This window comes from Vipera berus, assembly GCF_964194415.1.
Source record: "Vipera berus genome assembly, chromosome: 3".
NCBI lineage: Eukaryota > Metazoa > Chordata > Lepidosauria > Squamata > Viperidae > Vipera > Vipera berus.
The window spans coordinates 146236965-146309053 of record NC_138204.1 but is presented as its reverse complement, the minus strand read 5'-3'; the positions used below and the strand labels follow the sequence as shown (position 1 = coordinate 146309053).

At 39.9% G+C, this 72089-nt stretch overlaps 1 protein-coding gene across 3 annotated transcripts; it reads right to left on the bottom strand.

The window, feature by feature from the left end:
* Positions 1–19220: 19220 nt before the first annotated feature.
* On the bottom strand, positions 19221–69290 carry DSP (desmoplakin). 3 transcript variants are annotated; one of them, XM_081325942.1, is made up of 24 exons: positions 68572–69290; positions 59007–59109; positions 56097–56245; positions 54579–54750; positions 49927–50055; positions 49208–49258; positions 47428–47589; positions 46565–46669; positions 45837–45932; positions 45024–45149; positions 43414–43566; positions 42112–42266; positions 39123–39249; positions 38183–38402; positions 37266–37432; positions 35838–36004; positions 33947–34085; positions 32223–32416; positions 31182–31344; positions 30775–30858; positions 29539–29646; positions 29231–29329; positions 25117–27411; positions 19221–23011 (listed from the first exon to the last, which is right to left on the bottom strand). In XM_081325942.1, the coding sequence occupies exons 1-24, from the start codon at positions 68781–68783 to the stop codon at positions 19820–19822; spliced, it is 8568 nt and encodes a 2855-aa protein (XP_081182068.1). In that variant the 5' UTR covers positions 68784–69290; the 3' UTR covers positions 19221–19819. The 3 variants fall into 3 exon arrangements, with proteins under 3 accessions (XP_081182068.1, XP_081182069.1, XP_081182070.1); XM_081325943.1 differs by having other exon boundaries at positions 26446–27411; XM_081325944.1 differs by having other exon boundaries at positions 26914–27411; positions 68572–69289.
* Between the last annotated feature and the right edge of the window lie 2799 nt (positions 69291–72089).

The following is a 72089-nucleotide window of genomic DNA, read 5'->3' as shown; positions in this document are numbered from 1 at the left end:
CCCCTAGAGTTGGAAACGACTAGCACGCATGTGCGGGGGAACCTTTACCTTTACCTTACCATTTGTGGGTCAAAGCTATATATTGAATTGAGCTTTATTTATATTGAACATTCTGGAGTTTCAGTGCTCTCGGAAACTGTTTTCATTTAGGTTCAGCTTAATTTAATTTAATTAATAATTTGGATGTTCTTCACATTGGTCAGGAATTGATTAAAAAGGGGACTCCGTGCCCCTATTATAGCTTTTCATACAAAATTAAAGTTTTTGTTCATTTTAAATGTTGATTTTAAAATATTTAATATAAAATATTTAAAATATTTAATATAAAATATTTAAAATATTTAATATAAAATATTTTAAATATTTTAAAATCTATTCTCAAAAAAGGACCTGAAATACTTCCTTAGTGACTGAAAGACAAAGGCGTTTTGTGAGGTGTTTAAGGATATACACAATCACACTATTAAAAGTATGTTTCATCTCCTAATATTTGCTCTCTCGCGCTCTCTCTCAAACTTTCCTTTCACTCTTCCACCTTTAAATATGTTATGAATGCTGAGTTGCTTTAGAAAAATCATATTTTCCTACTCAGGGATGACATCTGGTGGTGAATCAGAATCAGCTTTTAAAAATGATCCTGTAAAAGAAAAATGGTAGTTGGCTTCTTGAATCAGTTTCTTTAAATTCTTGCCTCAAGCCAAGATATATAGTCTGTCGCAAGGTGCTTATGGTATGTTAGCTTTTTATGGTGAAATGATATACTTAATTAATGCATTAAACTATGAATGCATCTTCTGTTATCATCAGAAAAGCCCAAAATATAAACAAATTTGTAAAAAAGCAAAGTATGCTTCATCTTTTTGGCACTACATTTGTACCTAGCGTTTTTTCCCCACATTAATATTCAGGTTATTTGAGTTGGAACACATCATAACCCTATGATGTAAGTCAGACTGCAGTGTCGTCTTCTTCTCTTTCTAAGATGTATCTATTGTTCAACCGCTTTCATCTGAACTTTTTAACACTGAGATCAAAATCAGCTAAAAATGTTGTTCCCTCTTACTTCTTTAATACAAAAATATTCCAATCTTAAAAAACATATCCACTCAAATCAGTATATAAGTATGTAAGAATCTAAGTCAAACAGAATTCTGGAGGTTTCATATACTGAACCTAAATGCAAAATAGTTGTAATAGGAAGCCGACAGGCCATTTGACCCAGGTCCTTTCCCTATTTCAGTCTTACTTATATTTCACAAACATCCCTTATTGTTATAGGTCCACTCACAAGTATGTACTCCATTCACAAACTGTGTTACCATTTAAGAGAGAACGTTCATATAATGATGTACGATTGGTATTGGACTCCAGAGAAATTATCAGTTATGTATAAGGTACTTCTAATCAATGCTGAAAATGAGAGAAACATGAAGGGACATCCTATCATGTATGATGGACATGTGAAAAAAAGAAAAAAAATGGAAAGAAATACATACAATGATACAAAGAATTCTAGATCAATATTCAGATGAAACCAAAACTTTTCTAATTGGGACTTAGGGAAAGCCAATTAGACAAGATTTATGGAAGACTGATTTTATACATAGTAACTACAGGTAGTCCTTGACTTATGACCACAATTAAGCCCCATTTTTTTTGTTGCTAAATGAGACATTTATTAAATGAATTTTGCCCCATTTTACGACCTTTCCTGCCACAGTTGTTAAGCAAATCACCGCACTTATTAAGTTAGTAACACAGTTGTTCAGTGAGTCTGGCTCCCTCATTGACTTTGCTTGTAAGAAGGTCACAAAAGGTTTTCACATAACCCCAGGACACTGCAGCCATCATAAATATGAGTCAGTTGCCAAGTATCCAAATTCTGATCACATGACCATGGGTCATGTGCAACGGTCATAAGTGTAAAAACGTCTTAAGCCACTTACAATGAACTCAACTGTAGTCGTAAGTCGAGGACTACCCGTATATAAGTACTAACTAGGACAGGGGTCGGCAACCTTGGCCCTTTTATGATTTGTGGACTTCAACTCCCAGAATTCCTCAGCCAGCGTGCCAGGCTCAGGAATTCTGGGAGTTGAAGTCCATGCTTCCTGGAAGTACTAAGAGGCACCAACAAGGAGAATGCTAATCTAAATCATCAGATATCTATAATTGCACCAGCTTTTCTCCTAGTGGACATTTCTTTCCCCTTTTCAGCCTCTCAAAAGACAATCCCCATTTACTTAGTTTCCTCTAGTTTTACTTTATAAAGAAATATTTATCAAGCAGAATATAATAACGCACATAGCTACATTATACTGTTTTACAACACTATGTCACATATATATATACATATATATGAATATGTACAGGTGTGAATATGTATGTGTATGCATACATGTACATATACATGATATAAAAACTGTAGTGAACTTCATCAGCAAAAGTATGTATATTTCCATTCTAAAACAATAAACAAGAATACTCAGTTGTTGAACAATGTTTACTTGCTTTTATCTAATCCTACCCTTTATTAATACAATGAAGAATTGAGGAAATAGGTGCATATTGAAATATGAATTTTCATAATTTTGTGATCTAGTCTGAAACTCAATACAAAAAAAAAATCCACAGAAATGAAAATATGCCCAAAATGCATCTGATCAAGAAATGGGAACCCCAGTGACATGTGTATTTATTCATTCATTTTGAGCCATATATACAGGAACAAAGCAAGAACTTACACTTTAGAATTTTAGATTAGAATAGAGCTGGAAGGGACCTTGAAGGTCTTCTAGTCCAGCCCCCTGCTCAGGCAGGAGAACCTATACCATTTCAGACAAGTGACTGTCTAGTGACTAGTCTCTTCTTAAAAGTCTCCAGTGATGGAGCGCCCATGGTTTCTGAAGGCAAGCTGTTCCAATTGTCCTCACTGTTAGGAAGTTTCTCCTTGATTCCAGGTTGCTTCTCTCTCTGGTCAATTTCCAACCATTGTTTCTTGTCCTGCCCTCTGGTGCTTTGGAGAATAGTTTGACGCCCTCTTCTTTGTGGCAGCCCCTCAAAGGCTGGAATACTGCTATCGCGTCACCCCTGTTTCTTCTTTTCTTTAGACTAGACAAACACAAGTCAAACACAAGCTGAAAAATGAGAAATTCATCAAAGAGGATGTATAGCATTGTCCATCCTGAACCGCAAATCATCTCTTCCGCCAACCCCCAAACCTAAGAAATTATATACACAATTTCAATGTTTACCGGATGTGGGCATAAACCATTTACTTTGGTGAATAATGCCATTTGGTTTTAGTTACTGCCAGACGACAGGAGATCTCTTCTCCTTCCCTCCATCTTCCTGACAAATGTCTAAAATGTGCCGCCCATTTTCACAATGCAGCAATGCAGCCAAGGAAGTGGACTTCAGCTTCAGCTTGGGTTTTCTCTTCAAATTCTTTCCAGGAACATCCATGGGGGCACGGGTCTTTGATGACATATTGTTCCACTTTGATTGAGGTTGGGTTGTGGGCAACTCCTTCAAATCATAAACAGGGCAGAAACTGCTTTCTACAAAAATACCACAAAGGACTGAAGGGAAAATGTTAGATTACAGAAAGAGGATTTGGTGTCAGTTCTGCTACTCTTTTTAAGACTGTAAAATCTGAGCTATTACAGATGTCTTCAAAAGAAGAGCCCTTTTAAAAAAAAATACTGAAATGTGTTTTTCCCCCCTACAACTCTAAAGAACCAGTTTAGAGCTATTGATTGGGCACAATATATTCCATAAATACACAGAGGAAATGTACCTATGTTGGTGACAAAGAAAGATAATTATTACCATCAAACGTAATTTAGGAATTTTAGCACAAAGAGGCTAGCAACTATTCGAAGCACAAGTTTGTGCTTAAGGAACTGTACTTCCATGCCAAGTCAACCTTTATACTGGTAGTCCTCATTTAGTGACTACAACTGAGATTGGCAAACTCTCATTAAGCGAAATGGTCACTAAGTGTAATGGCAACTGTGCTTACAATCTGCCTTCAGCTTTCCTTTGCTTTATAGACCTGGAAAGGTTGGAAATACAAGGATTGATCAAAAAGTTATTTTTTCATTACGGGCATAACTGTAAACAATTGCTAAAAGAGGCAGTTGCTAAAGGAGGACTTACCTATATTCTTTTCTTACTGCTCAACTTTCTATACAGATCCAGTATACACATTCAGTGTAATAATATCACTTTATGATATTGGTAAGAATCCTTCCAGTGTAACACAAGCAACTAAGCCCATGCACGCCTGAACCGTGTGCCTGGAGAGGTGCAGCAAACATGCATGATCTACAACAGAACAATTTCTTTACATAAAGACAAACAGAAGACATAGATGTTGTGATTCAGGGTCAGCCTGTGGGTTCGGCAGTTGGGTCGGACGACTCAGAGGAGGAGGGGGGTGTTGAAGACCTTGCTGAGGGGGTTGAAGATCTTGCTGATGATAGCCCTCAGGCAGGCCCCTCCCACTTGGTCACCATGGAGACCCAGCTGTGTGAGCCTGACAGTGTGGATGAAGATGACCCACAGCTGGCCCTGTTCAAGGACGCCCGACGCAGGAGGCAGTCAAGTAGGAGTAAACAGAGGAAGGCAATGGGGCTTCTCGGAAGGAGGCAGAGAGAAGCCACGCCCTGAACTCTTTATAAGGGGAATGTGTGGGGAGGGCTGGTTTGCTGAAAGCAACCGCTCGGATAGTGTTTCAAAGCTCCTGTATCTTGGTTCGTGTCTTGTTTGTTTTTGTAGTAATAAATTTGGCAGACGTAATTCCAGCCTCTTGCCGTTTGTAAAGGGGTTGCCTTTTCTGCAGGGCCGGTAGCAGGCTGGTACAGAACAATAGAGAGAGAGAATGTTGAGAAAGCATTCCAGAGTAAGCTATTTAGAAGCTAGCCATTCCTGTTGATAATCATTTAGCATAGCCTTCCTCAACCTGGTGCCCTCCAGATGTATTATGACTACAGTTGTCAAAAAACCCCAGACTTCAGCTATTAAGTCACCTTTGCAGCCAAGAATTTCTTCAAAATGTGTTACAAAGTGAAGCTCTCAATTGCACCATCTATCTGACTTCTGAACATTTGTTGTCTGTTGTACTTTCCCCTGACAGTACTGTTCCACTCTTTTGGACCAAGATTGTGGCATGTTTTGCTCTATTTTTCCCCCCGGTTCTACCATTATTGAGCTCCATAAGAGCTTCCAAGCAGATCATCCGTAATACCACCAATAGAAAGCATTATGTATCTCCTTAAAGACCTCCAAGTTAAGAAAATGTGATGGGACAGAGCAAAGAGAAAATACAAGAGAATTACAAGTGGGAAACAATAGGATCCGGAAACCCACTTCTAATACCTTTCTCTGAATGGGGAAAGCATCTGCATGCAGTTGTTTATTATTATGGCCCATCATTTTTTCAGCCCAATGCTTTCCAGCCCACTGCCTTTTTTGCTCAGAGATCCCATACATTTAAAATGGCAGTTTTTAGTTTGCTTCATGATGGCAGGGTGTGTGTGTGTGTGTGTGTGTGTCCATGTCCGTGTGGAACTATGGCGCTTTTATGATCCATGGACTTCAACTTCCAGAATTTTGGGAGTTGAAGTCCACAAGTCATAAAGGGGCCATAGTTCCCCTCCTCTGGTTTATGATGTCTGCCAGGTGCTTTTCACTTTCCTAAAACCCAATGCAAAATGGACAGGGCTACGCAAAGCATTTGAAAGAGAGGCTTCACAAAGCATGTCCAGCACTAGCAGAGCACCTCTTTTCAAAGCCACAATATTGGCAAAGAATGAAGGTTTGTGTGCATGTGTGTAGTGCATCCTGCTTCATTGGAGTTCCAGTGTTTTGTGTACCATTCTATACAGTACACACTGTGCATACATAACTAGATGTGGCAGATCCAAAGGATTAGTATGCTTTAAAGCAGGGGTGTCAAACTCAATTTCATTGAGGGCCGCATCAGCATTGCAGTTGCCCTCAGGGGGCCGGGTGGGTATGGCCTGGGTGGGCGTGGCCTACTGGGCGGGCGTGGCTAGAGTGCGTATGGCCTACTGGGTGGGCATGGCCAGCTCTACATTGTTCGCATCAAGGGTGCCTATGGGGGCCTGGGCAGGAGTGGGACAGCTCTGAGGGTCTCTGGCAGAAGGAGGGTCTCTGGGCCAGGGTCAAGGCAGTGGGGGCCATTCCCTCACTGTTTCCAGGATGGCTTCGCGGGCCGCATGAAACCACTTTGCGGGCCGGATCTGGCCCCCGGGCCTTGTGTTTGACATGTCTGCTTTAAAGGCTTTTTGGAAGGAATGCTTTGCTTGTGCTAAAATAATTTTGAAGTACCATTGTCAAAGGGCTTTTTCACAGCTCTTAAATTTAACAAATATGTAGGGGGAATTTTGCTATTAATGCACCACTCCATCTATGGTGAATAAAAAACGTGCCAGGTAATGCATTTATTCGAATCCAAGCACAAACCTATTCCACGACGTTAGCAGATATTATTTTCGTTTCTCAGCTGTACAACCCAACATTTCCGCATAAAGTTTAAGTCTACAACACTCCCTTGTTTATTTTTCCCCCATTCTTCAAGGTGGTTCAGATGTGTGTGAGTGACTGGCTCAAAGACATCCAGTAAGGGTAATCCTGAAATAGAGTTTTAAGGTCCTATTCCAATACATTAACCACTGCTCTGCACTAGCTGTTTCCATTTTATCATGTAAAATATAAAAACAAAACTGAAATTGGTATGTAGAAAGATGCAGTCCATCTGACCTTTTTAGAATACCATTTCGATTATCTCTGATACAAATTCCCAATAAAACCAAATCATTCCTTTAAAGTGTTTTAACCACATCCAATAATTTATTTCCCAACAGTGCGTGCATGAACCAACATATTGTCCACATTATTCTTATCACCACAGCCTTGTCTCCTTCCTCCTCCACTGCAGATGTAGCTAATTCCAGCCTTTTCTATTGTGGCCGAGGAATCATAAATTTTGTATGAACTGGAAGCAGAAAAAAGAACTGCTTGGGCTGCACCACCATGATGAAAACCAAAGCCCTGATGCCCACATTATTTACTTTAATAGCCCACTCTGCAATTCTGTATTGAGTTCATTCACTGATTCCAATGCATCCAAGGCCACAAAGCAGGCATCACCCAGATACAGTTTTAAGAGACAGGATCTCCATTCCAGATTTCAAACTCAATGCTGTAATTTTCAATCAAATCAGCCTTCTATAAATAAGTACATACATCCTTAAGGAGGGGAAACACGGTAATGAATAAATATACATACATCTTTTGTGTGTGCTAAGTTTCCAATTGTAATCGCAATCCTTTTGTATGCAGCTGCTTTTGATTCCAAATGAATACTGTTTTCAGTCTCCATGTAAATATAGCAATTATAAAGCAGACCATCAATTGATGAGAGGAGGGGGGGGGGAAACCAGCTTTGTTTGTTTGCTTTCCCAAAAACTCCGTTATGCTCTCATTGTTAATAACTATAATTGCAATGATCATATTACTCAAAACACAGAACTTAATCATGACCCAAATATCATTGAATTGTGATATTTCTATCATACTCAGATTATACCAGGTTATTTTTCTGGACCTATTTTTTCCATCAGTCCATTTTTCCCCCTCTGCCTCTTTTTAATGACAAGACAGGTTGATCATGGCTTACAGATAAAGCCTGTCACCTTGGTCCAGGAAGACACACTCATTTGAAATAAGATAAAGTCCCCATTGATTTTAGTGCCAGCTCCTCCATTGACCCTACTTGTCGGGAGCAAGTGTTAAGCGTGTAAATGGTCATCACATGACCCACATGATGCAAAGGCCTACATGCCCACTATTTGCGAAGTGCCTAGATTCTGATCACGTAAACATGGGGATATGATAGTTGTAAGTGCAATGGCCTTGTCAGTACTGCTATAACTTCAAATGATTACTAAACAGGAAGTCATTAGGCAAGGTTTATCTGTACTTTCCTCAGCATCGCTGCTGATAAGATTTGTCCCTGCCTTATTCCAGGATTTTGTTTGTTGATATCACAATCTAGGGGCTGTGCTTTCTTAATGGTCTCCCATCCCAATTTTAACCAAGTCGAATCCTGTTTGATTTTCTAGTTCAAACAAGATCAACCAGATGCTGATGTCAACGCTGCTAGAATGTTCTTGCTTGACAAGAGATGAAGAAGCAGCTATATCATATGTTAAACTTGTATTGCTTTAAGAGATAGGGTTAAGGCTGGGAGGAGGAAGACTGTACCTCAAGGCCATATGAAATTAAAGAAGATAAGAACTTGGCAGGTTGTCTAACTGAAGGGAAACTGATTCTTTAAATTAATTGGAGAATATGATTAATGACCAAACTAGAAAAGTGGAGAATTGTGTTTACCGGTAATATATTGTGCAAGGGGGCAGAGATTTCAGATTCCAGCTTCCATTGAGCAAGTATTTGCCAGTGTATTAGGCTAAATAAAGGACTTTTAAGGTAAAAAATGCCTCAGAGTCACTTGAAAAGCCCATACGTCGGAAACTTGACATCAAGCTGCTAACAGCAGAAAGCCTGGAAGTAATATTTTATATGTAGCTAAATTACATTATATTTAGTTAGGAGGCAAACCAAGCCTTTTTCAAATAAAGTTAACATTTCCCAAACGAATCATATGAGGAAGGACCATAGCTGAAATACCTTGTATGCAAACTTTGCAAGTTCATCTGTAATAGACTGGGATAAACCCTGCCAGTTAGCATCAGCTATAGGTTCTGAAAACATGCTAAGCCAAAAACACATTTCATTTATATCTGATCACAGATATGAACTGAAAAAGCAACTTATTTAATATGCACCTATTGTACATCCCCTTCCCTTATAGCAGTGGTCCCCACCTTTTCTGGCTCTGCGGACTGGCAGCGGCTATGGGAGGGAGGAGATGGTTTTCTGTACGTGTGCCCGCTGCTTATACAAATGGAGTTTTGCACACTCACCCACTGCTTGCACAGCCTGGTTCACAATGGGCCACAGATTGGTACCAGCCAACAGATCAGGGATTGAGGACGCCCGCTTCAGAGCATTCAAGGAATTTAGTATACATCTCATAACGAATGAGCTGTGCTAGAAAAATTAGCCAGACATATCCTTTAACCCATATACAGAACGGCAGAAACTGTCAACCACGGACCTACATTCTAAGTCTTCCCCCTAACAGGTCAACTTTGGAGAACATGCTTCCATTTTTAAAGCTTGCCCTCACCTCCATATGCACAAATACACAGGCACAGCTTACCAGTTGGAATACTGTTCCTTGCATTACCAACTGTAGCATGGAAATGCAGCCTATCCTGTGTAATTCACCTACATTATCATTTTAAAGACATCATGTGACTTTCTGTCTGTCTTGCCTGAAAAATACAAGGAGGGAGGACAAATAAAAAGCAATAGGAACACCAGGGCTTTTTTTCTCATAGAACGCTCAGAACGGAGTTCCGGCACCTTTTTTGGATGGAACCTTGTAGGGTAGGCAAGGCGGGTTGTATGACATGTGTGAGTTCCGGCACCTTTTTCTTTTGCAAAAAAAGCACTGAGGAAAAACACACACACAGAGAGGGGGGGTTGATATAAAAATGTTTTGAGGCAGGGAAAATATACCATTCATTGTAAGCAACCAAACTCTCCATCTTCATAGTGGTTATTCTTCTAGAGCTTTGGGAAATTGCTTCTTCTATATACCACATTGGGAATGTTGTACCTGTTGTATGCATTTTGCACAAGACAAATATACTTTTTTGTTGTGTTGTATTACAATCAACCAAAAAGTCAGCACCAGCCTTCCATTCTGGGAAAGGGAAAGCAAGAAAGCTGCCGTTGAAGGTTCTGTATCTCAGTGGTTCCTCCACATTTGTTCAGGAGCTCTTTGAGAACTCCAGAATTCTGAATAAGTCCATTCTTTCTCTAAACTATTCCTGAGTTAATTCAATAGTTCACATCTGATGTCCAACCGGAAAAATATCTATTGGTAACAGCTTGCCAATGGCACAATAATGCTATAATGGTGTACAAATACAATGCTCTAGCATTGTTTTGCTTCATCTGCCCAAGGGTTTTCAGGCGTGTTCTCTTTCAGCATGAGGATACAATTATGTTCCTTTCATGAGTGAATTTCACCAAACTTTTCATATACATTTTCACTTTATGAAATGTTCATCACTCTTGGATATATGGGAGTTTTTTCTATGTTTGTCAACTATTTTTTTTTCTTTCTAGTGTTTTTCCCCCCCAGAGGTGCAGGTCCACTTTTCTGAGATAACCCAGGTGTTGATCCATTGTTTACAATAGGAATTGACCAACCAACCTGTCACCAAAGCCTGACTTCATGGCTGAGAAAGAGCAACTGGCCTAAAGTCACCCAGCTGGCTTTCATGCCTAAGGCAGGACTAGAACTCACTCTCCTGTTTCCTAGCCTGATGCCTTAACCACTAGACACAACTGTCTCTCAAATCAACTTCCAACAAATGGGGAAGAAACAATTGACAGCCTTGTACCTATGCATGTAAGTAAACAGAATATACCCTAAATTACAGACTTTTAAAAGTTGGATTTCATTAAGCATTGGAAAATAAAAGATAAATTAATAAGGTCTGGGTGTAATTAACATTAGTCAAATTAACAACATATAATACAATAAAGATGTGGGACGCGGTGGCTCAGTGGGTTAGGACGCTGAGCTTGTCGATCAGAAGGTCGGCAGTTTGGCGGGTCGAATCCCGAGTGCCGCGTAACAGAGTGAGTGCCTGTTACTCGTCCCAGCTTCTGCCAACCTAGCAGTTCGAAAGCACGTAAAAAATGCAAGTAGAAAAATAGGGACCACTCCGGTGGGAAGGTAACAGCGTTCTGTGCGCCTTTGGCGTCTAGTCATGCCGGCCACATGACCACGGAGACGTCCTCGGACAAGCGCTGGCTCTTCGGCTTTGAAACGGAGATGAGCACCGGCCCCTAGAGTCGGAAACGACTAGCACGCATGTGCGGGGGAACCTTTACCTTTACCTAATACAATAAAGAAGTATTGAAATGTAATTCACACCCAAACATATGGTCACATGCAAACTGAAAAGCTTCCATTCTCAAGTTCCAAGGAGATTTTAGAGATTCATCTGAATGATACCCCTTATTGTCTCAATGTGTATGTAGGAAGGGACATACTGAAAAAAGTATTATGTTAGTAATGCATTTGAATCAAGGAATCATATTTGTCACTGTCCATTTTTGAACCTGCTGTAGTTTATCTGAATCCTCTCTAAAATTTGGTGGCCAAAACTGGAACTCATACTCAAGATGAGGCCTGACCAGTAACAACAGTAAATAAAACTGAAACATTATCTCTGGGTATTTAGACACTATGCTTCAAAAAAAGTAGCCTAAAATTGTATCTGACTTTTCTGAAGGCACATAATATTACTGACTCATACTGTAATCAACTAGTAGTCCAAGGTATTTTCCACAGGGATTATTGGCAGGCTAGATAGCCTCCATTCTATAACTGCATATTTGATTTGTTGCTTCAGTATATAATTCAGGGCTTGCTCTGGGCTTAAATATGATGGGCTGGTTTGCAGCTCAGAATATTACATTCTCTGAGAGACACACAACATCCTTTAATTTTTCTAGTACATTATTACTTTCAGTGGGATATACATACATCTTTTTTTTTCCAAACAAATATGCTGATCACTTTTTCTTTTTCCTTGGTGTCAACTCTAAAATATTTTCAGCCATTGTGTCAGAAAACAGATTTGTTATCTATTTATTTTTTATGCCACACACAATGGTTCAAAGACACAAGAACCACTACAGGAAAAAAATGGGCAAATGTACTGCAAAGCACACTGCAGAACCAACATGTCAACGCCGCTTTTTAATGTTTTAACTGTTTGTCGCAGAAGGTAAAGCTTTCAACTTTTTCTAGCAGTAAAAAAGTACCTTTGTGTTTTATAGAAGCACAAAGTGAATGGCTGGAGCTTCTTCTAGCTTCTTTAGCAACTTACTTAGGCAATTAGACAACTCCCCACAGAGTGGTGTGACTCTGAAAATACCCGAGGCCGGTCGGATTTCTGCAAATCCCTCTCCTTCCTTTTTGCAAGCATGGACGTTTGGCTTGACGATGTCACTGTGAAGCTGCAAAAAAACATACGTCCATATTCAATCTGTCCAAAACCAGCAATTGCACTGACACGTTTTATTCCCTGAAATGTTGCAGTAAAACCAAAAAAATGCCACGTGGCTCAGTTTGCACGCCCACTCGGCAATACAAGACCATCTCTACCCAGACCAGCGGAGTGTCCGGAGCAAACAGAAATGCAAGGAGCCCTTTTCAAAGTAGAAAAAAAACGCCAGCAGAGTAAGGCTCCTCTCACCTGATGCTGGCGCTGATTTACAAAAGATACTCGGGAGCTCTTAGCTCCGAGGAGGCAATGCCCTCAGCAGCGCCTACCTGAAATTTTCTGTTACCCCAGTTTTGGAAATTCATCAACAGGACTCCAGAAGAGAATTCAATTCGCCGCGCCTACTATTGCTACTGCGCCTGCGCCAAGCTGAATGTGCTCTTATTGACGGAAGCAGCCGGCGAGCTCTCCCGCGGAGTGCGGACTCCCCCTTTAGTATGCCAAGAGAATTGCACCTTTCTGTAGCTATTGCGATAAACTTTACTTCTAATTTCGGTGTTTGCTTTCTATGTCTTTCTATAACTTGGTATGACTAATAATTAATTTGCATAAATGCGGGTGTAAGTAGTTGGCTCCTCAAAGTATAGATTTGTTTCTTGAAACCTTTTCGATTTGTAGGTCAAAAGAGTTATTTTAAACCAGCCACCTGCATCTAACCCTTGGCTTGGCTTTGTTTTTCTTATCCATACAAAATAAGCTGAGGACTATTTAAATGCATCCTGCATAGTCCAGCAGCAGCTGCAGTCTCATCAAGTACTTTTAAAGCATTTCTGAAGTAAAACAAACGAACAACAAGACTATCCAATGATCGTACATCAGAAAAAAAGAAGGAATATGTGGTGAGATGCTAGAAGAAATATTTATTATAATCAATGGCAATGCTTAAATGTTCACAAAATATATTTACAGTAACAGTTCTTAAAATAATCAATTTTGCATAATCAGCAGCATTTTTTTTAAAAAAGTGGAGGAAGTGGAGAGAAAGTAAATATAGAAACATCTTTATGTGAAATGTTTTAAAAATTCAACACAATAACTAACAACACACAATGAGCCACATATCAAGGAGTAAGGTAAAGGTAAAGGTTCCCCTGCACATGCGTGCTAGTCATTTCCGACTCTAGGGGCCGGTGCTCATCTCCGTTTCAAAGCCGAAGAGCCAGCGCTTGTCCGAGGACGTCTCTGTGGTCATGTGGCCGGCATGACTAGATGCCAAAGGCACACAGAACGCTGTTACCTTCCCACTGTAGTGGTCCCTATTTTTCTACTTGCATTTTTATGTACTTTCGAACTGCTAGGTTGGCAGAAGCTGGGACGAGTAACAGGTGCTCACTCTGCTACGCGGCACTCAGGATTCGACCCGCCAAACTGCCGACCTTCTGATCGACAAGCTCAGCGTCCTAACCCACTGAGCCACCGCATCCCTTTATCAAGGAGTAGGCTATTCCAAAAGAAAAGACCCTTATCTATGTGGCTCCAGCAGAGACTGCAGCATTGGGAAGCTATGCAAATGATACATACCATTTACCTTGTTTTAAACCAGACATGTCAAACACAAGGCAACCCGCAAAGTGGTTTCATGTGGCCTGCGAAGCCATCCTGGAAACAGTGAGGGAACGGCCCACACTGCCTTGGCCCTGGCCTTGGCCCTGGCCCAGAGATCCTCCTTCTGCCAGGGACCCTCAGATCTATCCCACTCCTGCCCAGGCCCCCATAGGCACCCTTGATGCGAATGATGTAGAGCTGGCCATGTCCACCCTGTAGGCCATACGCACTCTAGCCACGCCCACCATGGCCATACCCACCCGGCCCCCTGAGGGCAACCGCAATGCTGATGTGGCCCTCAATGAAATTGAGTTTGACACCCCTGCTTTAAACGTTCATAGAGAGAAAGAGGGATGCAGGTATGACATTGTGCTATATATCCCCAGAGATAAGATTTTACCTGACTTCCCTAAAACTCCATTTTTACAATGTAAAGTACATCTTGTGTGCTGTTGGCAGTTGCATTGGCCTGCAGGAGGCAATATATGCCTGGTTCATGCATATTAGGAATTGTCAGACTTGGGGTAACAAAGTCTGCAAATTTCAGAAATCAAAGAAAGTCACTCCTTTCCTTAGCTCTGTATGAAATGTCTTAATCTCCTTTACATGTATAATTGCTAAGACCAAATTCAAGTCAACCTTCTTTCAATATATGCTTTATTATGTTTTAAACACATAATAAAGGTGCATTGGCTGATTGTGGAGTTTAGATTTTATTGCTGTATATTTGCAATTTCTGCACTGCCTTTTCCTTTTGTGCTATGTGTGTGTGTGTGTGTGTGTGTGTGTGTGTGTGTGTGTGTATTGGCTTTTGAATTTATACCATTATCAAATTTCATTTGAAGAATATAAAATAACTTAGTATTTCCTAAGAATCTGTCATACCAATATTAAAAAGCAAGAATACTAAACTTCAGGCAACTGACTTGAAGTACATTTTACTTCTACCAAGTGCAAAGTTTAATCTCTGACACACTTAAATAGCAATTATATGACACTATGTCTGTTATACACCATAACACAAGATTCCCATGATGCTTGTTTTTTTTAAATAAAAACAACTTCAGAGTACTTATATATTGTTTGTGAGAACACAGAAATTACCTATTTCAGCACATAGCTTTCATATGTTTGTTTTATCTGATTTGTAAGCTGAAGGGACAGAAATCTTACAATACAGCCTTGATGGATACAAGAATATTTGAGATAAATTTCTAAATTTTTAACTCTTATGTTAAATAGTTCTAGAATAATTATTCTTGTGCTTCAGAATAAAACTGGCAATTAAAGAGTATTATGAAAGCACAGACTTGGACAGGGGAGGAAAGAGTCATTTTTTTCTTTAATCCTTTTTTAAAAATTTGGTAAATTTATATGGCCATCCAACTCCATAATAATTCTTCAAAACATCTATATGTATATTATGATGCAGAAGAAGAATAACAGGCCTGGCTTAGTCTTTCTTGATGGATAAAGTATATATTTCTAACAGCAGATTATTCTGGTAATAAATAAGAATTGTGGGAAGATTAAGGCAGATTTAATTAAATTGACCTCAAACAAATGGGGTCACATTCCAAATTCCTCAAGCATCTGTATCTTGGATACACCTCTTCAGAGAAGGTTTCGCTGAGACAAAATGTCACTCAGACAGTTAAAGCTGAGTTGGTTTTGCTATTTTACATAATACATGAAGAAATATATATGTGAGCTTAGGACAGAACTGTAGTTATCTCAGAGAAACAGAGTCCCATCTTTTATCTTCCTCATTTCTAAAGCAGTGTGGGCAGGTGCCAAGTCCTGCAGGAAAATGAAGTCAGCATCCCCATAAAGCTCGTCTGTGGAAGGAAGCATGAAGTGCTCCAAAATCTCCTGGTAGACGGCTGCATTGACCCTGGACTTAATGAAGCACAGTGGACCAACACCAGCAGATGATATGGCTCCCCAAATCAACACAGACTGTGGAAACTTCACACTGGACTTCAAGCATCTTGCAGTGTGTGCCTCTCCATTCTTCCTCCAGACTCTGGGTCCTTGGTTTCCAAATGAGATGCAAAAGTTGCTCTCATCAGAAAAGAGGACTTTGGACCACTGAGCAACAGACCAGGTCTGTTTTTCTTTACCCCAGGTAAGACGCTTCTGACGTTTGTTGTCCAGGAGCGGCTTGACAAGAGGAATACGACATTTGAAGCCCATGTCCAGGATCCGTCTGTGTGTGGTGGCTCTTGATGCACTGACTCCAGCCTCAGTCCACTCCTTGTGAAAGTCCCCAACACTTTTGAATGGCCTTTTCCTGACAATCCTCTCCAGGCTGCGGTCATCCCTGCTGCTTGTGCACCTTTTTCTTCCACACTTTTCCCTTCCACATAACTTTCTATTAATGTGCTTTGATACAGCACTTGGGGAACATCCAACTTCTTTTGCAATTACCTTTTGAGGCTTTCCCTCCTTATGGAGGGTGTCAATGATGGTTTTCTGCACAACTGTCAGGTCAGCAGTCTTCCCCATGATTGTGATTCCTACTGAACCAGACTGAGAGACCATTTAAAGGCTCAGGAACCTTTTGCAGGTTTTATGGCTTAATTAGCTGATTAGAGTGGGACACTTTGAGCCTAGAATATTGCACCTTTTCACAATATTCTAATTTTCTGATATTGTGGATTTGGGGGTTTTCATGAGCTGTAAGCCATAATCATCACAATTATGACAAATCATGGCTTGAACTATCTTGCTTTGCATGTAATGAGTCTATCTCATATATTAGTTTCCCCTTTTAAGTTGCATTACTGAAATAAATGAACTTTTGCATGATATTCTAATTTTTCGAGTTTCACCTGTAAATGCAGTTACTCATAAAGCTGAGATCGGGAGAATTTAAAATAAATATCCATAACAATTTGAGAAATCTTGGGCATTGAATCAATGTTTCTGAAAAGTGCTTAAGAATTAAAATGTTCAGATATTCCTAAGTGGTTTAGTACATTCTTCAAAACTAGTTATCACCTCATGGTATCAATCCCTCTCTACCTCTTTATTTATACTGCAAAATTAATAAAGAAATGCGCTCCATGCTTAAAGCATGGTAAACATATACTTCTCTATCCCAGGCTGACCAAGTGATGCTGATGGGATTCTTTCTTAGAGCCTGAAGGCTATGGTGATCTGGTTGGAGAAACAAGACGGAGTGGCTTTGGGTTTTAGGGGCTGGCAGATCATGATTTTTCTTTCACTTTCGATTGGATAGTATTGTCCCAGACAGAATCAGTGCACAATGTAGGAATCTTCTGAACTCTTATCTCCTTTTGAAGAACAGGTGGCAGCCATGACCATGGCCTTTTCACTAATCCATCTTGCATGCCAATTGTTCTTTCCTGAACCAGGCATCTTGACTTATGCTTTGATTACCCTTCCAGTGGATTAATGCTATGTGCTCTACAGGAGTCTGCCCTTGAAGATTATCCAAATGATGCAATTGATCCAGAATGCAGCAGCACACAAGCAGTTATGTGTGCACTTCAATACACCCATGTCATACCACTGCTCCATAAGCTGTATTGTCTTCCAAAAAACTTCCAGGTGCACTTCAAGGTGCTAGCTACTATCTCTAAAGTAGTCCATGCTACTTCGTGGCAAGGGCAAATTATTATTTGTGAGATTGCCTCTCTCAGATTTTCTCTGCCCATTCCCATAAGGATGTGCGTGCTATTAAAGAGCACCATTTGGTAGAACCTAATAAACATCCTTGGTCTAACATGAAACATGTCCTCTGGAATACTATACCCCTATAATTCTCTTCACCCCACACTGAAAGTATTTGAAACCTCTATGTTCCTTCAGGCATTGAGCTCAGAGATGTTTTAGGCTATTGATGTAATCGTGTTTTCTTATGGTTTGAGTTGGGTTTGTTCTCAGGAACCATTTATATGTAGTTTAGGAGCATATAAACATCAAAATGGGGTTTAGAGAACACATTATAGTGTTACCTCACTTTTATTATACTGCATGGTTTTTTTTAGTATTTTATACATCTTCACTAGATGTATAATGAAGAACCGTGGTGATGCAGTGGTTAGGATACAGTACTACAATTCAATTCTCACTGGCTCAAGGCTGACTCAGCCTTCCATCCTTCTGAGGTTGGTAAAATGGGGATCCAGATTGTTGGGGGCAATATGTTGACTCTGTAAGAGAGCTGTAAAGCACCGTGAAGCGGTATATACCGGTAAGTCTAATTGCTAGTGCTATTATTGCACATTAAAAAATGTTGGAAATAGGAACTCATCCTCCCCTTCCCCCTAGTTGATGTACACATTTCACCAACAGTATAACTAATGTTGCTGGGATGCCAACACTCTTTTTGCATGCTATATAGCTGCAGGTCCCCTGCCTTTTGGTCCTTCAGCACCCCTCATCCATGGCCATTGCTGCTTGGACAGTAGAAGAAAACAGAAACCTGGCTTCTGCAGAAGACTCTGCCCACATAATGTCTGGTCTAAAGCTCGTTTTCTGGGCTCCTTATACAAACAGGGATGGTACACAGGTCAGTTTAAGCCAAGGAAGTCAGCCAGATTCTGGCAAGTTGATGTTGCCAAGCTGGTCATCATTCTGCTGGCAAGGGATTTCTCAAGAGTTATTTTGGTAGAGGTGAGCAAGTAGTACATTTCCACCAGCTATGCCACTATCTGGAATGGGTTGCTGCCAGGTCCTGTTAGTCACAAATGTTTGCTGACAGCACTGACATTTCCTTGTAGATTATGTGTGAGTAGGCGGCTATATCAATTTTCCAGAATAAATAAATAATCAGCTGTTCATTCTTGCTTTGACCCTCTGCATCTGTGACCTACCAGCCAGGTTACTTTGTGAGCTGTTGGGTAATTTGACAGATAGCTATTCCACCTACTCAGGCACTTCAAAGGACTTGCCTTTACCATAGCTTTGTCTCATGTGTTAAGAAGAGCAAATGCCATCACATTTGGAGGGAGGAGAAATCAAGCCACGTCATGCTGAAACTGGGCCCATCCCATTGCCGGCAATGGAAAAAAAGTCGTGCTACGTCACGTGATGTTGCGAGTTTGACACCCCTGCTTTAAGTTGTTCTTCATTACAACTATAAGGAGAGTACGTTTCTGTAAGACTCAGCTATCAGGGCAGCTTGCATATCTGTCTGCTGGCTCACTAATGGTGAACTGCGCATAGGACATCAAGGGTAGTTCCCAAGACTGACAGGTTTCTGTGCTCAGTAGAACAGAAGATGTATAACTGTTCCCCCAAACAAATGTATTTAGGTTTCTATTAACCTTAATCACAAGTTTTCAGTCCAGGACCAAAGAAATCTCCAATACAAAATATTTACTGTGCAGCACAGCCAAATACCAAATGACCCATACCAAAAGTAAACACGTCCATACAAATGAGTTAAAAATGGTTACACTTTTATTGCAAGAATAAGTAAGTTCATGTAGTCAGGCCTCTATGGTGTTACATGGAAAACAAGCCACAGAAACAGAGAAGCACTGTCAATTCCAAATAAGTCTCAAATGACTGAATAGGTAGCTCAGTCTAATAGTGTATAACATCAGTTGCAGGCTGTTACCTTTACACAGTGAAACATTTACTGCAAGAAAGGAAAAGTGGCTTTAAAAAAAACCTGACAAATGATACAAAAACATGAATGCTAGCCTAATATTTGGCAGAGGTGCATGAGTAATAGAGTAACAATAAAAAGACAAAGCAACATCTGTTTTCAGAGGCAGGTGCTGCTTTCTTACAGTTTATAAACCACACTGATGAGCCAAATTAGACATTTTTTTTAAAAAAAGGAAAAATGTAGAGTTCCCTCCCTCCCAGAAAGCATTTTTGCAGCTTGTATTTGGTTTTACATTTCTATGCTGTAGCTTAGCTATTTCACCCAAGCAACTACTGTACCAGGATTACCGCCAGCCCATGTATGTATGTTTCATCTTTTTGTTTTCTTTTGTTTAAACAAGCAGACATATAGAACAAAAATTAGATACACTGATTAATGTCTAGCGCCCAAGACTGCTGTTGCTGCTGACAGCTGTGTAGGAATAAGAATATGAAGAACTTGTGCCAGCATCAAAACTTCCTCTCCTTGATCCACTGCGTGATCCTGAACGTGATCCTGAGCGTGACCCTGAACGTGACCCTGGTGCTGAAGAAACATTATATGGGCTGGATATACCTTTGGATGAAACAGAAGATGCTTCAAGTAATTTGAGCCCAGTTTGGTCTTCTACCATCGAGCGATTCATTGCCTCTCTGTAGGAGATCTTCAGCTTTGTTTTGGGGCAGGTCAAAATCTTTGCATAGTTGCTTATGTCTTGCAACCTTTGGGAAGTCCGCCCATCAATCAATCCTTTCCTAATAGCTTCTTCTGTACTTATTCTCCCATGTACTTCAGGGTCAATGAGGCCTCCTGTGATAAACTGGAATTCAAGGAAGCGTTGACCAGCCTCATAAGGCAACCACTTCTCCTTCACTGCCTCTGCTGCTGACATTCTCTTTCGCCCCTTAATACCTTCAAAGCCAAGGAAGGCTTTCTGAGCTGGCTTCAGCCGCGTAGCCATCTCATGGTCAATGATGCCCTGGGCAACTGCATCCTGGAGGGAAAGCCGCTGGCCTGTAGTAGGGCATAAGATACCTCCCGTACAAGTCTGGGCTTCAAGCAAACGTTGGGCAGTGATGGTATCAACAATCCCCCGTTGTACAGCTTCTGAAATTGAGATCTTTTCCAAATTCTCCGTGTCAAATATGGCTGCAATGGGAGTGGTTTCTTCTGGAGAATCAGAAAAGGAGCCAGAACTGCTTTTTAGCAAGATGGAAGAACTCTTGACACTCACTACAGTAGGAGACCGAATAATGGATTCTTGTTTGAACACTTCATCCCCTCCATTTCTACTAGCAATCATGTCTGCAAATTGTGTGAGGCTTAAAGATCCAGAACGGTACTGATCAAAAAATTTTCTCTCAACAAGACCTTTATCAAGGGCATCTTCAATGTCATATTGGTGGCCTGTTTTCCTATCTACAAGCACAACTCTTGTGCTCCCATCTGATCCGGTAGTAGTTATTTCTTCCCATTCGCATTCCTGGTCTGACAGCTCCATGTAAGTGCTATAATCTATGAGGCCTTTATTATAAGCCTCCTGGACTGACATTTCTTTGTTTGTGTCAGGATCTACAATGACAACCCTGCGTTTCCGAAGTGTATTTTTCTGTGAAGTCTGCACCACCTTCTTCTTCTCTCTCAGTGGTAATAGACAGAGCCTGGTTGATTCATCTATTTTACATCTTCCCTTCAACTGCAGGTAGGTCAAGTTTTCTTCTGTGTTGGGATCAAAAAATCCCTTGGTATCATCATTAGGATCAGACAGAATATCATTCAGTTCTTCATTAAAGTAGCCCCGTTGATACGCTGTGTGCACCGGCAAACGATGGCTTTCTTTAGGATCAATGATTCCACCGGTGGCAATCTGGGCCTCCAACAAACGAATACCGTGGCCTTTCTCAATGAGTTCTTTGTTCATTGCTTGGAACAAGGAAATGATATTTCCTGTTTCTGGATCTTTGTACCCAGTGACTGCTCTTTCGGCAGACAGAAGTTTCTCCTTAAATTCTATTCCGACAAGGCCTCTCTTGTAAGCTTCTTCCACAGGAAGCCTTAAATTATTTACTGGGTCCACAATGAATCCAGTAGCTGCCTGAGCTTCCAAAAGCTCAAGAGCTGTCCCTGGTCTCACCAAGCCTATTTTCATGGCCTGGTAAACACCAAGCTTTTCTCCAGTAGCCTCATTATAAATACCAGCTATGCAACTGGAACCTTGCAGGAAATCTTTGATTCGATCAGTGACTTCTTCAACAGTGATTGCTCCAGTTTCTAGTTCGTTTGCTGTTGACTCCCGAATTATGCCAGACTCGACCAATTCAGAAACACTGATCTGCTTTCTGATTCCTTGGAAAGATGTATTTCTCTTCTGCACAGGAAGGAGAAGTAAACCTGTGTGTTGTTCAACTCTACATTTTTCTCGGAGCTTCATGTAACTTATGGCTACCTTACTAAGAGGATCAATTAAAGGCTTGGATGGATTATTCAAAGCTCTATACAAATCTCGGTCAATTAGGCCGCGGGATAAAGCAATGTCCTTTGGCAAGAAGATACTATTGATAGGGTCAACAATTCCTCCTGAAGCTAGTTGGGCTTCAAGTAGACGCAAGCCAGTCTCTCTGTCAACTAAATTTTTCTTCATGGCTTCTGCAACAGGCATCATTTTTCCCGAGAAGGGATCCTTAAACCCAGTGATAGCCTTCTCAGCCATGTAGATTTGTTCTCTGTCATCAAAATCAATCAGGTCTCTAGCAACAGCACTGTCCACGCTCAATAATTCATTCCGATGGGGATCAATTACCCCTCCAGTGGCTGCCTGGGCTTCCAAAAGCAGGACCGTATTCTCTGGAGTAAGAAGTTGTTTGCGTTTGGCCTCCACCAGAGAAAACTTCACTTTGGTGTTAAGGGAAGCACCTGCTATAGCCCCAGCCCCTCTAAGGTAAGGTTCAAGATCAGCAGCAACCTCCTCCACTGACTTCTGTCCCCTCAGCAGCTTATCCAGGGTGCATTTGTCTATCAGCTGACACTCATACAGCTGTACTGCTGTGATTTTTTTCCGCAAGCCACTGAAAAGCAATTTAGAAGGATCAATCATCAAGTCTTCTTCTGTCTGGGTGCCTCTGGGCGCCCCTTTTGGTCGCTGCTTTAATTTCTCAATTTCCCTCTGCAATCTCAACCGCTCTGTCTCCATCTCCGCCTGGCTCTTCCTACTTGTCTCTTCCAAACGGCACCGATACCTTTCTTCAATCCTTTTGATCTCTGCCTGCAGCCTTTCAATTTCTATCAACAAGGCACTTTTCTCCCTCTCACTCTTGTCTCGTTCAGATTCGGTTTTCCTGATGGTCTCTTCCTTCCGGGAATATTGGCTTTTCCACTGATTTAAGTCATTCAGGATCTGCTGCTTCTCATTTTCCAGCCGCACTTTCAAGCGAGACTCTGACTCCAACATGCCTTTGGTACGATTCAGATCTTCTTCTAATCTGAGCAATCTTGCCTTGTCTTGTTCCAGGGTTTTTATTTTTATTAGCAGGGTTTCTCGTTCTTGCATGACATGATTACACTGGTTTTTGGATTCTTGAATCCTGTGGGATGTCTTTAAAAAGAAAAAAAAGAAATAGGAACAAAATTAACGACTGTGCTAACATCCAGTATTTATTATTTATTCTCTCTAGTTCAACCACTAACTTAAGAGTAGCGGATTAGTGCAGTCCTGAGTAATGTAACACTGTATTTTACACAATTTTAGGTCTGTTTTACTATGTAAAATTGTGTAAAATACAGTGTTACATTACTCAGGACTGCACTAATCCACTACTCTTAAGTTAGTGGTTGAACTAGAGAGAATAAATAATAAAACTTTCATATTTTTCAAATAAAATGGACTGTGTACAGTCTTGTTTTAAATAAGCATATTAAATCTCATTTCTGTACAAACTTGTGCAGAAGTTTGTATCCTTACGTTAATGAGACCTACTAACACGTAAGTTTGCAGCTGAACTTTCCTACTATTATTTTAAGAAAAAGCCTTAGTGCAATCAGTAGTATTGTTCTGAATAAACATCTTTAGGAGAGAACTGTCAATCTCTTTTTAAAATTAGTAGGAATTAAAAGTCTTAATTTGGAATACAGAACATTCTCTTGGCATGTACTGCTTCGTTTTTAACCTCTTACAAAGTAAAATATAAATTGCAATGTCTTGATTTAGTGGTTTAGCAGTGACTGGGTTACTTTTTTTTTCTTTGATAAAATTGGATTCACTGAAAGAGATAAGAAAATTCTTGGATGCATTTTAATACAATATTTCAAAACAATAAATAGTCAACTGAATTTTCTTAATGAAAAACTGTTAATACAAGAATATTCCTATCAATTTCAGATAAAGATCATTTTATGAATATGACTCAGTTCTGTTTAGTAAGTTTACCTATTCTAATAAGTTTACTCACAAAATATATTTAGTGAAATCTTCATCATTTACCTACATTAATATAAATGAATGACTGCAAGAATGTATATAATAGATACACTTTGTAAATGTGGATTCCCTCCATTGCTTTGTTAGTTAAATACCATAGATCAAATATTATTTATGAGCTTTTTCCATCCTTTTCAAAATTTCTTCAAACAAATGAAACTTGCACGTAGGCAATAAATGGAGGATTGCTCCTGATAATCAGTGTATGGGCATAAATTACAGTGTTGCAGCAATGTGTCAGGAACCAAATTGGTGTGTGTGATCTGATTTAAAAATAAAGACCTAATTGGAAAAGGCTATAGACTGCAATGCAACATGAGGCACATTTAGGTATGTCTATGTCTATGCTGGATTCTATCCTGCCTATTTAAAATAGACAATACGTATAGTAAGCTATACATATTAATATACAGTCATGTCCATAAACATGTATACATGTTTTTAAACACAGGCTTATATACATTAGCAGGACAACACATAAGACAATAAGCAATGTTAGCTTATTAAAATGAGCACATGCATGTGTGTGGATGTGCATATATTTTATGTATGATTACATGAGCATACACACACATCTGCCCTTGTAAAGAACAGGAAAGCAAAGCAGTTCAGGTCACACTTCAATATGTAACTGCATGAGTTATATATTGTGTATCTCATCATGCCAAGCAGTTAAGAGAAAGTAAGAGTGAAGAATCTATGGAGAGAAAGAAATTTGCATTAGGGGGATGAAATGGCAAAGCAACTATTCATACACTCTGTTGCAACAACTTTAAATGTATAGTATGTTCAACAGAGGAACCTTTAGGATATTTTATATCAAAGTCCAAGTATGTTTGTTTAAAAAAACAGAACTACAAAAAAATCAGTATAAATATGGACATAGTCTACAAAGTCAGTAGACTGGGAAATAGGACCAAGTGAATTAACTGAAGTATGGCAGATACTCCATCTTTCCTTCAGAATATCAAAATAGGGAAAGGAAGGATTTCCTTTAAATTGAGGATTTCACTGCCATCCAATTATGTTTTATATCCCATTTGAACTTATTCCCAGAAGGGACCTTAATCTGATCCTAAACCAAATTAAAAGAGCAGGGGAAGGAGAGATTGATCAAAATTAAGATGCGTACACATTTAGTGTTCGCTTATTTGAAAAGGCGTTGGGTGTTAAATTATAGAATCTGAAGGTGAATAAAGGTGTGATCAAATATTTGTGAATACCTCCAGAGCCTGCTTTTGGAATTTTTCAATTTCCTGTCTCAAATTTTCCCTTTCTTTCTGTAAACCATTTATCACACCCTGAAGTTCCAGGGCATGCTTGTTGCTTGTTTGTAGTTGATTCTTTAGGTCAAGAATTGCGGCATTTTTTTCCTCATCAACTTCACTTCTGCCCCTTCTCAGATCATCATACTCCAACCTTAAATTTCGCAACTCTTCCTCTAGCATCAAGTGTTCTTTTGTCAGATTCTCAGTAAGACACTGAAGTCTCTCAATTTCTATCTTGCACTCATTGAGGCATTTGCTCTTATCTTCAATAGCCTTCTGCAAGTGCTCATTGCGAATATGGGCCTGTTTTAAATTCTCCTGCTCTTGAACCAACTGGCGACGCAAGCTTTCTACTTCGGAAGTGTATTTTCTTATCTCCTCCATGTAGCGCTGTTTCTCTCTCATGTGGTTATCTAGCGCCTCCCTCTGGTGCCTCAAGTCATCTTCACTCCGTTTCTTTACAATGGAGATCTCCTCTATCTGCTGAGTGAGATTAGTGATTTTAACGGCTTGATCTCTCAAAGTTCTCCTCATAGCTTCTAATTCTTCTTCTGCACTTTTCCTTTTGGAAGTTTCATCAGCTACAATTCTAGACTGCCTATTAAGTTCCTCTTCCAGCATGTGTTTTTGATGCTGCAATTCTTTTACTGTGCTCTGGAGCCTTGTGCTCTCTTGATCTTTCCCTTTCTTGTCTTGCGCAAGCCTTTCATATTCACTTTTTAGGCGTCCCAACTCCTGCTCTTGAACTTTTAACCTGCTAATGGTTTCCTTTGCATTGATATTAGCTTTCTCCAGGTCATATTGGATCCTTTGCAAGCGAATATTCTCTTCCTCCATCGATTTCCTTTGGCTTATTTCTGCATCTAACAATTTTCTGTTTTTTTCAATCTCTTTATTTTTCTCCTTAATTGTTCTTCCTGCTTCATCAAGGGACTGTTTGTAATGTGCAATCTCCTCGGTGAATTTCTGAACAGTCTGTTTTAACTCTTTTTCGAGCTGTTGTTTCTTTTGTGAGATCTCTGAGCCAATTGATTTCTGCTGGTGAACACTTTCTTCTACTTTTCTAAGGCTTTCTGTTGTCTGACTTAGCGTGTTCTTCAGTCTCCTAAGTTCCTCACACAAGCTCCTATTTTCTCTTACAGCGTTGTCCAGCTGGGCTCGGTAATTATTGGCTTCCTCTTCTTTTTTCACAGTCACCTGATTTATCGTGGTCTTTGTGATATTAATCTCGGTTTCATACTTGTTCTTTAAACTAATAATTTCCTCATCATAATTGTTCCTTACCTTTGCCAACTCATTTTCAAGTTCCCATCGGCTTTTAGCCTCTTCTTTCAGTTGAATCTTTAGCCTTTCAATCTCTTTGACTTTTTCGTGGATGGTCGAAGTGGCATCTTCAAGGGCTTGCTTGTATCTTGAATTGTCGTCATTACGCAGCTGGATGATCTGTTTCAATTCCAACTCTATCTGCTGTTTCTGCTGCAACACCTCCGAGCCACAAGCCTTCTGCTGAAGGATATTCTCTTCTGCCCTTCTTCGCTGCTCCGTTGTGTCCAGTATGGCTTCATTGAGCCTGACGATCTCATCTTTCAGGTCTCGATTCTCTCTCTGTAATCGATCGATCTGAGTCCGGAGGTTCTTGGCGTCGTCTTCTTTTTGTGCAGCTATCTGATGAATGGTGGTCTTCTTAATATTAATCTCTGTTTCATACTTGTTCTTTATATTACTCATCTCCTCATTAAACTGGTTTCTTACCTTAGCCAGCTCATTCTCACATTCCCTCTTCCGTGTGCCCTCGTCCTGGAGAAGAACCCTTAACCTTTCTAGCTCATACTCCTTCTCTTTGATGATTTTCTCTGATTCTATCTTTTGCCAACCAAGGGTTTCTTTTTCATTCTGCCTGGTCTTCTGCAACTGATCAAAATCTGCCTTCTGCTGCTCATATCTGTCTTCCAACAGCTTCCTTTTCCTCTTCTCATCTTCAATCTCGTAAGTCAGCCTCGTGATCCTATCATTCAGGTCTTTTATCTGCGCATAGCATTTGTCTAGGTTTTGCTTGGAGGCGCTGCTGTCCATCTCAACTTGCCTCTTCATTTCTTCCAAACTTATGAATTTAGCTTTCAGCTGGGAACATTCCACCTGATACTTCTGCAGGTTTTGCTCCAGGAACTTGTGTTTATTGTTGCTATCAGAATTGGCATCTTTCGCCAATCTCAGTTCTTCTTCTAGTAGTTCTATTCTGGTGCTTTTCATCTGCAGAATCAAGAGACAATTCGATCAACCTCGTGCAAGACAATGCACAATGTTGGAAAAGAGGAAACAAAACAAACCAGTTAAATTAAGAGCTTTCCTTTACATGCTTCCTTTGTTTATTTCAAAACTTACTTGGCATCTTTACACAAAACTATAAATAACAAACCATAATGAAATAATAAATTAAAACAGCAGCTTAAAGACAGATTTTTTTTAGAAAAAGATTCCACAAAAATAAAGAGTCTGAAATAATTTTAAAAGGACTTGATCTAAAGCTGAATAGATATTACAGTAGGAGGGCAGTAGATTCTTGAGGAACATTTTCAGGGAATATATTTTATAAAGCATAATTCTATATACCTCGGAGTGATCATACATGGAGGAAATGTACAATTCCATGTATATAAAGAGTTAGTCCCTTACTCTGAAACCACATTTCATTGGAATGAATTAAATCCTAATTGTTGGGATAACAGTGATGTTGAGAATGGTTCTGAAATTCAGGTCTTTGGGGTAGCTTTTTAGCAAATTTTATTTTAAAGACAAAAGCTTTTCTAAATAAAAATATAATTATGTGACATAATATACCACATTAAAAGATAGCAACAAAAAAGCACAAAAATACTGTTTCTATGAAATAGCTTATTTTTTACACAATACAAAGCTATTTCAAATTATACCTGCCCAGGGAAATATATGTAGCCAGATCATGTATGGTTCCATACTATGTATGGTATGTAGCCAGAAAGATGGTTCCTCAGTGTGAGTAAAATGTACTCTGAATATGCTCAGCTTTTTGGTGTTGCTGTTTCACATCTTCACTACTTGAGATTCAAGCAGATCTCTGAGCTGAACTCAAGTACATATTATCTCCTATGTAAACACTAGTTTAGATTTAGATGATGCCACTTTCTACCTGCACAAGTGACTGTCAGAAAATATTCCCTGGAATGAAGGTTACAATTTTAGCAAATATTCCATCTTTAATTAATTGGAATTTATTTTATTTTATTTTTTTATTTTAATTCCATTTATATCCCGCCCTTCTCCGAAGACTCAGGGCGGCTTACAAGCTTAGCAGTAGCCTTCATTCTATGTATATGCCTGCTTATTAGGACTTTCACACACACCCCCAAGCGGCATTATTACAAAGTCAGCTTAACTGCCCCCAACAATCTGGGTCCTGGATTGAATACCTGGAAACTTTCCACATATGCACATATCCACTGTGACACAGCTTTTCCTGAATTGCCCAATTTCAAATTTTATATGAGAGAATCACTCAAACATTATTTAGCACGAAAAAGTTGAACATATAATATTATTGTTAGCATAGATGATGTAAAATTAGTCAAGGGAAATTCCTCTATATTCTTTCGTTAACATGCTAGCCTTTTATTGTGCCCAAGGTGAGTATTGCTTTATGAAAGCTGCATTTATACACAAAAAGGCTGTAGGTGAAGTAGTTATATTTTTCCACAAACTGGTATCTTATAGATACAATGGGATACAATTAACACAATTTCAGGATTGTGGTTACATGTATGCACTGCCAAATCATGGAAAGCAGGTGTTACATATAAAAATCTTTTCACATAGTTCTATCATTCATCTAAGTTAAACCCCAAGTCTGAATATGCAATATTAACTATAATAGCAACAAAAAGTATTTTAAATCAACAAAGTAACATTCTAAGTGTGATAGGAAGTTTTTATCATTACACCAAGGCATTACTTCTAACCTAAAGTTTATTTTAAACACTTATTGTTTTGAGATATTGTACAATTCACACAAGGTCTACGAACAAGGAGACATTACCTTTATGTCTTCCAAACTTTTTAACATTTCACTCAAGAACTTGTAATAATCTCCTGATCTTGTAAGAAGCTCAATGTATCGGGATTGAATCTCTCCAGCCTAAATAAGAATGGAATAAGAGAGAAAAGAATATTGACAGAATGTCCCAAATATTGTTTCAGCTTATTTGAACAGATTTTCGATTCTCGTAAAACAAAACAGCCTAATATTAAACTCGCATAATAATTGTCCTGAATTAGAGATAATTATTATGGGAAAGCAATGGCCACTGCTGAAATTAGAAATAGCATGAAATGAGGGATATCTACCTCTTGCAGAATAAGGCCTGAAGGAGACTGGACCATGCTCCGCTTGACAGGTATGTTCAATAAAGTTTCTAGTCCTGAACTATAAGCTGCAGCCTGGAGTTCATAATCCTGTAAGTACAAAGCATTTGTAAACAATATTAGTGCACAATATTTTCTACTCTGAATTTCAGCTTTACAGAAAAGCAATATATTTCAGAGCCTGGGGACAAAGGAATACAGCAAAGTGGAAGGGGTGAAGTTGAAAGAAACTAACCAAAATAATTTTTATTCTTTAAATCAACAATATATGGCGATACCGAAGTAGAAATAGTTGGATAGATAGATACAGGTCATTCATCTACACTTTATATCTGTGATTAAACAATCAAATTGTTTAAGCACACATATAAAGTATAGATGAATGACCTGTATCTATCCAACTATTTCTACTATGAAAATGTTTCTGAAACTGTTTGATCTTACAATCATGTCAAAATAAATTAAAAAGCAAGCTTTCAGCCTCCCATTTGTCTGTTCTAAAATATTCATGAAGTAGACAGGGCTGATTGATTTGACTGATTACTTAAGCCTCGATGTAGCCAAGTCACTATGTGCTAAGCCACAAGTCACCACAGCTAGACTCAGTCTTGCAGGCAAGCAAAGTAACCATGTTTTCTTCCTATTTTTTTATTTTGTTTTTATGGGGTTTTTGTTTTACTGCTCTTGCGCTGATCCTACATACGTTGGTTAGAGGCTTAGACAAAAGACAAAAGCAAAGTGCAGATAAATGAAGAAATCACAAACAAATCATGCATGACCATTCATGAATCATGTTATGCTACAGCCAAAATCAAATATTACCTTTATCATCTTTAAACGGAAACAAGCCAAAATTGAATCATCCAATAGCACAACATGACATGTAAGCTCAACCATTTACTTAGATGGCCCATTGAAATAGCAATGCAACTTAGTACTTATTTCTAGTAAGTAGTTATTATCAGATCAAAGGTGGAGATAATGGTGTCTGTCTGCTGATGAAATAAGATCTGATAGTAGTAGAAATGGGAGGAGAAAGCCATTCTACTAACGCTGAAGCAGATTGGGAGCAGGGACAGGAGAGGGTAGAGAGCAAAGAAAAATCTTAGCTCTTGCTCTGTTTATTTCGTAGAGATTATCAATTTCACAATGTATACTAAGGGCACTTAAACCATTGTTGTGAAAACATTCTGAGAAGAACAGCTTGACTATCTTTACCTTGATCGCGAGTGAACACACTTCTGCATTCTTGATCACTTCTTCTACTCTGTCGCGCTTGCTTGTAACTTCACTGTGTAAGTTCTGGCAAGAAGAGAAATGAATGAATTTTAATCGGATTCTTAGAACTCAAAGAGTATAAATACCCATTTATATAACTGGATCCTCAAATATACAGTGATAACCAGAATGTTTAGAATAGCTTATTGTAACTCGTTGCAACCGGAAGTCCAGTGACTAAAGTAGGTTAAGGGGAAAAAATAGCATAAGTTTAACTGGATGGAAGGCTGATTTTAAGATATTACGATGAGCTCTTACGATCATACCAATACACATTAGGATGAACTACAACCTCATTTCACGATAGTTCTGAAGATCAGTTTGGTGTATTTACGGCAAAGCATTACCTTTTGCTCCTGCAGGTATCTCATGACAGTGCTAACATCTCCCAATTTCATGGCTTCAATAGTTTCCTGTCGGCGCCTGGCATCACAAATCCATTTATTCAAAGCCTGGTAAAGATCCCGATAGATTCTCAGCTGCTTCACTTGTTTTTCTAAATCCCAAGATCTGAAAAAAGCAACAAATATAGATTGATCCATTGAACCTGATTGATGCTGATTTCTATGACTGTGTCAATGCAAGTTGTGAGGTAAAGGTCCTTTCTAATACCGTATTTTCCGGTGTATAAGACGACTTTTTAACCCACGAAAATCATCTCAAAAGTTGGGGGGTCGTCTTATACGCCCAGTCGTCTTATACGCCGGAAAATACGGTAGTTTCTAACAGTTCTGCTACCCAAGAACCACACTTGCATTGATGATGCCAGTGATTATCTCTACATAAAACATAATAAAAACATAACATTTCCTACCACTGAACCATACCGGTAGTCCCTTCTCTAAGAATCAGAATATCCAATTTACTCTTTGTGGCATTCTAAATTCACAGTTTTTGCTTATCTTGTAATGCCAGTTAATCTCAGTTAAGCCACAGTTGCAAAGAATGCAATTGCATAGCTTGTAATTTATTGTAATTATTGTGATACAGTTACAAAAATATTAAAGCCTGCAATGCTATATGCAACACTATTTTTAAGTTTAATATAGCTCCATAAATGCAACTATCTTTTATAAAACATAACTAGTTGACATGGAAGTGCATATTCAGCTAGCACAATGACAATCTTTATTTCTACCTCTGTCAGCCAGAAAGGGTTATGTTCAAATACCACAGGATCAAATTTAAACTAGAGGTTTTTATCTAAAGTAGCCTAAAAACCACTTTTCCAGAAACCCTATTTGCAAGAAATAGCACAATCTAATTAAAAAGAAAGGCTTCTTTTTTTACTAGAACTTGCAATGTTATATTTATAGTGAATGTAAAATTCACAGGAAAGCAATGACGCCATTATGAGAAAACCATACACGCTGCTTCAAAAAACAAACCTGTCATCCAGCTGTTTTTCCAGCCTTTGCCAACGGTCTGTTAGTTGACTGACTCGATCGGCAAATTTTCCAAGATCTAACTCATAGTGAGGGTATGTTTGAGAAGACTGGGAGTGGACCTGGAGAGCTTTCTGAAGCTCTGCTTCCAAAGTACCAAGCAGTGACTTCTTCATACTAAGGTCTGCTTTCATTTTCTGCAAAAATACAGGCAAAAAAGGAAGGAAAAATTAATTATTTAAGCGTCTCCACTCTGAATATCAACAAATATTTTTTAAAAAACTCTGCCTTAACTGAAAAACTGGCAGCATACATTGCATCTGATTAAGCTTCTGCACTTGATAATTTGGAGGAGGTATTATAAAGATATAGACTAGATCCTATCCATGGAAAATGGACTGTGTTTTTATTATACTGTCTAATTATAATATAGATAATAACATTTGACTTTTCTATGACGTCAACATATCACATAAAGCTATAGTTTGCTTAACTATGATGTACTGAACAAACCATAATTAATTGGGGCCATTCATTATGCTAAGGCAACTTGAACAGTTAAGCTATAATCAGCTGTGCTCACATCAATGATAACCCAGAGTTCCAGAGAATCCCAATTTATGGCCATAAGCAGAATGAATTGTGCTCAGTTTCTCAAGGAAAAAGGCTATAGTAGTCAGATAACGATGCAAAGGAAAAAAATTAGCAAAAGTTGGAAAAACCAATGTCCAATTTTAGACTTACTTGTGAAACAAAGAATTAGTATTATGCTATTAATTCTTCATTTCACAAGCAAGTCTGAAATTGGACACTAGTCTTCCCAACTTTTGCTATTTTTTTTTCCTTTTAATATAAGCTTTCTTATACTGCACTAAGTATACTTAGTATAATACTATAAAGTTACATAAGGGGCAGCAAGAGTTTTCTCCCATTGGCAGGTTAAGTCGTTATTTTGGCTATACTCACTGATATCAAGGAACTTGCATGCGTGATGACGGTAAATATGTGAAAGCAAATAAAATATTAATGAACTGGGATCCTTGCTAGTATTAATATTGCTTTTTATGGTCTTCCTTATGCCTTCCCCACCCCATTTCCCTTCTGTGGAGTTTTTTTTTAAGACAGCACATCTTTGTTTTGTTTTTATTATTCTGTATTGTTTTATTAGGGACACGGTGGCTCACTGGGTTAGGACGCTGAGCTTGTTGGTCAGATGGTCGGCAGTTTGGCGGGTCGAATCCCGAGTGCCGCGTAGCAGAGTGAGCGCCTGTTACTCGTCCCAGCTTCTGCCAACCTAGCAGTTCGAAAGCACGTAAAAATGCAAGTAGAAAAATAGGGACCACTACGGTGGGAAGGTAACAGTGTTCCATGCGCCTTTGGCGTCTAGTCATGCCGGCCACATGACCACGGAGACGTCCTCGGACAAACGCTGGCTCTTCGGCTTTGAAACGGAGATGAGCACTGCCCCCTAGAGTTGGAAACGACTAGCACACATGTGCGGGGGAACCTTTACCTTTACCTTATTGTTTTATTATTGAATATTTATTACTGGACATTTATTTATTATTATTTATGTAATCAATCCCCACAGCTTTTCAAGGCTGGGATAAAAACAAACAAACAAGTTCAATTCATAGCTCCATGTAACACATTTGTAATCCAATCCCACATTTTAAAAAAAAGAAAAGGGAAAAAAACAAGACAAATATCATCTTTTACTTTCTCACCTTTAGGCAAGCTCGATAGCCTTCCACTTTATCTGGGTCCAAAGACAGTGTGTCCTCTTCTGTAAGCCTAATTTCAAATACTCGTATCATGTCATCTGTCTGGAGAATTGCCTGAAGCAGCGATCGCAGGGCATTTAAGCTGTAAGAAGAGTGCCATAAAGAAATCAAATACTAAATAAATGTTTAGTATTACTACTATTTAGTATTTAGCATTACTAATATTTAGTATTACTAGATTTAGTTATCATCTTAGTATTTTTTTTTAGGTTTACTAAAAAGCAAGGCACTATCAAAGGCAAAAAAAACACAGGGAACAAACTCCACTTTCACTAGCACTAATGTTGTTACCTAATCTGGTAATGGAACATCTACACGACCCCACTAAAAAGGTTATTCGCTTTCACCAATTCCCTTTTTCCATTTGCCCCCAATTCAAGCATCCTTGAATTGCTATATGTCAGGGGTGTCAAACTCAATTTCATTGAGGGCCGCATCAGCATTGTGGTTACCCTCAGGGGGCCAGGTGGGTATGGCCAGGGTGGGCGTGGCCTACTGGGTGGGCATGGCTAGAATGCGTATGGCCTACTGGGTGGGCGTGGCCAGCTGTACATCGTTCGCATCAAGGGTGCCTATGGGGGCCTGGGCAGGAGTGGGACAGATCTGAGGGTCTTTGGCAGGAGGAGGGTCTCTGGGCCAGGGCCAAGGCAGTGGGGGCCGTTCCCTCACTGTTTCCAGGATGGCTTCGCGGGCCACATGAAACCACTTCGTGGGCCGGATCCGGCCCCCGGGCCTTGTGTTTGACATGTCTGCTATATGTTCTTTTGCTTGTGGGCATTCCTATTCACACAAATGCTCGGCGTCTTAAGTGTTGCAGAATAATTGTACTGCTTGCTCTCTTGACTGGAAAGATGTATGCTTTGTTGTGTTGCTCTATTTTAATAAATAGTGTGCCTTCAACTTCTGATGAATATGGAAGGGATAAGGAAGACGAAACAAGCATCCTGAGCTAAGGCAGGCTAAGGAAAAGTTAGTCCTCTATTCCACATGTAAAACTATTTGATGCACATAAGAAAGAACTGAACATATTTTTGGAAAAAACATGGGTCACCTCATTGCAAAACACAACTTATTTACTAATAAGGCCATTACATGGTTTTTCACTTCCGTATTTTAGCCACACTGTAGACTGTAGCATAGGCAGGGATAAAACAAGTCCATTTGGTTTACAATGATGGACACTCGCAGATACAGAACATTTATTATACACATTAGAAAACTACATTACATTACTTTTTGACATAATCGCCATTTAAATTGAGGCCCTTGTCATAATGTCTTAGGTGGCTAGAAATTCCTTAGTAGTCGTCGGTGCCAAATCTGGGCTTTTGGGGAGGGGGTGTGTGTGATCAAAAACATCCTAACAGAACTGGTTCAAATGTTTTTGGGTGCATCTTGCAGTGTGCGGGCGAGCATTATCGTGAACCAACACCACGCCGGAAGTGGTGCCATAGAAAATCCCGCCAAATGTGAAGGTGCCAAAGGAGTACTGCTAGTGAAATTCATGGAGCGTGGTTTGACCATCAGTTCAGAAGTCTACTGGGAAACATTAGGAAAACTCAGACAAGCCATCCATAACAAGCATCAGGATAAGCTGACTTCCAGTGTGGGGTTGGTTTGCAAGTGTCTGTCATTGATAACCAAACTGAGGTTTATTTCCAAATTGCCCTCATACTTTATTCTTTCTCTTTTTCTAAAGAATATTATCAATCTAGAATATGAAGGTATTCAACCCTCTTAAAATATATGCTTGGTTAGATAGGAATGCCAGCAGCTGAAAACAAAGCAGATTTCTAGAATACAGTTAACCAGGAGTCCTTTACATTGCTATTACCTGTCCAGATAGCAGGCAGAAATCCCATTAATATTTTCCAACTTCTGAAACAAAGCACTGATTTCAGACTGCAAATAATGATACTTTTCAGAGCCTCTAAAATTTGGAAGGTAATCATTTTGCCTGTTGAGAATTTCTGCCAATGACTGGGATTCATTTTGTATACTCTGAAAACAAACAAGTAAGTAAGTAAATATCACTTGCACATTTCTTATGCTCAAAGAAACAATCTGAAACTTGCTCTTTGATTCTAACTGGAAATGCAAGACACCTCTAAGAAAACTTCAGGGACTTCTCCAGGCAGCTGCCAGGAATCAGTGCTAACTTGCAAACACACACACACACACACCGTGCAAAACAAAACATCTAGCACTGCTTCTCCCTGAACAATACTGTAACTGATGTATATAAAATTGTGTCACAATTACACCAAAAATGGTGCCCACTTCCAGGATAGAGTACAGCCTAGGGATGCCAACAGGCAGAGAGGCCAGATGCTTGGCCTTCCCATCATGAGCTCTGGAGATCTTCTAAAGGTAAGTGCGCAATCAGTATGGGTAGTGGGGAGGAGGGTGTGGGACCCGGTGGGATGGAAAGCAGACCTAATGCCTGCAGGGACCTTAGCTGGGGGTGGTGGTGGTGGAGGGAAGTAGACCCCATGCCTGGAAGAATTCCAAGGGGCAGGAAGCAGCATACGAGGTGCCTGGTGGGATGGGAGAGGCCTGAGAAGGCACTAGGCCTCCCAAGGCACCCAGTGCTCCACTTAACAATTACACTGGGGAGAGAAGAGGTGAGGGACATCCTGGAGGGCCCATGTGATCACCTCACTTAAGAACCATCACAACGCACGACTGTAATGGGCAGGCTCCATTATGGCCATAACTTGAGCACTACCCTCAGTCCCATGCTACTAGCCTCAATAGTATCAGATTGAAAATGTGGGCCCCTAAAAATACAGGTAGTCCTTGACTTACAACAGTTCATTTAGTGTATGTTCAAAGTTACAACGGCACTGAAAAAAAGTGAGTTATGACCTTTTTTCACTGTTAAGACCCTGGCAGCATCCCAACAGTCACATGATCAAAGTTCAGAAGTTTGGCAACCGGGTCATATTTATGACGGTTGCAATGTCCCGGGGTCATGTGATCATCTTTTGCGACCTTCTGACAAGCAAGGTCAATGGGGAAATGCAGATTCATTTAACAACCGCATGACTAATTTGACAACTGCAATGATTCACTTAACAACTGTGGCAAGAAAGGTCATTAAATGGAGCAAAACCCACTTAACACGTCTCACTTAACAACACAAATTTTGGGCTCAGTTGTGGTCGTAACTCAAGGACTACCTGTATTGTCAAGTGTAAAAAAAAATGTGGGGTATAGGGAGAGGATATGGGAAAACGTATTCATAGCAAATCCTATGTACCTCTAATTCACTGATTCGGACACACAAATTATGAGTGGCCCCTTGATCCAACTGGAAGGGAGTTCTCTGCACCATCCTGAGCTCACAATTTTCAATCTGACGACGAAGTTTCTGCAGTTCCATGAGTAACCACGCCTCCTGCTTTTCTATATTTATAACTTCAGTTACTGGAAATTTGGGGGGGGAATAGAAAAAAGAAAAGTGGGAAAAACAAGTTTTAAATTGAAAAAAAAGTGTTTTGAAACACATTTGAGTATGGAATAGTAAGACAAGTATTACATTTTCAACAGCAGTATGGATTTGAATCAAGTATAATTTGAACACTATGCCGAATACCTTTGTCTCTACGTTCAAAACAATGCAATAAAAAGTATTAGGAATTTTTTTTTATTATATGTCACCACATATAATTAAAACATGTTTTCCTATAGCTCTCAGCATCCCATTATTGCAAATGCTTTTATTGACAAGCCTTGCCTTTCACATGGGGCCTATTTGTGAAGCCCATACCTGCCTAAGCTATGATATTGTAAGTTGAGTTTAGCTCTCCAATCATACTCCATGGCCTAACAAATCTTTGGTAATCTTACTTAATACAATGAAGAGGTCACTCAACCTCAGATGGCTCTGGGCATCCTATCTTTAAAAATATGAACATTTTTAAAAAAATTAAACAAATCAGAAGGGCCCCAAAGGTAAACTATATAACAACAAAACAAAATACAGGAGTCAAACCTTTTGCCCCAAGGCCCGTGAGAACAGGAAAGGTTTCAATGACTTTCTCAACATTCTTTCAGCCCCAAATAGAGGCATCCTTTGGGACATGCATCTCTAGCAGATGGTCTAGGGCTGGCTTAGTGACTCACCAGATAATGTGAAATATTACGACAGTTACAAGTATTTACTACATCACTAACCTATGGTAGGTTGTGGAGGTAGTGGTTGTGTTTGTAAATCCGGAAGTTGGATGACCAACGTCTGGTAATGCTTCTGAGCATCTGTGATCCGAGTCTGCATCGTCCTCTTATCCTCGTCGCCAAACATCTCTGAGCCTTGGCTGTTCCTGATAAATTCTTGGTAATGGATCTCTAAGTCAGAAATTATTCTTTGATAATCTTCTCTGCGCATTGTCTTCAGCTGCAAAGAAATAAATGCAAACAATTTCAGAAAAAAAGCAACTCAAAGAGGCTGATGGCAAATTTATCTCTACTTACTGCCTTGCTATAACTGAACCTTGTAGATGAGAGCAAATGATTCAGGAGAGCAGGGGGTTGGAGACTGGGGGGCGGGGGGAATGACTAAAAATGACAAATGGCTTAAATATATGTTTATGTTAGCATGAAGTGTCTAAACTAGAGACCATAGAATGTGCAGATAGGAGAACACATAAAGTTTGTGTCAGTAGATACAAGACTGCCTGCCATGTTATCAGTATAGACAAGGGCTGAGAAAAGGCAGACCGTCTTTCAAATATCTGGAATGCTTGTCTTGCGATATATTAAGGTTTCAAAATATTGAAAAATGGTTTTGCAAAGCATTGAAGCAGATACTGTAGCCCCAAACCTTCTATGCCAGATGGCAACCTGAATATCAAACACTGATTATTTTTTCTTAGCCTATCACACTGAATATATTGTTTGTCAAACTGTTCACACACACGCGTGCGCACGCGCGCGCGCACACACACACACACACACACACACACACCTGCATATATTCAGCAATGGCACAACTGAAACTTCAACCATCAGTTTTTCTAAACTACTGTAGATACATAGGTATGGATCCCCTGTCCACAAAGAAAATTGCTAACTATATGTATACCATAACAGTAACTCCAGAACATATGATGCCCACCTTGGCAATAGTCATAACCTTGATTTTCTCAATGTCAATCAGACAATAATGCCAAGACACCAAGCTCTTCATGTTGATGTAAAGTTGATTCCAGAGAGCCATAATAGCATCGTAGTATTGTTCGATTCTAAAGAGTAAATGAAAGGGTTATTTACATTCAGAAAGCAACATGTCTCCTAATAATTGAGAATACACATAAAAGCTGTAATATTTCCACCATTGAATATTTTTCCATTCAAAAACCCAAATGTTTCTCATATTTATATTATATATTTATATTATTTGGGAGTGTGGGTTTTTAAATGGATGGATAGATGGCTGGCTAGCCGGCTGGCTGGCTGGCTGGCTAGATATTCAGGGATGGTTTGTAGATAAAATTATACTTTGCTCCAACTATAACAATTTCTGACTTTGGGAAAGGTAAGAATATGTCTGAAAAAAGAAACACCTACATTGGATTCACTCAAAACACAAACCTCTTGGGGTTTGAAGAACCTGGATTTGTACTGATTTGCCAATGAACCAAAATTATATTTTATATGTGCACCATATCTGCCATACCTACATAGAGACTGAAGGCAGATTTAGGGATGAATAAGAATCCCATAAGCCACACTGCTCCCTAGCTACCCCAACCTCAAATAATAATAATAATAATAATAATAATAAAATAATAATAATAATAATAATAATAATAATAATAATAAACCTTTATTGTCAAAGTACATGTGTACATTGAGATTAGCTGAGCCTCCCCCCGTGCTCCCTCCCCCCAACACACAGTGACAACAAACCCTCCATCCCACCACACTATGTGAACCAACTACACCACACACCGGCCTCCTAAGTCAATTCTGCATAGGTTTACAGAGATTATATCTCATTCAAAAGCCTAACAGCCCACGGATAAAAGCTGTTTTTCAGCCTGTTGGTACGGCTGCCTATACTCCTATATCTCCTACCCGATGGTAGGAGAGTAAAGAGATACCGTCCAGGGTGTGAGTCATCCCTGAGAATTTTCCTCACTCTTCCAAGGCAACGAGCCCTGGCGATGTCATCCAGTGGTGTCAGGGGACAGCCCACAATGTCTTGTGCTGTGCTCACTACCCTGCTCACTACCCTATCTCTGTTACCTAGAATGCCAAGAGGATTTATTTATTTTATTTATTTATTTAGTTGCATTTATATACCGCCCTATTCCCTGAGGACTCAGGGCGGTTTACAGGGAATTAAAAATCCACCATACAAAAGTTAAAAAACCGATTAAAAAATATTAAATTACCCTGTATACATTAAAACCCGGATTAAAAATTTCTCCTCAGCCTGGGCCTGAGAGCTCAAAGAGCCAGGTCTTCAGGCCCCGGCGGAATGATCGGAGGTCGGGGGCAGTCCTCAGCTCCACCGGCAGCTGGTTCCAGAGGGCAGGCGCTCCCACAGAGAAGGCCCTATCCCTGGGTGTCACCCGCCGGCAATCTCTCACCGGCGGCACCCTGAGCAGACCCTCCCTGTGGGAGCGCACTGGGCGAAGGGCGTTTGATGCCGGCAGCAGGTGTTCCCTCAAATAGCCCGGACCCAGGCCATGTAGGGCTTTATAGGTAATAACCAGCACCTTGAATTTCACCCGGAGGGCAACCGGAAGCCAATGCAGCTCGCGGAGTAGAGGTGTTACATGGGAGTATCGGGAAACCCCCATTACAACTCGCGCGGCCGCATTCTGCACCAGTTGAAGCCTCCGAGTGGTCTTCGAGGGCAGCCCCATGTAGAGAGCGTTACAGTAGTCCAAACGGGAGGTCACAAGCGCATGAGTAACTGTGCGTAGGGCGTCTCGGTCCAGATAGGGACGCAACTGGCGCACCAGGCGAACCTGTGCAAAAGCCCCCCTGGTCACGGCTCCTATGTGATCTTCAAAATTGAGCCGTGAATCCAGGAGGACGCCCAGGTTGCGAGCCCTATCAACGGGGGGTAACACCTCACCCCCCATCGTTAGAGGTGGAATAACTTGGTTAACCCGAGATGCCGATATGCACAGCCACTCAGTCTTGGCGGGATTGAGACGAAGCCTGTTTCTCCCCATCCAGACCTGAACCGCCTCCAGGCACCGGGACATCACGGAGAGGGCATCGCTGGGTTGGTTCGGGGTGGAAAGAAAAAGTTGGGTATCATCAGTGTACTGATACATCAGGATATTTTGCAACACCTTCAAGGGGAGCTTTGCTTTGATGAAGGTTTGAGCAAAGCACTCGTTTCAAGCAGAAGTATCATGGCACCCTCATTTCCACGTGGAAAGCAACCATGCTGACTTTGTTCCTGCCAGACACGTGGCATATCATCTGGATCAGCTTCTCCAACAGCATAAACCCCACTCTGGAAAGCAATGCCATATGACATGCCCCTTGCTTTCTCCCAATGTAAAAAAAGGCTTCTGCTCAGGCAAAGGACTTGAGCATCTCTTCTGATTTTGCTAAGTAACAGGTGGGACTAGGTCTAGGAGAAGCATCAGGGCAATATGGCACAAACTTGCACAGGCCTTGTATTAATTCTGCGTTCTTGTAACTACTGCGAAAGCACTTGCTCATAATTCAAGAACTACAAAGATGAATGAATATGGGTTATATACACACCCTTTTATAAAATACGTTTGAATCCAGAAACAGTGCTCTACTCCAGATCTCCCCAGTCTGAGATACAGATGAAAATACTAATACTTATTTCTTAATAATTAAAAATGTATAACATACATATTTATTTTCCCATTCTAACTGAAACACACACAAAAAATCTGAAAAGCATCTTTTATTTATAAAAACAACAGGTTCTTATGACTGCGTAGGAAAAATAAATTTTCAAAGAATATGTGCACCGTGTGTCCAAAGCAAGTTTTCCCACCCAAGACAAAAATGACTAATTTTGATTGGCTTTTGATGAGGAAAGGGTGGAATTTTCACGAGGAAGTCTTGCCTTATAGTTCAAGCAATAACTGGTAACTTACTTGGTTGCCAGATCCACAGCTAATGGGTTTGGAGGTGGGATAATAAGACTAACAGATGGCACTAGCATATCTAGGCCTCCTGGTCCAGTCACATGCCATTTGCTACGTTCACTGTTGTCTTTTAAAATGCACTCATCTCCTTTCCGCATTGTTTTCTGTGGAAAAGAAAGAAAAATGACTGCAGCTGCAAACAAGCTACAACTCCCTATTTTTCCAACTCCCATCATTTTGTAAAAACAGATTTAAATGGAGTGTCCTTCAGCCCTTCCAAATCCCAACAGTATGGCCAATAATGAACACGCCAGTAGATCTGAAACAACTCAAAGATCACAGTTATTTCAGGTCTGATATTAAGGCTTGAATGTTTGCTCCTGGCATAGAATTATATAGGACTTCCAAAAATGTTTTCATTTGGATATAGATCTGATAAAGCTACATTACTAGAATACGCTCTATACCCTTAGTCATTTTCCAGAACCATAGTTAATGTAGAACAAAATAATTTACTACTCAATGCATCCTTGCTTACTCTAGAACAGACATGTCAAACACAAGGCCCGGGGGCTGGATGCGGCCCGCGAAGTGGTTTCATGTGGCCCGCGAAGACATCCTGGAAACAGTGAGGGAACGGCCCCCACTGCCTTGGCCCTGGCCCAGAGACCCTCCTTCTGCCAGAGACCCTCAGATCTGTCCCACTCCTGCCCAGGCCCCCACAGGCACCCTTGATGCTAACGATGTAGACCTGGCCACGCCCACCCAGTAGGCCATATGCACTCTAGCCACGCCCACCCAGTAGGCCACGCCCACCCTGGCCATACCCACCCGGCCCCGAGAGCAACCGCAATGCTGATGCGGCCCTCAATGAAATTGAGCTTGACACCCCTGCTCTAGAACAATTAATTCACTCATACAAATGACTCTCCACCAAACTCCAGAATTTGCTAGGAGGAGTCTATGAAGTTATATTTCTGAACAAAGATCCATTTTTACCATTTTTGAAACATTCAGCCTGACGTTTATAAGGACAGCAGTTGCATTTAAATCCAATGATAAATAGTTACGTTAGCATCCTACATGTTTACTTTAAAGTAGGCTTTAGTTGAATCTATATAAGAATCTTCAGCACAAGTTATTTCGTCCTGAGACTTGAAAACTGAATTGCCTAAAATAAATTAGCAAATATGTGGATGGTGTGGGTTTCATTGTCTATGCACAGGGAAATGTCTGCCACAAAAATACATTTATGCCACAGAACGTTCTATGTGGCATTAACAGAAGGAGCCATAACAATGGGATTCTTACCAGATCTTGTTTGTAGTCACACAGAGCCCTGAGCATGATGGGCTTATTGGACTTATAATCAGGGTTACGGGGTTTCAACTGTACTATCTTCTTTGACTTATTCACCAAATTTTGCACCTGCCTCTTATACTCCAGGATTTTCTCTCGCTCAGCCTGGAAGGAAAAAAAGTTGTGATTAACAACTATATTTAAATACCAAACTATCATTGTTATTGTGTCAAATTGGATTTTAACTGAAATTATAGGCAGGTGCCTTAATCAATATGAGTATTTCATCAAAAATTCTGACATAACAAGCTGTCAATAAACCATATTATTTTTATTTATTGTTCCATGAGTGTATTATCAATGTATATCTAAGACAGCACTACTCTGATTTTCTTTCAAACACAGAACTTTTCATACGAGGACACTAAGTGATGAAATATAGAACACCACAGGTAGTACTCAGTTAGTGACAACTGGGACTGGCAACTCAGTTGCTAACTGAAGTGGTCACTAAATAAAACTGCAAATATGCTTGTGATCTTACTTCAGCTTTCCTTTGCTTTATAGACCAGGGAAGTTACTTTTTCATCACCACTGTAAGTGCAAATAGTCGCTGCACAAGGTATTTGCTAAACAGCGATGGCATTGAACAAATGGTGCTTATAATTGATTCTCAGAGTTCTGGCCATGCAAGCACCCCCATGGTCATAATATCACAATCTAGGCCCGTGGTGGCGAACCTATGGCATGCATGCCACAGGTGACACGCAGAGCCCTGTCTGTGGGCACGCGTGCTGTCGCCCCAATCTTAGGCCTTCAGCTGGGTTTTATAAAACCTTTTCGCTTTAGGCCTTCGCTGCCGTGTGCAAAAAAAAAGGTTCAGTCAATTTCAACTTCTCAAGGGAAAAAAAAGAGCTCGCAAAGTTGGAATTGATTGATTGAACTTTTTAGTCCCACCTAGTCTGCCATTTCCACCGCAGCCACACCCACCCAATGGGCCACGCCCAGCCAATGGGCCACGCCCACCCGGCACCTGACGATACATAAGTGGGTTTTGGGTTACAGTTTGGACACTTGGTCTCCAAAAGGTTCGCCACCACTGATCTAGGCACTTGGCAACTGGTTCACATTTATGACAGGATGCAGTGACTAACAATCATGTGATTGCCACGTTGGCCACACTCAAATATCTCTGCACTGCCTCTCCAAGACTAGCCGTGCCTTCCTCATACCCTAGCAGCCTCTCCCTAACCTGCATTTCTCACATACCTCTTCACATCCTCACCAACCCTCCCCTGAAACCCCAGGCACCCTCTTGCTCCCTTCCCCATCTGGCAGCAGCCACTAAGCTGCCTGCCAGCCTGGGACTTGCAACTTCCTGGCGGTTTCCCTACTCCTTTGGTTGTTGGACACCGGCAGGAAGTTGCCTTGCCAAACGATATGGGATCCAGTTAATGATGGCAACCATGACTGCTATCGCTAAATGGTGCAGTTGCACGTTGATTGCATCATTTAGCAACAGAAATTCTGGATCCAATTGCCATCCTAAGTTGAGGACTTTCTTTATAGAGTGCTGAGCCTCGGAGAGTTTGTGGTACAATAACAGACAGTGGCATCCATACCTCTAATTCTTTAATCTGCTCCAGCAGAACTTGCAAGGACATATTTTTATCACAGATGAACCTTTTCCTGATGACATCCTGTAAGTTCTTCAAGTAGTTCTCAGTAGATTGGGCTTCCTCAAAAAACTACACATAGAACAAGCAAGCACATTTAATATATTGGGTTTTCATAGGATATACAGGATGTTCCCAAAGTCTTAGTGCAGTTTTAAGCTTTAAAAGATTAAAACCGCACTAAGACTTTTGGGATGCCTTATATAAAATGCAACAGTTAAGAATGTCAATGACTGCCCTTTCAAGAATATAGATTTATAAGAACAAATAAAGGTTACTGAAGACAATCTATATACAGTGTACCTAGGTACTCATTGTTAATTGGTTCCAGGACGCACGATGATTACCAAAAACGGTGAGTAGTAAACAACATTTTCCCATAAGGAATAATGTATTGGGTCACAAGACAGTCAACTATGATAGGTTTTAGCTTGTACATTTAGTACCAAACAAACAATGAGTACCGGGATAAAATTTTCAAGTCAAAATGTATTGAGTACCAAATTCAATGATTTTCAAAGCAGCTGAGTACCAAAGTACCACTGTGTAATCTTTAAGAATTGAATCGACCTTTAGAAGCTTTATTTCACAAATCATCATTACTACAAGCAAAACTAAGAAAGCTTATTTTAAAACAGTAAGCATGCACAATTATTGATTGGAACCTAATTTACCTGCATTATTCCAACTACACATAGTAAATACAGGGTTAAATGATAAATTACATATTATTTATTGCTTCTGTATACCAATACATACCTGAAAGTAAGCTGCATTTTCCTTAAGGTGAACATCGATGCACTTTGTGATCTGAAGAATCCAACTCCATTGAGTTTGTAATGTATCCATATAGGCCTGCACATTTTTAAAAAAATGCAATTGGTTGTGAATTCTGATAATTTGATCTATTGTTCAGCTACCAACTCATTTTTTTAATCTTCAAAACTATCTACCCTAGCTTGGAGGATCCAAGAGTCAAAAATCAAGTCTACATCAATGACCAAATTTCTGCTTTGCCTACTAATAATGTCTGACTTGTCCCTCTCTCTGAGTTTGCTTATAGAAGACCCATTGAGGAAAGGCAATGAAAATCAGGACGCCCAAGCAAAGGAAAATGTCCTCCTCTTCTTAGCATTCTTATCCTATTGTTGGTCTTATGCTTTCTAGTTGGCCACTATATGGAGAACGTAAGCCTCCTCCACAAATCCAAAATGGCCCAGCATTAAGGATGCCTGTTGATTATGATTTAATAAGTTAACGTTTTTGTTACAGTAGCTAATTCTAAAGTGAGCTTTTGAAAATTAGCACTGGGCCCCTTGTATTTGCATTTAGCTTTGCATATTTTCAAGATTACTTGTTGATCAGAAGAGGCTGCCTAATAGTACAGTTCCGGGTACAGGATTTCACTACCAGCTTTCACTTCAATGAGATGTCATATTGTTCCCAAAATAATGTTAGGATAAAAATGTAGGAAGTTGAAAACATACCTCAATTTTGTCAGAAGCAGGGTGCTGGCTGAGCACCAACTGATCACATTCTTGCTTAAGTTTGTTGAGTTCCTTTTCCTTAACCTCAAGCTGGCTCATGCGTTTCTGTAAATAGGCAAGGACATGGATTTAAACTCAGTTTCAACAGGAAAAAAGGATCAGTACGTTTAGTATTTATTGCAATAGGAACAATTTTGTTGAAATAAGCACACAAAATATCAATCATATGGATCATTCACGTTCAACTGTATGCCTCATCCTATCTGTCTACAAACCTATGTTTAATACTCATTCCTCTCTTCTCTCATTGCTCTCATCTTCTTTACTTTGCTTTCTTTTATTTTACTGTGATATCCCTTCCATTTTGAGACTGAATGCCTGTGCTAAATTTCTCCTAACCTTAGAGGGGAAATTCCCAATGATTTTTTTTAAAAAAATTAAAATCGACTTTAAAACCTCAATAAGACCACCACACCAGCATGGACAATAAAGTTGAATTGGCTTTATATGGATTCCCAGAGTGGCAATATCTTCTCCTCAACGTTTTCATCTTCCCTAAAAGAAAGAGAAGCATATCTCCCAATGCAGGCCTTGACGTTCCCCAATGCTGGAAAGAACACGTTATTTGAGAGAAGTGTGTAAAGAAGAAGCATCAATCATCACATTCCTTTTCTTATAAACCTTCTGAATGGCTGAAGCAGGTATCCATCTTGAAAGTATTGAAGAATTAAAAACTTCTATTAATACCAGCTTTTATATTCTGCATTTTAAAATTCAAAAATTATTTGCAATCTTTCAAAATAAACAAAGACCGAACCATGAGTTATTGAATGAGATTTATTTGTTGGGTGTCCTTAACTCACAGAGAAAACTTCTTGCTTCCTTGCAATGTCAGTGTTCCTGTCACTCCAATCATAGAGAAGCTCTTCCTCCTCACAGTCATTGATCCACATGATTTCCCTGCTAGTGGCTTGGATGATGTTCTGCAGGTGGCGGAGCTGATCCATTCTTTCAAAGGAGAACCTCTACAAAACAGCATCAAGGAAAAAGTTAAGCCTTTTCACTGAATGATCAAAGCGTAAAAGTACAAGCCGTAGTAGGGAAAATGTGGTACCGGGGGAGGGGAGGGGAACACGATAAAGGTATCACACACTGAAAAACGAATGGCCAAGATGCTTAATATACCCTGGTCATGTCCAGACCAAATCAAAATTCTGCTCCATCTCTTCAACATAGGACAAGTTGCCAGGCAGAAATTTTCAACAAGTATTTCTACCAGATTTTAGACACAGTTATTGTACCAATAGTAAGTGAATTAAATGTGGTTCTCCTCCTCCTCCCCTCTCCCCTCAAATATAAATCTATATCTATATCTATATATCTATAAAAGGTAAAGGTTCCCCTGCACATGCGTGCTAGTCATTTCCGACTCTAGGGGCCAGTGCTCATCTCCGTTTCAAAGCCGAAGCTTGTCCGAGGACGTCTCCATGGTCATGTGGCCGGTATGACTAGACGCCAAAGGCGCACGGAATGCTGTTACCTTCCCACCGTAGTGGTCCCTATTTTTCTACTTGCGTTTTTATGTGCTTTTGAACTGCTAGGTTGACAGAAGCTGGGACGAGTAACAGGCGCTCACTCTGTTACGCAGCACTCGGGATTCGACCCGCCAAACTGCCGACCATCTGATCGACAAGCTCAGCGTCCTAACCCACTGAGCCACCGGGTCCCTTCATATATCTATATCTATCTATCTATCTATCTATCTATCTATCTATCTATCTATCTATCTATCTATCTATATTGAAATAAAATGACTGACTACTCAGGATTTCTGGGAGTTGAAGTCCACAAGTCATAAAAGAGCCAAGGTTGCCTACCCCTGGACTAGACTTGTTACAGTGTATCATTTTTGAAGTGGGTTTTTTTTAAGAAAATTTTTTTAACAAACCTTTCTGTTTGAAAAGGTTACAGTCTACCATGAAATTAATTTATTCATTGCATTTGCTTTATGTCTTTCTCTAAGAAGCATAGGGACATATAGATGGTGTTCTCCTGCTCCATCTTATCTCACAATAACCCTGGAAGATTAGCTCTGGTAAGAAATATAAATTATGGACACTGGAATACATCTTACTCGAGCATTATGTTTGTTAAACGTTTATTTATAAGCAGGGGTCTTCAAACTTGGCCCTTTTAGGACTTGTGGACTTCAACTCCCAGAATTCCTCATCCAGCTCATAAGGCTAAAAGATAGCAAATAATGAACCAGAGTATATCTCTAAAAGCATTTAACATTGTCGATAGAAAAGAGCAATTATCGTTTTTATTTGTACATAGCTCTTCTTTCCAAAAGAGGATAAATAGGAGCACATATAGTTGCTCCCATTGCTAGACTGTATAGTTGCTCCCATTGCTAGACTGCAGAGGAGGAAAAACATTCTAACATTGTATTCCTATTCAACTCCAATATTTCTATGGAAGTCAAATTATGCCATGAATTTGGAATCACACATCATGTAAGAAAAAATATGAATTTTCCTTCCTGCTTAAATTTAAATGCAAACCTGATGCTGAAATTTACTTTAATAGCTAGGAAAAACATGTATTATAAGACTTTTAAGAATAAAATAAAAACTAGCTTACCAAGAGATATTCATATTCTTCTTCCAGCTGATGTACAGCAGCCTTCTCACGCTGTTAAGTAAAGAATAAAGAAAAGATGTGTCTGGCAAACAGGGGATTTCCATTAAAGACAGGAGAACCCAGGGCAGTAGTATTTTGGGCACTATTTTTACCGTAATAGAAAAGAGGGAACATGACTCTGCAAGGAAATACGGATGAGTGCTGGCTATTAAGAGTAAAATACCAGACACAGGATTGGAAAACTGTGGTTATCCAGACTTGATTATACCTCTTTTTTTAATCCAACCAGCATTGGACCATCCAATGGCCATACTGAATCCAACAAAAATCTTTGTTAGAACACCATTGAAGTGGTCATTTAATTTATCCATCAAGCCAATGAGAATCCAAGAGATAATGGAACTGGGAAGAAGAGAGCAGAGAATGGTGGGTATAATTTGGTAGGATACCAGAATGTCTAATGTTGTTTCTGGACCCCTTCTCCATTAATTTCAAACTCCGTTTAAAATAAAAAAGCAATAGGCAGAAAAAGCATGTATATGCATCATTATTTGTGTATGAGGAAAAATGTGGTGATGGTAGAGAAGCTACAATTTTTCTCAAAGGTGAAGACTTAGATTTTAGCAATATTTATTGTTAAACAGGTTAGCAATAATATCAATAGGTACTTAATAACAGACAGTCAATCATCCAAAAAAGAAGTACATATAGTCACCTACCAGATCAGTTTTCACTTTATCCAAGTGCCAACGATAGTCTCCAATAGAATTATGGAATCGTCTATGCTCAGCGATTTGTTGTTCAATGGCTGCAGCATCAAATCCCCATTTGATTAACTCCATTTCAGTCTGAAAAAAGTGCATTTATTCATAAATGCACAACCAAAAATTATATAAATTCCATAATTACCTTCCAAATTGAATTTGATTCCCTAACTTCCTCCTGACCGTGCTTGTGCTAACAGAGTTGTTAGTTACAATTTTTTTAAAGTAAAGCGGTGGAAAAATTACGGGACTTCAAGCTGTGAAGCTTCTTTTGCTTTTGCTTCAACACCGAAAACAAACCGAGATCATGTCTTGTTTCCTTACTACAACATGATATATGCACTGCACATTATATTAAGTAGCTCAGCCAATACTTTATTGCTGGTAATGTGTAAGTATATTACAGTCTCATTCCTTTTTATGCCAACTCTTACATATAGCATTTTTTTAAAAAAAACAGAAGAAGTTGGGAAAAGCACAAGGCAAAGATCTGAAACCTCAAATTAAAGTCTTGAATTTTCACAAAAAAGGGAAAGTCAGGAAAGGAAGCAGATAATTATTTTGTTTCAGGAAACTTGCTTCTGTGGATGACTGCATGATCAAGAACCACTGTACTTATCAGTCTGTATAAAACAGGACAGTACTTTATATCAGCCTCAAATCATACTTCAGGCGTGTTCCAAAAATCTAGTATTTTTCACTTCTTCTAATAATAAGAATATTTAAAATTGCCCTATCTCTTTGCTATGACTTTAGGTTAGAGAAATCCTATCTGTGGCAGACCAGCAGCATCTTGCAGTCTGCTAGAAGTATACAAAATGTTTTCTTTCGTAATCTTTCTTTTGTTTAATCAATCTGCTATACTAACCTCTGTAACTAATGTATTTCATTTTGGATATTTATAGTTAAAAAGTTACATTTTATTTGTCCTGTTTTATAATAAAATTTTCCTCTTGCAGGCAAGAAAATAGGATAAAACCCTCTGGCCACACGTCTCTAAATTACATAGCCAGGAAATTACATTACAGGAACTATTTCTTTGTTTACATTGCAAGAGCCTTATCACTTTCATTCACCTGGGTAATGCCAGATAACAGGAAGTGTTACCTTGTTACTACCTTGTTAGTACTCCTAATCAGGGTAAACAGGGTATGAGAAGTCAGAGGACTTGTGGGAAAAATGATTTGAGACCTCTGACCTTCCACCCTTCGAGTTCAGTCAATCTGCTACAACAGCTTTTCTCAACCTCAGCTACTTTAAGATGTATGGACTGGGGGAATTCTGAGTGGAAGTCCACACGTCATAAAGTTACTGAAGCCATAGGAACTGAACAGATGCTTCCATTTACAATGCCAACCAACAAATCAAAGATCTGAACTAGTCTGAGGACAATTATTCCAACAATTATTCCAACAATCCCCAGGCCTCAATTATTTTGACCTTGTTTCTGAGAACAAGAAATACAGTTCTGAGAAAACAAATACCCTTTTAGATTTTATGAATTTTTGCATAACTTTGCTGCTGAATATTATCAAAACCTCATGAGGAGCAATTTCATTGAGATGAACATCCATGTTCTTAGTGAGCAATGGCATCTACCTTGCTACCATAATTATTATTTTACCGAGAACCTTTTTGATTGTAGACGCATTAACGTTGGTTTTAGCAAGAGTAAGAGAGGTTTGCAAACATTGGATATTCTTTTTGTTTTTGTGACTTTTTGAGTGATTTTATGCTCTTGGTTTGAAGACCCAATTACTACCTGTAATTGATGCCCACCAGTCTAGGTCTGTAAAACTGACAAAATTTTGGAACAATACAGATCTACAGTAAGGGACATAGTCTTGAAACAGAGAAAAATTGGTCAGCGGCAAATCTTAGTCAACCTTGAAAAGATTTGCCACTGCCCAATTTTTCTCCATTTCAAGACTATATCTTGAAACAATCTATGTTGTTCCAAAGTTTTAGGAATTATTTTGTCAATTTTCCTACCTAGACTGATGGGCATTAATTACAGGTAGTCCTGTAATCGATTTGGGTCAGTCCTGCCCTAAAAAATGTCTCATACATTTTGATTGATTGTTCAATGAAAGACTAGAGAACTTCATGAACCTTAATAATCTCTTACTTTAAATCGCAGAAATAGGGGGCGGTAACTTTCTTATATTGGCATATCACTTATTAGATCATTTTATTCATTATACAAATGAAACAAAAGACAAAATGGTCCTATCAGACTCCTGTATATATATTGCTATGACCACAGGAAGTTTTGATAACAACATTCACTATCAAAGATACGCAAGTATTTAAAGAAAACCAAAAGCAGATGTATAGTCTTTTTCTATAAATTATATTTTGAGGACATCTAGGAGGAGATGCTGTTCCAGAGTGATACAATAACTTTTATTATTTTTTTTTAAAAGGCTTTATGAGATATCATGCCAGTAGACTAATGCTACAATATTCATCCTCTTGGGCCACACCTGTGCTTAGTTAACTCATGCTGGAACAATTCCAACAAGCAATGCCAATTTAGGTTATTAGCCTCCTGAATGTTACACAGGACTTTCACCTTCTATTCAGCTTTGCTTTAGTCAAAGGAGCAGCAAGTTAAAACAAGCATCAGCGCAGAAGAACAAAAGGGTGGCTCTGTTCCAGCTTCCACTCCTCCCAGGGAAACCTGATCCAGGTGCTTAGCTCTAAGGTCTCCAATCAGCAAACCAGCTGGAAAATAAAACTAAGCACTAGCAAGCCTGCTGGGGCTTCCTGGGAAGAATTTCCCATGCACTGCGTTACAAGAGAAAGTATTACTCTGGCCCACTGGAGCTGAGCTTTGCAGAATATTAAGCCAGAGAAGGTCAATACAGATAAGATAAGGGAGCTATAAGCAACTGGCTCAAAATGCCTATTTATAACAGATTTCCAAACACTAGGAAGAGGCATGCCTCCTTTTGCTCCAAAATTTAAAATGCTACAATTAACATATTTCTTCCATTTTTTTCTCAAAATTTTTAAGGGAGGAGGAGGATTTTTCTTTGTTTCAACTTAACCTTTTGTTCCCACATTAATTTCCAGATGAAAATCCTCACACACAAAGTTGAAACTGTTTTTCTTTTTCCTTCATCAAGGGTATCTTTATAAGAATATAAAGAATATAACAACAGATAGAAGAGTTTTGTAAAGATGAATTAATGCAAGCATCCTTTCATTAAAGAGACTTCAGATTAGTGTGAGAACACTTATTTCCCTATGGCCAGCCATTATATTACCGTAGATGACCCCAAGTTCAAGAGAAATATAATTAGATCTGAATCCTGGGCTTTGGCAGAAACTATATCTTAACAAAGCAGCAACAAGAAAATCAAAATTTGTTGTCAATGTTTTACTGCTACCCATCCTGTAAAGACTATTCAGATTATCAAAATATCATTTACTTCAATCTGACATGTTAATTTAGCAGATCTCTACCTTGGGCCAAAGAAGCAGTTTCTAAGCAATGAGTATCTTTAAAAAAATCACTATGAATTAATATCTGTCAGGACCCACCCCAATCCACATCTTAGGAAAACAAAAACTCTTGGAGTCAGTTCTAGTCCAAAATGAATTTTTACTATGACATGCTTGGTTGTGGAAATACAAGACAGGACTTAATATTGTTTTACAAATTGAAACTTTATAAAGGGTTCCCGGTTCAACCCCCCCTTCCCTCAACCCCATTTGGTCAGCCCCCATCATTTTACTTCATGTCATCCCTTTCGTGGGGAAAAAGGAACTTTGAATCTTTATGGTTATTGCCTTCTTCCTCTACAGAATTAAACGAAGACACAGGCCAGATGCCTTCTTCTCTAACCCTCCCTTTTGTTCCCCCAGTTCAAAAGATTTCCCTTGGTCTTTGAAATAACCTAAGGCAGGCTGAATCCACATGCGCTCCTCCTTCCTCGGGAGATGGCAGATTCCATGGGGGGGATATTGTTTTAAGCATACATTTATGAATGTGATATAAATGGATTCTGACAATATCTAAGTCTCCTTTTCTTTGGGACACTACCTTTTTGAATTCTTTTTCTTCTTCTTCCACCATGTTGTAATTATTCCAGAAGAGTTTCTGTAATTCCTCTCCTATCAGAAGCCTCTCCTTCTCTGCAGCTTCTTGTCATATATACTTTCTTTCTTTACACTATCTAGCTTATCTACATCCTTCCCTCATCCCCTGCTTGTACTTGACCAGAGATTCCATATCCAGCTACTTCCAATCTTGTATAGAATTGGCAGAAGTGAAGTAATGAATAATGATTTTTAATCTGCTTTTCACACACACACTGTGAAAAGCAAACTTTTTGATTAAGGCATTCCGACAACCCTTTCTGATATTCAATATCAGGCACCATGAAAGTTCAAATTAACTGATTTATTGCTAAAAGCCGATACAAAGGACTCTTCTCAACTAACAGTCAGCACCTGATTAAAGTTAGACAAGGGTCAACGACATTTAAGGGAGGTGGGACTTAGGTCACTTATGGCTACATAAGGATTGTAAACTGATGCCTCTTTTAACTCCTTCCCCTGGTTCTGCCAGTCCTTCTTCTATATTCATTCAAGCTTACCTTCTGCTGTCTCATCCAGTTCAGACATTCACTGGTGACACGCCTAGTGTATTCATCCCAACCTGAAGCACTCTGAGAGCTGTAGCCACCACCTTTGGAACTAGCCCTTCGGACACGAGGTACACTGATGGCCTTGTAGAGGGCACGCATCTGCTCTTGAAGTTGAAGCAGTCTAAAGGAAAAAAGCAACCGTGAGGAAGAAGAATATCAAAGGCCAAGCCACCAGAATGGTTGGAAGGAACAGCTGAACTTTCAGGTTCTGAGCTATCTTAGCAAGAAGCTTCAAATAATCAGAGAAAAATAATTCATTATTGAAGAATTCATGAAGTATATTGGGTGGGACAGAGCCTTCTCCATGGTGCCTATTGAAAAAAATACACTAATTACCAACTTCATTAACATGTTGATTCCCAGATAAAAAATTAACTGTACTAACATCATTTATGAATGCTTAAAGTCTGTTGTAATAAATACTGTTTGTCTCTGCTGACGATTAGTTTCCACCTTTTTAAAATTATTTTGTTGATATTTCTAGTGGTTTTACATTAGGGCCACCCACCTGTGATAAGTTTTTATCAAAGCGAAAATAAACAGATGCAATCTTAGAAGTGAATTTGAGACACAGCTTCACAAATTTATAACATTCGTGCAAGATACTGCATCATGTCTTACTCAAGTGTTGATGTTCGCACAAATATAATAGACTGTATGGATGACCTTGGGGGATGAGGGAAAGAGATCCTGCCTAGGGAATGACCAGACAAGAGAGGGAGGAGCTCGTAGTCACTTAATGGTCAGACAAAGTAACTTAGGAAGGACCTGCCCTAATTGATCAAGCAGTTAAAAGTAGTGAAATCTGTACCTTCAGAGTTGCAAGATTCTATTAATGTAGCCTTACAGTAGAGGGATTCAGTGGCTCAGTGGGTTAGGACGCTGAGCTTGTCGATCAGAAGGTTGGCAGTTTGGCGGGTCGAATCCCAAGTGCCACGTAACAGAGTGAGTGCCTGTTACTCGTCCCAGCTTCTGCCAACCTAGCAGTTCGAAAGCACGTAAAAATGCAAGTAGAAAAATAGGGACCACTACGGTGGGAAGGTAACAGCGTTCCGTGCACCTTTGGAGTCTAGTCATGCCGGCCACATGACCACGGAGACGTCCTCGGAGAAGCGCTGGCTCTTCGGCTTTGAAACGGAGATGAGCACCGGCCCCTAGAATTGGAAACGACTAGCACGCATGTGCGGGGGAACATTTACCTTTACCTTTACAATAAAGTAGATTTAGTTTATCTAGCTGTGTTTCCTATGTGGCTTATTAAGGAAGGCTGACATTAGATGAGAGCTGAATTATTTACTGTTCATCCGGCAAAATAAAGGGTGCATCACATGACTCTAGATTTACGTCGCCTAGAATAACTCCCATCATCCACATGTATCTACTTGTTTATTCAATGTGACAGAGTTTACTATTTCAGTATTTCAGTACCTTAGACATGCTACTTAGTTACCAATACAATGGCAATACCTTTTCTGGTAGAGCTCACATGGCTGACCCATTTGTCTCATTTCTCTGATCAACGCTTCAAGCATCTCCATGTGTTCGGTTGCCTGAGTAAAGCATTCCTCCAGCTCTCGGTTCCTGCTAATTTGGATACCATCTCCATACTTTAGTTCCTAAAACAGTCAAAATAAAGCATAAATCACTATATTAACACACACACACAGAGAGAGAGAGAGAGAGAGAGAGATCAAGAGCCTTGGTGGAGCAGTGGGCTAATGCCTCCTTAAGTAACACCAGCTGCCTGCAATTAGTGCAGGTTCGAGTCCCACCAGGCTCAAGGTTGACTCAGCCTTCCATCCTTCCGAGGTAGGTAAAATGAGGACCCAGATTGTTGGGGGCAATTAAGCTGACTTTGTAATAATGCCGCTTGGGGGGGGTGTGTGAAAGCCCTAATAAGCAGGCATATACATAGAATGAAGGCTACTGCTAAGCTTGTAAGCCGCCCTGAGTCTTCGGAGAAGGGCGGGATATAAATGGATTTTTTTTAAAAAAATTTATTAATACTGTTGAAAAATGTAAGACTACTATGACATCCTTTACAAGTCTTTGTACAGAATTTGGACAACTACAGCTATTGCAAAATGCACTAGATAGACTGCTTTCCAAATTATACACATAAGATTATAAATTAGGAGATAGAAAAGAGCTCCAAATGTGGGTGGAGTGGGGGTGGGGATTTTGAAATGGCAAATGCAGTTCAGTGCAAGCAAAGGTAAGGCTACATACATGTTTGCCTGGTCTTTTAAAAATATTTTTCTTTTCAATTTTTTATCATATATTTTAAAAGAATCAACATTTTTGAGTGCAATACAATTCCATGTATGAGATTATAATGCAAAAAGAGTTTTCAGTTCCAACTGAATTCCGCATCAGGTTCACATTTTTTTTTTAAAAAAAAGCTATTTTAGATAATGAGGCATACTTCCACAGGCTCATTTCCCATTCTTCCAAAGAAGAAACTAACTGACATTTCTAAAAAAGGCATATAAAATCTTTGCAGCTATTAACATATATAATAATACTTCTACTATGTTTTGGTATATAGTATACTGGTTTGGTAAAATTTAATAAAAATATCTCTGCTTGGAAATGGATTGCAATTTTCAAAATTCATTCTGTTCCAGAGTAAATCAGTTTCCAATAAAGTCACACTTTGCAGCATTGCCACCATATCTGAAAGATGGATCCCACTATGATACATTTCCAACATTTTTTAAGAAAAATAATTATTCATTTCAGCAATCAAGGCTAGAGTGATTTGCCAATGGTAAAACCTGCCAATAAAAAAACAACTGCAAGTATAACGTTTGAAGTAAATTTAACATTCTTTTTCCATTGAAATTCTCACCATTGTATGCCTGTAACTATATTCATGTTCTATAACCATTTAATTATACAATCATAAAGTTGTTCAGACTTTGAGCAATACTTTATTAATAATTTATAAATCATTCCTAGCAAATGATCAGTATTTTGTGTAATAAATTGGATCAAGCTTCTCAATATTTGTTTCTGCAATTCCTGAATGCTACACTTGTTGTTTGAAGATATTATAATCAATTAAAGGTAGAGCAATGTAAAGCAAGGGTGGGCAACTTATGACAACTTAACAACCTGTGAACCTCAACTCCTAGAGTGCCCGAGACAGACACAGGCTTTGTTCCAATCTTAACTTCATAAATACACAGAGAGGCTCAAAACTAGCAGGGACAAATTAGGAAAGTGATCTTGGATTTGTGTAGAGAAAATGAAACAATCAAGGCAATATGTAGCTAATACCGTATGAAAACGTCTGTGCTGTGAATCATTAGTTATTACTAAATATAGTAGGAGACTGGAAATAATGTCTTTATACAAGACTGCTAATAATAATAATAATAATAATAATAATAATAATAATAATAATAATAATAATAATAATAATAATAATAATAATAATAATAATAATAATAATAATAATTTTATTTATATACCGCCCTTCTCCCGAAGGACTCAGGGCGGTGAACAGGGCAAATATATAAAAAATACAAAAATACAAAAGTTAAAAGGAATTAAACATATTTTGCCACTGTGAAGACAACTGGGTCCTATTTAGCTTTTCTACAGATGTTTTTATTGATTACTTCTCACCCTCAGCATTCTCTTGGAGATGCTAATTGGCAGAACAATGAATTCAAGAGACAAAAAGAAAGAAAATGGGAGGCCCAAAAAAAGGATACAATGAAGTAGATGTCAAAAAGAAGCCACACCTAAAATTTATATTGATGATGATTCTCTTTGGGAATGAACAGGTATTGATTAGCATTTCTTTCTAACAAGCAGCTACCAAAAGATGAATATATGCATATGGCACGACAAATTATCATGTTTAATGTTAATATAACTCAGGTGTGCTCGATAATCGAGCAGAAGCACGATACATAAGCAATATATGAACCCGGCCTATTTTTCTATTTGTGGCCTGTTTGACCTGAAGTAACACTCCAAGGCATCTCCCAAATGGGCATTACTCCTGATCTTTTTAAAACCTGAAATGAGCAGGGCAATTTGGCTACTGACTGGATGGGGTGGAAGGCAGATGGAAGAAAGCAACAACAAGCCACTTTCATGTTTCCAAAGGAACAAAATGGATGCAATCACCAGGTTGACATCTGGTGCCTTCTCTCTCTCCCTCCCCGCCTTTCTCTCTCTTTGTCTTTGTCTGTATCTGTATCTGTATCTGTGCTGTGAAAATGAACCCTAAGCTTTTTCAATATAAAGCAAGTGTTGTTCTATCATTTTATGCATTCTTATTAACATGTTGATTTGCTTTCTGCAATATCTGCCATTGTTCCCTTATTGAAAATAGTGAAGCAACACCGTGGCCCAACTTACAGGTTGCACTATGAGCTCAGCGCGCATGAGGCAATCCGAGCAAACTTGCAGAAGGTCCTGAATGGTGTTCTGACGCCGGGACACTGTGGCCGTTCCATTTTGACTGAAAGAGCAAGGGTGAGAAAGAGAATACCAATTACACTGTTGAAATCAACCATTAATTATAAATGTGTTTTCCAAAAGATCATAACACACCTTATTTAAATTAAAGTGTTGTAACCTGCTTGACTTCAGAAAGATCCTGATGATACTTGGGTCACTCCTTTTTGAGGTATTACGATGCTGAGTCTGCACTCTGTGGAACTACTGTGGGAACATGCTGCAGCAGCTAACCTGCTGTGAATTGGATTTTTTTTTTCACTAGATCAAATCCATACAAATGAGAAAATTTAGGAGAAAGTTCTTAAAACAGTGTTCACTGTTGAATTGGCACCTTTACGGTGCATTGAACTCTAATTCCCTCTTGGCCAGTCAATACAGGGAGAGAATTGCAAAGAATTAGAGACTAGAGGAGGCTGGGTTGAAGAAAACTATTTTAAGTATTAACTGGGGGTGGGTGGGACATATAGGGTGTCATAGCACAGCTAAAGCACTAGTATAAAATACAGGGGGGGTGCCCCTTTTTTTAAGCCTCATTTTGGAAATCTCTCCCAGAGTATTTCCAGCAGTCAATACTATCTCAAAAGTCGCATTTTTGTGAACTTTTTGTCAGGAGCTCTTTCTTCTCATTTTAAATACATATACCTCCTTTTTACCTTTGATAGTATCTTCCTTTTCTCGTTACTCATTCCCAATTAAATCAATTAAAGCTATCCATAAAGCAATATGTAATCAGTAATCAACATATGCAGGCTATTCCAATTTCAAGATCCAACCATCCAAAGTACACATTTGACACTAACTAGGCCCAGGTGGAAGACACATTATACATACTTTTAGATTCCTGAATAATTTGCAGTTTATCAACAGAAAGGTTTCCTACTCTCAGTTGTACAGTTTTATCCTGAAAGTATGTCACGAAAGGGTAAGGTGAGGAACCAGGAGCAAAAGTTTCATTTGTTCCATTAATGCAAATGAATTCTTAGTTTGGCCATCTGTTCAGATACTTTCTTCTGGGTACTAAATGCCCTAAATGTCAAGGATAAAATAGGTATATTTATAAGCCTCAGGTCATATGAAGGAAGGTCAGTTCAGATCTCTGAAATCTCAACTTTTAAAAAATATTATAAATCTTATCTGAAAATTTATCTTAAGCAATCTCCAAAATCAGACTGCCTCCCAGACTCTCATAACTGACCTTTTGGTGAGGGCACTATGTATAAGAGACTGAGGTTCTATATGATAATGTTTGGTTATAAAGAAACAGCCATCAGAAATTTGCCAACACTGAACACACCCATGCAAGCTCCCAAAATAAACTGATGGTGGAACTTTAAACTATCTATAGATTGTTTTGGATTTCATTTGTTAGTGAAACAGTCATGTGGTAGAAATCCTTTCATGAGGAACGTTTCTTTCATCCATTCTTTTCTGAAAATAAAAACTTGTCTATTCAGCAAAGAAAAATATAATACATAAGCCAGCAGTTTCTCTTCCCAGAATTCCTTGCCACCAGCCATGCTAGCTAGGGAATTCTGAGAATTAAAATCCAGAGACCTCAAGGGACTCCAATTTAAAAAAGCTGTATTAGGAGACCAAAGCACCATCCAGAAAGTTGTGATACGAAGGAGACTCTGAAGGGCACAACATAGTTTAAAATGTTTTTGAGAGGAATTTACATATTCATACAAATTAAAATAACATGGAAAGTTGGTTTTACTGTGACCCATTCCCCAGGTAAACTGACTTTGACTGCAAAGTGACATAGTCAAATTTGCAAACAGAGTTGTAGTTGTAGTCCTGTATCTGAAATTCACCCATCTGAGGATCCTACTTTCAGATTTGTTTTACCATATTGTACAATTGTTATAAATACAAAAGCTGTAGTAACATTTAATCTTTTTTTTTAGGCTTTAGGAAGCAAAGGAGATAAAATAGAACAGCACGTTTACAAGAGTGCCATCCTTTGGAATTATCCAGTAGAATATTATTCCCAGCTATGAAGCTTAAAATATATATTTTGGATGCCATTCTAAATTTTTATTTAGAAAAGCTAAATAAAGCAGAATGTTGTCTAGTACAATAATAGTGGCACAAGTAGTAGCTCTTTTATTTAAAATATATATATTGTTGTGCTCAAAGAACAAAGAACACTTGCTTGGGCTGCTTTTCCACAATACAGTCATCCTGAGTTGCAAGTCAGCACTAGTTGAACATAGGCAAGGTGCTCTGAGGAATCATAGAGTACCTCCCTGGTAAAATCAGGGCTCTCAAACAGGCTCAGGCATCTCCCAAATGGAAGAATTTATTAAAACATTTCATAGAGGAAAGTGCCCTATAACTGGCAGAAAAATATATAGCAATTCCCTTACATACAGATGATGTAATTCTGTTCGCCCAAACTTATGATAGCCTAAAAAGAGCACTGCAGGTCCTGGCTGAATACTGCCACTCGAAACCCTAGAAATTCACTATAATAAACCAAGATGCTGGCTTGTGCTAAACACCCTAAAAAATAGGTTTGGAAAGTAAACCAGGGGTCCCCAACTTGTGGGCCGCAGCCTGGTAATGGGCTACGGCCTACTGGCCACTGGGCCGCGGGACAGGCTGGCCAGTGTGCGTGCATGTGCGCACGCACCCCCCACTTGTGCTAGCGCAAAAACAGGAAAAACAGGTTGCCGCTGTGCCTTTGGGTGCAAAAATGGGCCACTGCCACACTGTGGGGCAGAAAAATAGACGACACTCCACGGGGTGTGGAAATGGGCCACCACCGCACCGCGGGGTGCAAAAATGGGCATCATGCCACAGGGCTCAAAAAGGGGCCACCGTCGCACTGCAGGGTGCAGAAACAAGGCGCTGTGCCATGCAAGAACGGGGCAGGGCTAGTGAATATCATGCGGGCACTAGCCCCGCCTTGTATGCTGCACGCGTGCACACGCACGATAGCAGTATTCCAGTATTTGAGAGGTTGCCACAAAGAGGAAAGGGTCAATTTATTTTCCAAAGCACCAGAGGGCAGGTCAAGAAACAACAGATGGAAACTAATCAAAGAGAGAACCAACCTGGAATTAAGGAGAAACTTTCTAACAAAGAACAATTAACCAGTGGAACAGCTTGCCCCCAAACGTTATGGGTGCTTCATCACTGGAGGTTTTTAAGAAGAGACTGGACAGTCACTTGTCTGAAATGATATAGCATCTCCTGCTTGAGCAGAGGGTTGGACTAGAAGACCTCCAAGGTTCCTTCCAGCTCTATTCTGATTGATTGATTGACTGATTGATTGACTGATTGATTGAATTGAACTTTTCTTCTCCCTGGCAGACCTAATTCCTTTTGCTTCCCTTGAGCCAAGGCAATAAATTAAAACTTGCTACTCTTCTTTAATACAAATAGACATGCTACAGCATAAGTGTAGAGACAACAAGGCAATGCCTCAAGGTCACTTGATATCCACTTAGAGCTGGTGCTCCTCCCTAAGAACATATTTCTATAGTTTTGACACCTGCTAGATATCTAAATTACTAAGGTGAGCTTTAACACTGGCATGCCATCCATTCCATTATCACAAGTAGAATTCTGTAATTGCAACAATGGGGACTAGAACCTTGCTTTCTTTTAAAAATGCAAGATGGAATTATCCAGATACCTGAGATTGCAAAACAGAGTCTAGCACCATTCCCAGTCAATGTTACATGTTAAGAACTTACAAGTAATATTCATAGAAGCAACTGTTAGCCTTTTTGAAGAAAAAAACAAAAGACTAATAATAGTACACTCATGACACTGATGGTATATATAATTATGTTCAGACATAATTATTTTTCTAAAGACATACAGGTTAATTTTCTAATTAGCAGAAACTGGAAGTAATGTACATTCTGCATTCAGATAATACACCAACAGCAATTGCTAGCTGAAGCGCTCAGTAGGGATAAAAAAGTGCTTCTTTGCATAGCAATCTATCTAGCACACTTGCATAGTATGTTTTGTAATGTGCCACTTGCACAACTCAATTTATGAAAGATCAGCACAGTTATTGGAGTATGACACCTGCACTTGCTCAGGTGTGCCAATTCTGCATACCAAACTCTACAAAATCTCCTAACTTTTGCTCCTCTGTCCTAGTCCTATTAGACCTCTCGGCGGCTTTTGATACCATCGACCATGGTATCTTACTGCGGCATCTTCGGGGGTTGGGAGTGGGAGGCACCGTTTTACGGTGGTTCTCCTCCTACCTCCTGGGACGTTCGCAGTCGGTGCTGGCAGGAGGGCAGAGGTCGGCCTCGAGGCCTCTCGTTTGTGGAGTGCCTCAGGGGTCGGTCCTCTCGCCTCTCCTGTTCAACATCTATATGAAGCCGCTGGGTGAGATCATTCGTGGTTTTGGGGTTGGGTATCATCAATATGCTGATGATACCCAGCTTTTTATTTCTACCCCAAACCACCTCAGTGATGCCCTCTCCGGCCCCCAGGGGGAGGGCGTTCTCTGTGGGCGTGCCAGACCTTTGGAACCGTTTACCGGTGGAGCTCCGGACAGCTCCCGACCTTCGCTCCTTCCGACGTGACCTAAAAACATATTTATTTGAACAAGCTGGCCTGGTCTGATGGGTTTAGGGGTATTTTAATGCTTTGTATTAATTTATTGAATTGGGCTGTTGTATTTAATATTTCTTTTAATTTTTATATATTGTATTTTATTGTATTGCCCGGTACACCGCCCTGAGTCCTTCGGGAGAAGGGCGGTATAAAAATTAAATTAAATTAAATAAATAAATAAATAAACTTTCTCAAAGAGGGGTAAAGCAGCTTTACCCCTTTTTAATGAAAAGCTGAAATATCCTAGTTCTTTATTTACTTTTTAACTGCTTTTAGTCTCCCCTACCTGCACAAACCCACCTACAGTTATTAGCTCTTTATATCTGATTATGCTTGGCAATCAGGTTGCATGCTCTGTTTTTTATCAAGTGATCTTTTCATTAGTCATGGATATTATGGGACACTCCTTATTCTCGTCTTGGAATTGTGATGGTATAGCAGTCATTTTCATTAACAAACATAGTGGCTGCATTTGTTCACATAGTCTGTAATGCCCTGCCCTGCCCTGCCCTGCCCCACCCCTACCCCAAGAAGAAGCATTTGGAAATAAAGGGGGAAAAATAACCTTTTTTTAAAAAAAGATGAAGTTGTAATTCTAGTCTTTGCATGAATGTACAGACTGCTACCTGTATTCTACTTGTCTCTGCAAGTAAGTTCGCTGCATAGATAGATTTAAATGTATAAGTATATAAAAGGCATATAAAAGACAGCCTTGCCTTGTAACAATTCTTACCCTATTTTAAACATTGATAAATTAAGGAATTGGAAATTATGGTTTTGAAGCAAATGCAACCCAAATTTAATCACAAATTAAATTTTATCACCACTTCTCCACACGTAATAAGCAATATGAAAATATTGACTTTGCATACAGGAGTAAGAATTTCTAAAAGCAACACCCAATATTGCTTGAACAAATTCTACTTATGTGCTACTAAATTTCCCCTGCCTCCCCCCCACCTCCTTTGAAAGCTCTCAACATCTGTTCTGGGGGGGGGGCTTGATGGACTATATGAGATTTTTGTAGGCAAATACAAAAAAACAGTTAACGGGGAAGAAAAAAAATCATCTTTCCTCCCTCTTGATTCCATAAAAGGAAATTGTTTCCACTGGCAAATTCTACTGGATTTCTGTGAGTTGATATAGGTAAGGAGAGTTTGGCAATGTTGCCTGGAAGGAACCATGTACTTCCTGCTCTGCACAAGGAAAAGTAAAAACACAAATACAGGAGGAGAGAGAGGAAGGGAAAACACGTGCACACCACCCATCCCTCATGCCTGATACTGGAGAAAGCAAGCTAGATAGGGGCTTCTCCGAGATAAAATGCTTTACAAATGAGTGGAAAAAGAAACAGAGTGATAAAGGAGCTTTGACTGGGGAGAACCTTTTTGCAAAGTGTGGATGGAGTTAATCACTAGCCATTGCATTTGCAATCTCCATTCCTTATCAATGAAACTGCTGCAGAAACCAACTTGTTCCTAGATTCCCACAACTGTGAAGCTGAGAACAGACAGCTTACTCAACCCTTGGGGGGAGGGAGAGGCTGGCACTGTCATTTCAGTAAACTCCAAGCTGGAAGATGAACAACCAAAAATAAATAAAAAAATTAAGAAAACCAGACCCTAACCTCACAGGCAAGTCTGCTGAAACTCTGACTGACAAATAAGTTTGCATCCAGAAATATATATGCCAATACTTCTATATTTCAGTATGCAAACTTCCTCAAATGTTACAGCTATTTCTAAATGCCTAAAGTTGAAGAGTTATATATTCTTAAGAATTAAACATACCAAGTATGGTAGTCAGAGAAGATGACAAGAAGTAACAAAAACTACATGTTGATGCTGCAGGCAAAAAAGACAGGAAAATTCAGAAAATAGCCAGAAAGAAAAGAAAAAAATATGTTAACTATTAATGGCTGAAAGAATGCTATATACTGTACACGCCTAAGCAATTCAATTCATTTTTGCACGAAAAGTAGTTGTTCAAATTGCCTTTTAAAAAACCAATTTCACTTTTCGGATGTCCTCCATTATCTATTTCTGGCATCTGATCTTAATTTAATTCACACAATTTCTGCAGAGCTCTTTTGGTTTTTAACAATTAAATGACAGAAATTCATTAATTTCTCCACTGTATCTGAATTTCTACTTATTCTGAATCCATGGAGATAAATGTCCATAAAATGTACTGATTTTGCTGAATGTTTCTGCATAATAGTTTCCAAACTAGGCTGGGTTAATACTCTGAAGAGAGTATTAAATATAGAGCACAGACAAAAATATTATTGTACCAGTGACAGGGCTATTAATCAGTTATTAACTAGAGTTAATTATATATGTTTGTGTGTGTGTTCAGTTCCTGCAGTTTTTCAAAAGTTGCTATTACCTCCTTCCTAAAGCTGAAAAAGAGTGACTAACCCAAGGTCACTCAGCTGGCTTTCTGCCTAAAATGGGAGTAGAAATCACAATCCCCACCTCCCATTTTCTCGTCTGATACCTTAACCACTACGCCAAACTGGCTCTAAGGTTTCTACAAAGTCTCAATATGCTCAAACAACAGATGAGAATATCTCAATAACCATAAATGTGTATCAAAGTAAGTATTCAATGAAAGGTAATATATGGTAAATTTATTTATTTATTTTATTATATTTATATACCGCCCTTTCCCGAAGGACTCAGGGCGGTTTACAGGGTGATTAAAACAAAAAATACAAAAGTTAAAAACAGATTAAAAAAAAATTATATCCGTCCCTGAACAAATAAAACCCCAGTTAAAATTAAAATTAAAATTCTCAGCCTGGGCCAGAGAGCTCGAAGAGCCAGGTCTTCAGGTCCCGGCGGAACGAACGGAGGTCGGGGGCGGTCCTAAGCTCCACTGGCAGCTGGTTCCAAAGGGCAGGCGCACCCACTGAGAAGGCCCTATCCCTGGGTGTTGTCCGCCGGCAGTCTCTTACCGGCAATACCCTGAGAAGACCCTCCCTGTGGGAGCGCACTGGACGAAGGGAGCTTGATGTTCCCTCAGGTGTTCCCTCAGATAACCCAGACCCAAGCCATTTAGGGCTTTATAGGTCATCACCAGCACCTTGAATTAACCATAAATGTAGAATCTGTATGGTTAGTAAATTGCCCACATGGAGGAAAAAACAATATGAAATAACTTTTGCAAAGAAAGGGAAGGAGGGCTAAGAAAAGAATTACTTTCCAAACATTAAACACAGTAAGAGATTAAAAACAAGCATGTTTTATCAGTTGCCTTTGAATGTATGCCATCCACAAAGAGGAGATTTAATTTTCAAATATAAGCAGGTCTCTTTAAAGTGGACATTCTAAATTTGTGTCTTAGTGGTTCACACAGCCGGAATGAAGAAGCAACATTCTTAACTTCCTTTAATAGTTTATCAGCAGCACTGCTAGAGCACTACATCACATAATGAACCACAGCAATGCTACAAGATAGGATGCAAAATGGAAGGAGCTAAAAGAAACTTTCCAATTTTGTTATTCAAAGAAAGAAAAAAAGAACTCTACTGAGCCTCATTAAACAAAAAAGATGGTGGTTCTGAAAAGAAACTTTGATGACAAAATCAACTACTAATTTGGGAAGGGAGAAGCCAAGATTCACACCTCTATAAAGTCTGTCAATTTTTAATCTTAAGTATTATTTGGTAATTCTGCCAAGGATTCACACCAGTGAAAACAAGCCCTGCTAACCAAGTAAAATAAATAGGACATAAACCAGTTAAATGGGCTAGTATTCACAATACCCTTCCTGCAGAAACAGTTCGATGTCAGAAATCAGACACAATCTCATATACTTGTCATATATGATACTCCCACTTGCTTATTCATGCACAGGCAAGCCATAGGTGCCTGCTCTCTCTCATATGCATGTGAATGCTCCTTGTGATCATATATCTAGAGAAGGTAATATGTAGTCAAGGGAAGTGCCAAGGTCAATAACTGCTCCTGCTAAGTAGTGTTTGCAACACTATCAGTATTGTGCTTTTCAATTATACATGTAAAAATGGTTCATAACTGCATGCAGCTTCCTAACCAGCATGCTGTCTCCACAACAGGAAAAATAAGGCGTTTGAAGCAGTGTTTCTCAAGAATACATATAATTTTTTAAAATCCTTCTTAGTGGATCAACAAAAGCCAAACTATTCTTCTGTAGGACTCTCTCTTGAAAGCACAAAACAACTTTCCAGCCTTAAAGTTGATAAACTCTAAAAGGAATTGGGTGTTGATATAAAGACTACAGCAATTCCATTATCAAAAGGATAATAATCAGAACCATGTAAGCAAAAAGGACATTAGTCAGCAGAAAACTTTATGCTCTCCACAAAGTTAAAACTATTAGTTTTAATCCCACAAGATACTGTACTGATGGGTGAATCATCCATCTGATCTCCCCTTTATCCTACAATTCAATAGCCATAACCCAAAACTGCCAAAAGCCATTGTATCATCAAAAGTTGCAATCAGAACCTATTGTATGAACTCTGTCCTGGACTTTTTTTAAGGTATCACAAGAAATAATCTTTCCCATACTGTACTCTTAAGTCCAAATGCAGAGCAACTTCTCCATAAAAGGAGGAGTGAGTAAACTGAGGATAAAATGAGTTGCAACTAGATCTTCTTTCTTCACACAGATGCACAACTGAATCAGCGCGGTATTTATATTCCAGGAAGCCACGACAGGAAGCCACGACAGGTTTCAGCAACCAACTATAGCTGTCCATGATGGGGATGTGTCCATTCCTCCTTAACAGGGCAACTTTTTATTTATTTGCAGAGAGAAAGAGGAAAACCTAGGCACACGCATATACCAGGAGAGGTAGATACGTGACATATTGTTTTGCACTTACGTATATCCTTCCGAGTTGATGTCCCCGACATAGCTTTTCTGGACATAATACATTTTATGAGTATGGCCGCTTCCCCCGCCGCCGCCGCCGCCGCCTCCTCCTCCTCCCATCATCATATGGGAATTCATGTCGTAGCGCATATCCGGGCCGGACTCCGCTCGGACCATCCTGCCCAAGGTGTTGAGCCTGGGATGGGATCCATTCATGCTCATCTTGAAAGCTGTATTAACTCAAGCGTGCTGCCTCGGATAATGAAAAGAAGAGCCAGATCACCAGAAAAGCATCAACTTGCACCGACGGAACGGAAGAGGTGTCCTGGAGGAGGGCTGTATTCTAGTTGTTGTTTTTTATTTATTTTTCTCTTTCTTTCTTTCTTTCTTTCTCCCTCCCCGCTTCTGGCAGAAGCAAACAAGCGAGTAGCGCGAAGCCCCCAATTAGTTCCCTTACGCAATGCAGAAAGCGAAGCGGCTGGTTTGGTGGAGGAGGAGGAGGAGGGGGGGCGGTCGGGGGGTAGGAGAGAGGAAGCCGGGACAGGTACACAAAAAGTGGGAGGAGAGGGGCTGAAGACAAAGGAGAAGTAAGTTAAAAGACTAGCAGTTTGGGGGAGAAAGAAAGAGAGGCCGGTCCCGGTGGCGTTCAGCAGCAGCGTCCAGGTGAGAAGAAAACCAAGCGGCGGCGTTACTGGTGGTGGTGGCGGAGGAGGAGGAGAGAGGAGGAGGAGGAGATCAGCCAGTCTCCTCCCTAACAGGCACAGGAAGGACGAAACCGCAACTTTTGGGAATCTTTTTGAACTAACAAGTCTGGGCGTAGAACCACCGCCCTCCAGTTCATTCCGGTCCTCGCCTCCCCCCACCCCACCGTCGTCCCTCCTCCTCCTCCCCCCCCCTCTTCCCGCCGAGCCAGAGACATAAAACTAGATCCTGCCGGAGAGACTCCTGGGCCGCCGCCTCTGCGCCTTTACACCTGGGCCCAACCCATAAGGCTAGGTGGAAGCCAACGCCCCGCGCAGACTTACGTCCTCGCTTTCATTTGCAAGGCTCCCCCTTGGTGGCCCTGTCGCCCTTGACGACAACAAGGAGTCTAGCTGGGAGGGCCAAGCGAGGAGCCCCGGGCTCCCACGGGAGAAAGCCTACAGAAGGTGGGGCGCTTCCCGGTGTGGCGGCGAAGGGTTGGAAGTTGCCGGTGAGGATAATCGCTCCGCCAGCTCGCAATGTAACGTTGACTTCCGGGTGGGGACAGCGCCCTGTGGCGCGCGCTCTTCTCCCCGGGCGAGAGTTTCACCAAAAGCTGGGAATTGAGGAGGAGGAGGGGGGGCGGTGGAGCGGGGACGGTGGAGAAAGTTCCCTTATGCTTCACAAAGAGGGAGCGGGATTATGAACCGGGCTAGCCAGCTTTCCCCCACAGCTGGGGTCTTCAAACTTGGCCCTTTTATGACTTGTGGACTTCAACTCCCAGAATTCCTCAGCCAGCGTGCCTGGCTGAGGAATTCTGGGAGTTGAAGTCCACAAGTCATAAAAAAGCCAAGTTTGAAGACCTCTGCCCCACAGCGTAACGACCTGTTGATTTGATTTGGAAACCGGTGGGCGGGTGGAAGAGCACGTCCACACAGCCTCTACCTGGGCGCGAGGACGCCTGGGCAGCTCTTTCGCGAATGCGTGTCCGCGTGCTCCCGCCCGCTCAATAAAAGGCTGAAGCCGCAGAGAGACGGGTTTAGAGGTTGTAGTTGCCATACATACGCTAAATAAATAGAGGCTGCGATACAGGTGGTTCTCGACTTACAACGGTTTGTTTAGTTCGAACTTACAACAGCCCTGAAAAAAAGAAAGTTGTGACCATTGTTCACACACACAGGACCATTGCAGTATCCCCATGGTCACGTGATTTACATTTGGACGCTTGACAACTGGTTCCTATTTATGACGGTTGCAGGTGCCCCAGGATCACGGGACCTTTTGTGGCATTCTGACAAGCAAAGTCAATGGGAAAACCAAAATCACTTAGCAACCGTGTTACTAATTTAATAACTGCAGTGATTCATTTAACAAATATGGTAAGAAAAGTCGTAAAATGGGACAAAACTCACTTAACAAATTTCTCACTTAGCAGCATAAATACTGGGCTCAGTTGTGGTTGTAAACGGAGGACTACCTGTACTCCGTTTTTTTTTTTGTAAAAGAAAAAGGTGCTGGAACTCACACATGTCATACAACCCGCCTTGCCTACCCTACAAGGTTCCATCCAAAAAAGGTGCCGGAACTCTGTTCTGAGCGTTCTATGAGAAAAAAAGCTCTGCCTGTACTCAAATGGTATTTTTGTCTTACCACGGCTTGAGTCACTTAGTGAGTATAAGGTGTGGCGCATGGAAGCGACTGAGGGAAACCCCTTTTGTCTTCTGTGTGTCAGTAATCTGTGGCTCCTATGGTGCTGATGTTGTGATCCTGGACCTCCCAGATCCCACCATAGCCCAATGGGGGATTCTGCATTGGGAATCATGGTGAAATTTGGTTTTCTCAGATTCCATTGGATGATTAAGCAATGGAACCAAAAGGAGGTCAGGAGAGCCATTACTGTTATGGCCAGTTCACTTGGAAGGGAGTTGGTGATGCAGAGCTCCTTTTCTTCGCCCAAATGTCCTTTCCTGAGCAATGTATGAGAGGTATGTTCAATTTCACCCTCTACATCAGAAAACCATAGTCAGGAACTGGGGCTGTTTCCACATCGCAGTGATTGCACCTATCTAGCAACTTCGCTGGAGGAGTACAGTAAGAGCACTGCTCTCTAGGGGAGGTGAATTTGAAACTGATAGTCCACGGGCCAAAGAGAAAGCACATCATCAGGATAAAGGCACACTGACTTCTAGGAGCAAGCTACGGAGAGTTGCTAGTAATGAGAAATTTCCCAGCTCCAATGCATTACGTCAGCTTCTAGTTTCTCTTTTGTTTTTCCCCTCTCCAAAAGAAAAAAAGCTCTTCCACCTTAATTAAAAGAGAATGGGGAAAATCTTATGTTGCTACATGCTCTCCAGCCATGCCTCAATCACAAGGATCCATTTGAGACACAGGAATGTGAATTCCCTATCTAGGAAGTAGTTGCTACCAATATTTTCTTAAGTAACGCCTAGGCTTTTATTTTTAATAGACAATACCTCCCTATTTCCTTGGAATACACTGAATGGGCAAGTGAGATAAAGGAATAAAACAAGAGTCTGTGCTTCACAATAAAAGCAAAACAGCCTCAGGGTCATTTGCTTGCAATTTATAACAAAGTTTTTACTTAACTAAACAAAGACACTTCCAGATCTGAAGCCTTTTTGGTTGGCCAGTTCTCATTCTTCTATTATAAGCAATTTGCAGAACTATAAACTTTTGTTTGTTGAAGTGTGTCAGTTCACACTAAACAGTAAAACATTGTCATGTGAAATTATAAAACTAGTTGGGATTTTTTAAATTTTACATTAGCTAATTATTTTTCCGTATAAGAATTACAGCTATTGCACTACTCCTTCTGAAGTGCTTTAA

Bases quoted from the DNA above. Each gene is read 5' to 3' on its own strand.
- DSP (XM_081325942.1), bottom strand. From the start codon at position 68,783: ATGAGCATGAATGGATCCCATCCCAGGCTCAACACCTTGGGCAGGATG. The intron at 30,859-31,181 runs GTAATGCTTTGC...TCTTCTTGCCAG, and splicing joins GATACCTGCAGGAGCAAAAG to AACTTACACAGTGAAGTTAC. The intron at 27,412-29,230 runs GTAATGTCTCCT...TTGATTCTGCAG, and splicing joins AAAGTTTGGAAGACATAAAG to ATGAAAAGCACCAGAATAGA.